The sequence below is a fragment of the Glycine max genome, chromosome 17 (assembly GCF_000004515.6).
Source record: "Glycine max cultivar Williams 82 chromosome 17, Glycine_max_v4.0, whole genome shotgun sequence".
NCBI lineage: Eukaryota > Viridiplantae > Streptophyta > Magnoliopsida > Fabales > Fabaceae > Glycine > Glycine max.
In genome coordinates, this window is record NC_038253.2 from 21,670,371 (window position 1) to 21,742,459 (window position 72,089).

The following is a 72,089-nucleotide window of genomic DNA, read 5'->3' on the forward strand; positions in this document are numbered from 1 at the left end:
GCCCCACATGCACAAAGTGGATATGGCATGGTGAGTTGCTTGGTCATAGAACAACATGTCCAGCTCAGCCAGTTGAGCTAGAAAGCGGCGATCGAATGGAAGACATGATACGTGATCTTGGGCAAGAGGGCTTTCGTGATTTTCATGCAGATATTTATGATGATCTTCAAATAGATGCGCAGACGCCATTGTATGTTGGATGCAAAAGCTTCAATAGGTTATCAGCTATGCTAGCTTTGGTTAACCGAAAGGCTAGATTTGGGTGGAGTGACAAAAGCTTCACTGAGTTGGTTTTGTTATTGTAAAATATTCTTCCAAAAGATAACACCTTACCAAAGAGTCACTATGAGGCAAAAAAAATATTATGTCCTGTTGGCATGGAGTACCGAAGGATACATCCATGTCCGAATGATTGCATTCTATAGAGAAATGAGTTTGTGGATATGCAATTCTACCCCACCTGCGAACTTTCACGCTACAAGGCCAACGATGGGGAAGGGAGTGAAGGTTCAGGCACCCCTAGTAGTTGTCCAGCGAAGGTTTGTTGGTATTTGCCAATAATACCTAGGTTCAAGCGGTTGTTTGCCAATGCATAGGATTGTAAATACTTAAGGTGGCATGTAAATGAAAGAAGAATGGACGGCATGATCAGAAACCGCGCTGATTGTACACAATGGAAAACATTTGACTGTTAGTATCCAACTTTTGCACAGGAGCCTAGAAACCTAAGGCTTGCACTAGCTTCAGATGGAATGAATCCTTTTGGTAACTTGACCACCAATCATAGTTCGTGGCTGGTATTATTAATGATTTACAACCTTCCTCCGTGGTTGTGCATGAAGCGAAAATACATGTTACTGTCTATGATGATAGCCGGTCCAAAACAACCTGGAAATGATATTGATGTGTATCTGGCTCCTTTGATAGAAGACCTGAGCAATCTGTGGGTAGACGACGTTGAAGTGTATGATGCAAATGAAAAACAGTCATTCAACTTGCATGCTATGCTCTTCTGTACAATTAACGATTTTCCCGCTTATGGTAATTTGAGCGGATACAGTGTTAAAGGACACCACGCATGTCCTATTTGTGAAAAAAATACTTGTTACATCCACTTGCCTATCATAGTTTTTATACAACCCATTAGGTAAAGGGTACAGGGCGAGAATTTTATTCTAGAAGGATTATGCTGGCTTTTTGACCCAGGTTCACTTGACATTAAAATTAACTGCAAAATGGAGTGGTACCCGGGTAGTGTTGAAGCACTTGAGCCACTGTTTTAGGAGCTTTTAACTGCAAAATGGCACCACTGTCACACATAACACGAATAGAGTGGTGACATTCACCAATGGTACCCTTCATTGAGCAATTCCCCATTTGCTTGATTTCAGTGATGGCTTCAATGTTTCTCCCTAGTGTAAAGTGCTAGTAACTTCACTCCACTCAAAACTCATATTTAAGTTTGAAATTTGTTGTGGGAAAACTTGTGCTCATAGTGTCACCCCCACATTGATGTCTTGTTTGGACTTTGTTTATTTTAATTGGTGTATTTTTCTTAGCGGCGTGCATGTGAAATTGGACCGTTGGGAACTGGTTTGACAAATACAAAGGGAAAACAACAGAATAAGAAGTGGATTCTCAAATTAAATAGTATTTGAGAAAGAATCAAACAACAAATGAGAAGCAGATTTACTTAAAATATCTACTCTAGAGGCTCTGAATCCGGCTCTGTTGTTTGCGGGCCCTTATACCCCTCTATGATTTTGTTGTTTGCTGGCCGTAAATTGTTATGTGTTAGGGCATTTTAGATTTTTGGAAATAGGATTCTGTTCTAAACCCTTAAACCATGTAGAAGAAGAAGGGGAGAGACAAGCGATGGATCATGTTGCATGACCATATATGTGATGTCAGTCACTGCAGAATCCAAGTTTGTGGCACTTAAGTAGGGATTGGGATTGAGCGGGAGTGACCTCATTTTTGTTTGAGTTTATTATCAGTTTAGAATCTCCTTCTATGTAATGCTTTCATTTATTTTATTTCAACTTTTGATTAATCATAAAGAGTGCCTATCCATGCAATCAAGAGTATGAGCAACAAAGATTCAAAAATTTAGAAATTACAATAACCAGGGAAATGAGATAAGGAAGACAATAGAGATTGGGGCTTAATAGTTCATCTTTTACAAACTTTTAAGCACCTATACTACTGGCATTGTAAATTTTCAGTTCTTACACAATATGGCTCAATACAGCACCTACAAGACTTGTTTTATCGAGATAGTTTACTAGTGTCTTTTTTTTTTTTAATTAGCATTTGAAAATCAGGAACTATACAAAGTACAAACCACAACATTATGGAAGTTTATTTTTATCCAATGAGAGCTTCAAATAATGAAATCACATGGAGAGAAAATTTAAGAAAATAAAATTATATCTTTAAGGTTGGTTTATTTGATTACTTTCCTAATCATTTGCTGTAAAATTACTCTTCTAATCATTTGCTGTAACCATCAAATAATGAACAATAATAGAAATTATGCTTCAATTTACTGGTACCTTCTTCACATATTTGAGGTTTATGTTACGTTGTTCACATATCTTTATTTGATTCTCCACCTTAGCAATATAATATGTCATTGTAGCTATGATCTGTATTTTGTTTGGCTTGTAACATGTTGAATCTTTGGCTAATTAACAAAAATAATGTCATCATGTATTTTGTTTCATGTTCAATCTTTGGCTCCAATCATGTTGAATCTTTGTTGTTGTCCCCATCTATTTATGTAACTTTTACTGACTGCTGTCCTCATGTATTTTCTTTCAGCATAGTCCTTCAAATTACGACTCCCCCACCATCACCTACACAGGTCGAGATTCCTTCTGATGGGACGTCTAGGAAAACTAGGCAAGCCACTTGGCTAAGAAGGTTGACAGCAAGAACCTTGGATCAACCAAGGGTAACAGTCAACGTCAATCCAGCCACTGGTAGAGGCTTAGGACCTCATAAAGATAAGTTTCACAGTTATCTTCGAGTTGTGGCACGAGACAAGATTCCAATTTTACACTCTACCTGGAATAATGTACCAGAAACGCTCAAGAACATGATATGGGATGACATATTGGTAAGTCCATAATGCTGGTAATTTATTATTTGTTACAAATATTGATATGTGTCTGCATGATATTTTTACACAAATGTTTTGTAGGCGAAATTCGACATCCCTGAGGGTGATAATGCCAAAAAGAAGGTGATGTCAATGGTGGCAACGCGTTGGAGGCAATTTAAGTCATCGTTGACAACAAAATATGTGTATGGTAACAGTGAGGGGCAACCAAAAGATGATCCTTTGGTTAAATATGGCATTGATGCAAAAGATTGGGCCAAATTTGCAAAAATGAGGCAAACTCCTACTTGGCAGGGTTTTTTTCAGTATTAAAGTTTTGACCTCCTTACATACTCTGTATTTTGTTTGCAAGACATGTTTTTCTGAATCCTTGACAAATGGTTATTTTTTTTATTGGAAGGGGATACGGAAAAAGGCACAGGAGATTCAAAAATACAATGACTCTCCGCACTTGTTGTCTAGGGGAGGCTTTGAGCTGCTTGAAAAAAAATTAATGGAAGAAAAAAGGATGATACAAGAAGAAAAAACAGCATTTACTGAGGACCCTTCATTGTACCTCCTACCGTCCCCAATTTATAGACACGAGAAGTTGAAGAAAGCATGCACAAAGCAATATGGCCAGATGACGTCTCAAGCCGCGAAAGAAATAGCTGACAAAATTGTGAGCAACTAACTTATCTTATTAGGCTTCTCTCTCATTTTCTGTTGTAACCATTTTCAGTTAGAATAAGTTGTAACTGTTTGATGAGTTAGTTATGAACTAACTCTTGTATATAATTTGTACTCATCATTGAATTGCAAAATGAGAGAAGCATTCCTTTCATTTTCTTCTTCAAGCTTTTTTTCTCTGTTTTAGAATATGCTATGCCATAACTTTCACATATGTTGTTAGTGACAAAGAAATAATTATTTTCAATGAAGGGTTCCTTTGCGGCTTAATGTTGTTTTGTGTTATTTGAATAGGACTCTTTGGAAGAGCAGAGCACACAGGGCAGCTTTGTGCCTTCTGGACGTGACGATATTTTGAACATGGCTATTGGAAGACTCGAGCATCCAAGTCGGGTACCTGTGGCTGGGACAGGAGTTACAGTTAGCCAGTACTTTGGTCCAGCATCATGTCGGTCTACGACTTCGTCAAACTCGATAACTCCAGAACAGTTGGCTGATATCATTAGTAACTTAAAGGAAGAATGGCGAAGAGAGGTTGAATAAGAAAACATAAAAAGAGAGGAGGGGTGGATGAGGAGGGTAGAAGAGGAAAAACAACACACTATGGAGACATTTAAAGGACAAATAAAAGAAGCAATCAAGTTGGAGTTGTCACAAATTGCATCACAACAGTCACCCCCACTTCAGGCACATGATATACAACTATTAACAGCAAGGGTAAGCACCAAGGGGAGCTGTGCAGCACCGGAGACAAATGCATTAGCTAAAAAAACCTCTGTGTTGCATTGTGACAGCGTGGGTCTGCATGTACCTGCCGAGAACTCAACCAAATTAGTGGCAGTGGGCACACAGTGCGATAGTTTTGGCACCATCCACAACGTGCCCTATGCTGATGATGTTGTTCGTGTCAATGTTATCAAAGTTATTTTTGGTGATGCTGATGTTCCAATCCGTACATCAGAAATAGTTTTTGTGAAAGAAGCTTTAGGGAGTTACTTTAATATGGATAGTAACATTATTAACATTGTAAAATGGTTAGTTATGCAACACTTTATTATGTTTTGTACTCACTATAGGATCCAAAAAAGCCTGTCAACTCACCATTGAAGACTGTTGAGGAGGAAAAGGCATCGGTGGTGGTTGATCCATTGGGAGAGTTGGTCAAGAACTTGTTCGATATTTACCAAAGGCCTGTGAGTTGTCATGGGATGGCGCTAAATTTGGGATCAATAATGTCAAAGATGGCTTCTTCATCACACACGCTGATGTCACTGAGATAATTTTAGGTGACAAGATTTTGAACATCTCCATTCTACAGCTATGGCTTATGTAAGTCAAATATCTTTATTAGGTCAAACATCTGTACACTGCACAAATAACTTAGCTTAAATAACCGATTAACAACTTTTATGTCGAATGTTTTAAACAGGTTTATTCATGATTAGAGTTCAAGCATAGGTTATGGAGCACTGTATGGTTTCCTTGAACCTCAGTGTATCCACAATGCAAACACCAGACATCAAGAGTGTGAAAATTACATTGGAAGATGGTTAAAGGAAGCAGGAAAACAAATTTACATAGCACCTTATTTAAATCAGTAAGTTGAGTTAATGTTGTTTCACATGTGTATTTGGTTGCACATATTGACTGAATGAAGTTCCTTTATATATTCAGTGCCCATTGGCAGCTGCTGGTTTTGTGCCCAGGTGACAATCTAGTGGTTTGGTTTTGTTCTTTATAGAAGAAGCCTAATGCTGCCATCAAGGGTGCAGTACATAGGTTAGTGTTGCCTCTGGAATACTCAATGAAATAATGTAATCGTACATCACACCACCAATAATCGTAATGCTTTGTTTCTATATTTAAAATAGTACAGTGAAATCAGTAAGCAAAAATGCAGAGGGAAAGCCACCCCAACATGGGCCTCAGTGGATTGAAGTAAAGGTATGTCTTTTTTTAAATTCCAAATGCCATGTGGATGTCATACCAGGAATGCATTGACTAAATTAACAACCTTTAGTGTACGCGTCTTGCCTGTAGAGTCATGCTCAAACAGGAAACTACGAGTGTGGATACTATGTTATGCACTGGATACGGTGCATCGTAAGTGCCAGATTGAAGGATGAATGGATTAGCGTATGTTTGTTATTATTCATTTAGTTGCTAATGTAATTAGACCTCACTAGTTTTGACCTCCTTCAATGTCATTTACTAAATTCATATTTACATATGTGCAGTGGTTTTCCGATGGAACAGCGGTAACAAAAGAGACCATGACCACACTTCGACATAAATGGGCGGCATATTTTCTCCAAATGAAGAAATCAGAACTTAGAAAAATTTAGATAACTTAGGAACATTTTTCGTTGAAGGCAGACATTTGTTTTTAATTGATTTTGACATCTTCCATTTTCATATGTATTTTATGATTAAAGTTCAATTCAGATGATGGAACCAATTTTCAATCCAGCCCTTCATTGTGGGCGTGTTCCTTGAACAGTACATTGTTTCAGTGTTTATTTTATTTCTATATCCAAATTCATTTTTAACCTACTCAGTGGCTCTATGTAACCTGCATTTCAATTCACTACACGAACAACTAACCAATGGGTATACAAATGTTGCTATTGTCAACTTGTGCTTTTTACAGATACAATGCATATGGTCACTGCAGTGAAGGAACAGACACTCATTTTGGAATGTCCAATGAGGTATGCCATGTTTCAAGTATTGAACAACACCGACATTATCAACTCAAAGTTCAGGTAACCAAGTGCATAAATTTTGGAATTGCAACCACATCTCTGTTATTTGTTCAACTGTTTGACATGTAGGAAGCTAATGCTAAGTTTATGGGAGCAACGTACATGACTAAATATAGGAAGGCAAAGAAAGGAATTCAATTCCTCATCAATGGCAGCAAAGTGGGTAATTCACCAGAGGAAATAGCTGCTTTCCTTAAAGATGCACCTGGGTTGAACAAGGCTGACATAAATTAAGTTGTGAGTCACATAAACTTTAGGTAACCAATGAGGTATCTCACTGACTTTGACCAATGTAGGGTACCGAGGATATTGGGATGGAAGCGATGCTTAAGAGGCTGAAAAGAGACTTTGACAGTCAGAGAAAGAAGCTGACGAAAACAAGGAGGGAGTTGGGGGAGATCAAGAGAGAGAATCAACAGAAGAGTAGAGAATGCCAAGAAGCTTGGAACTCCTTGAAAGAGCTTCAAAATAAGCTAATGCACAAGTCCATGCATGTAGGATCTTTAGGTATGCATAACCCTTTTTGTATTTATTATTACACTATTATAAAACTAAACATTTGAGGTTTTTTTTATCTGATCAACTGATATTTTCGGCTCTACAACATTTGCCATTGAGGGGCAAGTCAAGGACAAAAGTAAGTGGTTTTCATCATTGAGAGACTTCAAGATGAAATTGAAGGTACTGATATGTTAACAAAGTTGAGTGAGAAACAAATTAAGAAGGGTAAAGATATATTTATAACATGTTAATCAATTTCATTGCACAGATTATGAAAATGGAACACATTAAGCTATTAGAGGAAGCAGAGGCAACCAAAAAATATCAAGCAGATATGAGAGAAATGGGGCTTATTATTAAGTCCAAAAGTAAGTAGATTTTGTTGCAACATAGGTTTCAATCTTACACACGTTAATAGTTTGTCATTCCGCATTTGTGCATAATCTAATTCTCTATTTATGTTATAGTAAATGAACAGCTGGAGTCACATGAAGATATCAAGTCCAAAGTCGCATGAAGATCTCAAGTCCAAATATATTGAAGGGGCTACGGAACGGAAACATCTTTACAATAAGGTTTTGGAGTTTAGAGGTAAGTTGTGGAGTTGATTTTGTTTTCATAGATTTGGATTGGATGGGATATAAATAATATGCATGATCATTGATCACTAACTAATTGTCCTTCTTCACAGGAAACATAAGGGTCTTTTGCCGTTGTAGGCCTCTCAACACCGACGAGATATATGCAGGAGCAACAGTGACCTTAGATTTTGAATCTGCGAAAGATGGTGATTTAACTGTAATGTCAAATGGAGCTCCTAAGAGGACTTTCAAGTTTGATGTTGTCTTTGGTCCCCAAGATGAGCAAGGTATTGATGCTTTCATGCCATTTGAATGTTTAGGACTTGGTACTTTAAATTATTATTAATCTTGTCATGGTAATGCTATATTATTTGTTTAGGACATGGAATTTTAATTATTTTAAAGCCTTGTGTATGATTTTTCTGCTCCTTCCTTGTTTTTGATGTTGCCATAGGGGAAGAAATAGCTAAAAGGTAAGGGGATTTTTTTGTTGGAATTATTTAGAAATATATTATGAACATATTTTTATTAAACTATGCAATCATTCAAAAATTAAAGGGGAGTGAATGACACAAATGGATACTTTCTTTACTCTTTCCCTATGGATGGTTGTCATCATCAAAAAGGGGGAGAATGTAAATATAAGTGTTATACCCTAATTTTGTCTGGGAACTATCATTCATGGATATTTTGATTCTCGCTAGCTGAATTGAGTTGTTCCACACCAGTTACCATGCAAGACAAAAGATCATTCGATGTTTCGGTAAAGAATACGGAAAATACCCAAAAGGGGGGCAAAAGGGTCATTTTAAGCCTTTTACTGAACCCTGGCTCGCCCAAGCTAGCCTTTAGCTCACATGGGCTCCCAAATAGCTTAGGGGTGAAGTATCCAGCTCACCAGGGCGAGCTGAGCTCGCCTAGGCGAGCAAGGTTACTTCAGGTTAAAGCAACAACTCGCCTGGGCGAGCTGCCATGATCCCTAATGTTGTTTGGTAATTTGCAATTTCATTATATCATTGTATACCGTCCTAAGAAACAACAAATAATAGAGCAGATTTTGATGAAGCTAATGTATTTATTGTAAATATTTTGAAATGGAAAGAGTTGAGTTAAGATAAGAAGATAAAAAGAGAAGAGAGAGGCATGTTGAGTGATTGTCCATGCTAGTAGAAGCTAGGGGGGATGAACTTCATCACTACTAAATCAAGGTCCACACCCCTTGATTGTGAACCCCATCATGTTGGGTAATAGGAACTTCACCAACTCATGGTCCACTCCCTTCCCTCATGTGGGTCCGGCGCCACATATACACAACCCACAACTCCAAGGCATGCATGCAATTCTGTCTACACGATAAAATTTTATAAATTTACCAAATAAGTCTTGTTTCTATAAATATAATATTCATGAATATTTGTACCTTGCTTTAGTTGTGTAACTTATTATTTTCCTCTTATTTAAATTGTACTTTTAATGCTTTCATAAATGAGATAGTGCCTAATTTATGAGGTAATGCTATATATATATATTATATATAGTTGGTTCCATCCAGAATTGGTGGTCTGTTCACTGGTCCTCCTTCTTTCTCCATGTTCATCAGAATTTATCTCCCTAGATCTCATTTGGATATAGACAAAATTCTTGTGATAAAGTGTGAAATTCTGATACCAATGCCAGATGTCGTACCGGATGTCACGACATCACGCTTCAGAACATGCAGATTATATTTGAGAGTATGAACAGATTAAACAAGTAAATAACACAAGAGAATTGTTAACCCAGTTCGGTGCAACGTCACCTACATCTGGGGGCTACCAAGCCAGGGAGGAAATCCACTAAAATAGTGTTAGTTCGAAGATCTAACAGCCACTATTTACAACCTTCTCACCTAACCACTACCCGTGCAACCTCTACCTAAGAGCCACTCTTAGATATGAGAACCCCTCTCACTCCCTCTCAACCACTCTCCCGTGTTTACAATTAAATCAAATACACACCAGAGATTGCTCTCTGAACAATAGAGATCAACTCTACACACTCAGGTCCAACACTTGATGTTAGGGTAACACCAAGGTGGCTCACAAAACACTCAAGTCCCAAAACTCACAAAATAACTCTTCAATCCCGGACTTGGTAGAAAACTCGTGCAGCCTTCATGTTTATATAGCAGTGTGCGTATCTGGGCTGCAACAACTTGCGCTGGATGAGATCTATCATTCTCCTGAAAAATCTGCACTTAAAGATCTAAAAGATAAAGTTTGATCTTTTAGTTTTTATCTTTAATCTTTAATCCCTGAACGAACTCTTCTAGTTTGTAATTCGAACTTTAATTATCTTTTAATTCGTTCCTAAAGATAGATCGCCAAATCTGTTGCTAACTGCACATTAATCTGTTAAAGATATAACAGATTTATGTGTCCAGTATTTTCGGGCAGGATGTCCTGGACATCGTATCCGACATCGTGGATCCTGCAGCTTCAATTCTTCATTTGACATTTTATCTTGCCTTGTGCATTGTGCAGTCCAATCTGATTCCTTGACATAACGTTGGACATCATGTGCAGCAACTCCAGCTTTCCTTCATTGTCTAAGTGCTTATGTTTTAACAAAATTTTAGCCAATCTTTTAAAACTCAGTAGAGCTAAGCACTAACAAAGTGACTCTTGCGGGTTTCAAATGGAAGTGTCATTTTACCTCCAATTATATCGAACGAGCAGTTATGCAAGTGGGATCAGCAACTTTCATTATCAGAGTAATCAAGCACAGCGGTATCTGTAGTGGCGACAGCAAAATTCTTTCATTATTAATACAGATTATCATCCTATATTAGTGTCATTTTGAATTAAGGTTTTAATTTATTAATTTTTTAACTACTATTTGAAGGTTTTTTTTGTATGATCTTTAAATTATTCCAGCTACACATGGAGGTTTTGGTGCTTTTGACACTGTCATATCGATGCTGAATGATGCAAGGTTGGGTTTATGTTAACTTATTTGTAATTGGTGTTAAGAGTTATGTAAAATTTTGTGCAGAGGCCATATAATTATTAAAATTTTGTGGAAAGGCCATATAATAGTCTAAATCTTTTAGTATATGGAATTGTGTGCAACTATGTTGCCTCTACAGTAGTGATTTTGGCCATTAGACTTAAATCTAACGGTTACTAAAAATAGGAATATAAAAAATATATTTAATTACCAAACACTGATACACTTTTGTAGAGACAAAAGGGGGTTAGGAGCCTAAAGAATCTAAGTCCATCTTTTTAACATTTAACTACTAAAATTTTCATTGTCAAACAAAACCCACGTAAACATGACTTTGATGTGGGTGAGGTTTGGCCTTTGTTATTCGTACCTCTTTTTTGTCTCTTCCCACTCCCTATTTTTTTTTCCTATTGTACATGTTTTTCACACTTCAACTCCCTATTTTTTTTCTCATTTACGATGGACACTTTTTGTCGGAAATTTCCCACGGAAACTTTCTGTCGGAAATTTCCCATGGATTATTTCCGAAAAATTTTCCGTGGGAAATTTCTACGAACACTATCTGTCAGAAATTTCCCACGAAAACTTTCCGTCGAAAAATTTACATGGATTATTTCTGATGGATTTTCCGTTGGAAATTTCCGACGGATTACAAAAAATCCGTCGGTTAAAATTTCCTATGACCTTTTCTCCGACGGATTTTTGTCCATCAGAAATTGATAGGTAGCGATGGATTTTTGACGTTTTCAACAGATTTTGGCCGTCGAAAAAATGTTTTTTTTTTTTTGTAGTGGTACCATCTGCTCAAAAGGAGAGAAATCTCTCTCACTACTAAATAAAACATTTATTACGACGCGTCAACTACGACGGTTGATCAAAAACCATTTTAAAAAAAAATCGGTGGCAATATTGTAATAAATTTACTAATAACAAAGACGGTTTTCAAATAACCGTCTTAAAATTGTGAATTCAAATACGGCTATTCGAAAACCCGTCATTGAATGAATGATGTATATTTTTTCTTTCTTTAATTTCTCTCTCATCAGACAGCTGTTCATTTATTCTCTCACTTTCTCTCTCTTGCATCGGGCAGCGCACTGCTTCTTTCCTCTCTCTCTGCCTCTTTCTCTTCTCTGTATACACACCAACGTGACAACTCCTATTCCTAGATCTACACCAACGTCACAGTGAGAGTGGTCGCGCTCTACGGCAGCACTACTGTCGCACCATTGTCGCTTCTCCTTACTTCTAGGTCCCTTCGTTGCTGCTTCTCCTCGCTTCTAGGTCCGTTCATCATCGCTTCTCATCGCTTCTAGGTCCTTCGTCGTCGCATCCCTTAGTGTCGCCGGGGCTCTAGTCTGTCAGGAAGTCCTCGCCAAGGAGCCCCCACTGCCAGAGGCTCTCCCGAGCGACGTAGTTCTCTACCAGCAATCAAGTGATGGAAGGAAACCGAGAAAGAGAGGAAAGAAAAGGAAAATGAACACAGATTGGAAAAAATTAGGTTAGAGAAAGATATGAACACTACTAAGAAAACTGCATTCTACGTTAGTGAAATAAGCATTTCAAAGACGGTGGGCGCCCGTCTTTGAAACTAATGACGTTGTATAGCACGAATCCTTCAATGACGGTCGTTACAGGACCATTTTAGAAAGACGCCCCTAAGCAAGTTGTTGCAAAGAACAGGAACGTAGTAGAAAAACTACTTTCTACATCGGTCATTTAATAACCGATGTAGAATGTAATCTTTTCTACATCGTTGCCTACGTCAGTGCGGCTTAGAAACCACTTGTTTCTAAGTCGTGCTGATGTAAGCAACGACATAGAAAAGATTACATTCTGCATCGTCTTATGTCTAATTTATTTACAGGAACTGGACTCAAATGCCAGAGATTTTAATGCACACTGTCCATGTTTAATTGCCATGGAAATTAAATTCTCACAACTGTATATTACTTTTTCTTAAAGAGCTCTGCTTTACTATTTTTGTAAAAGATATGTATACTATAGATTTGCCACAACTAACAAAGCAAGCATTATTATTTAAATTTCATATACAAACCATATTAATACATAAAATAAGAGTTTGGCTGCATCCGTTTATGCTCTAAAGCAAGTCTTGCCCCTCCAATCACAGCTTCTACACCAATGGTAGGATTATACTTCAGCAGTTTATTGGCCTCTACAACCGCCTGGATGTTTTGTGTTGTCTAAATCTTTGTCTTTTCAGAGTGCTTTAATTTTTCAACTCTTAAGAATCTGAGTGCTTTGTGACTAGACCAATAATCAATTTATAGGAAAGTTAGCTATAAATTTAATAAGAGAAATTTAAATTCAATAAGTTGATCCTGATCATGCATGCAAAAAGTAAACCAAACCCTGATCCTCTGCCACCAATATCCTACAGCATCTAAACCCTTCATTGATCATTGTACAACAATTAAAGAGAATATAATGAATGCTTTTGATTTTAGCTGAAGAGAAAAACTAATGGTATGTTGAAGCCTTCCCTACCATTGTGATCATGTTGAACAATCACTAGCCAACACCTTATTATCACCCCTTCACGCTAGAGGAATCATGAAAGCTGACAAATAGAATAGAACCTGCATAGCCTTTTTGAGACTTTCCTCTAATAAAGTAAAATCTTCCAAAGAGAGTCTCACTTATTTAAAGGGAAGAGCTTCCCTTCCATTCTACCTCAAGCCTTCATTTCTATTCACTCCCCTTGAAAATGGCCAATGAAAGTTCTCCCAAGAATTCATGAATAGCACTTTGTACTCCAAGTGCAGATTTGGATTCAATTGAAATGCATAATAACAAGAACAATGTATGCATATTATTAAAGAGTAAATCTTTAACTTTCTCAAATCTGCAAGACCTCTAGCATTTACAAAAACCCCAGCCATAGAAGAATAAAACATGCATGGCCACAAGGAATTTAAAATCAACCACCTATTAACTCTTCTATATGACCCACCGAGAGAAAAAATCCTATGCTATGCAAGGTAGAAAATCTCAAGCCGATACACGTAAATATAATAACAAACCCGCAAGCCTAGCCTCTATCAAAGTCTTGCCATGCATGTGCACAAATTTATTGGTACCTCATACGAAATTTCCTAATGAAATTCTACCTAGTCATCGGCGGAGGGTTCAAAACTCTCAACAGCCAATTTTGTGGTGCATACCCCCAGACGAGTTTGGAAAAAAAGCAGAAACATTTCAAATCTCAAAACCTAACAAATTCGAAATGAACATCACATGGGAGTACCAAGGTAGAATCTACCCCACTAGGTTCTTGCCATGGGAGGATGTTGACACAAACTCTGAAAATAAAAACATCCACAAGCTTACCTTCAAGAGCAGTTGTAGGGAATGACAACAATGAAAAGGGCACCACTGTAACTTGCGGCGGTGCGACACACACGACGTAGAGAAGACGGACGCGTGACAATGTATGCTACCTTCCTTCGACAGAGGACACGGTGGTGCGACGGAGATGCAGGCAAGCACTCGATGGGGGGTTGATAGCATAATTTTCAGACAAACTTGGAGATAGCTTGAGCGAGGTAGCCATTAGCACGCAAAAGGGGCATATATTGAAGCTTAATGTTAACGTTGGTGGGCGTGCACAAATGTCTTTGATAATCACGATTTCTACTACGGTGATTACAAATACACCGATGTAGATAACCTACATTGTATCCTACTAAGACGGTCCACCAAATAAACGTTGTTGTATTAGTCACATGCCGTGCACATGACTCTTAAAAGTGTAAAATATTTACGACAATGCCACCGGTCACCCTACTATGACGGGTTTATTACGACCGATGTAAAATGCGCATCGTAAAAGGCTTTTTTTTTTAGTAGTGGGAGCCACCAAAGCCTGAGTATAACGAAACACAGCACACCGATCAAAACCGTACAGAGAAATCTGAAGATAAGTTTACTATAAAAAATCTAGAAAATAGAGCACAAGGAGGTACACAAGTAGGTAAATATTGATGTATAATGTTTTGTTTATCTTTTCTTTCCCATTAGCTATTAATCTTTATCAATAACATATTAGACAAGAAAAAAGTAAAACTTTTATGGCATAGGGGCTGAGCCAATGGAGATCTCCCAGAGCCCCATATCGTCACCTGATGATACTCCATGGGGTTATGTAAAACTTTTGAAAGGTCATACATCAGAGGTTTGGACTCATCTTTTTTCTTATCTTACGAATAGGTTTTCTTCTCCCATTGTGGTTTATTGAAAGTTATTTCATTCGTGGCAAGTTTTTGCTTGTGCATGGAATCCATCAGCTCCACTTCTTGCATCTGGGTGAGTACAGGCCTCTTCGTAAAGAAATTTTTTCTCAAAAGTATCTCCTCCCTGTTAATTCATTCTATTTTAAATTAAGATAATAGTTCTTTTTCTTTCAGTTCATTTTGTTGCCTGTCCTTTGTTCTTCTATTGATGAATTGTTGGTTGTTTTCAAATTTTAAACTGTGTTTTTACTAGTTCTATACAATAATCTTCATAATAAGGATGCTGAGTAATATTGTCTAGCTATCCAAGAATTTAAAACATAATTTCTAACTCTAATGTGGAAAATTGTTGATGGAGCTTGTGACTCTAGTGTGCAAAATGAACCAGTAAATGTTGTGGTGCTGCAACACTTCAAAGAAAGCACAAATGAAAAAAGCAAGGATGTGACAACACTTGACTGGAATGTAAATCTTTGTAGCATTATTGTGGTTGCATACTTACCATGAATATTTGTCAATTAATTTTACTCTTTTAATGTGTATCATGATATGCAATGGGTCTTGCACCACTTAGCTGAATACTATGAATTTTGTCTTTCTCTTGTGTTTCAATCTTATACCACAGCTGATATCTTTTTCTCTGATTTTTATTACAAAAGGGGATGGAACACTATTGGCAAGTGGTTCTTATGATGGCTAAGCAAGAATATGGAGTAGAGATGGTGAGCTGTTAAGATATTTTATTTACGAATATGCATTTCTTGGCATGAGATGTGTAATATTTGTAACTATGGGCCTTTTATTCTTTGCTGTTAACTCAAGTTTTATTTTGAGGTTCATTAGGGGAGTTGAATTGTACAAGAAGGGGGATTATCTTAGTGGATAAGACTGCTATTGTATGGAATATAAAGACTGTGTAATGGAAACAACTATTTGAATTTCACACCGGTAAGTTTATGTTTTTTTTTGCACATTTTCTGGTGAAAAAGCTTGTTTTTTTTGTATGGCTATCCTTGTAATCTTAATTATCAGTAAATTGTTTCAGGCCCAACTCTTGATGTTGATTGGCGAAACAATGTTTCATTTGCTACATGCTCCTCTAATAAAATGATACATGTTTGCAAAATTGGAGGGAATAGACCAATCAAAACTTTCTCAGGGCATCAGGTATCTCTTCCTAGTCAACCAGTTCACTGATGGTTTTTTTTATTAATATACTAACTTTTAATTGGAAAGGAGACAACGACTTTCCATCACAAAATAGAATAATATGCTCACTTATAATTCAACTATGAGGATATTCAGTTACAGTTTTAATCATTTCTCAAACATTCTGAAATACTTTTGTTTCAGGATGAAGTTAATGCCATTAAATGGGACCCATCAGGTTCTTTAGAAATATTGCCATGTGTGCTTTTTTTTTTCATGTGTGCTTTTTCTTTCTATTTCCATTTATTCTCTTTCTCTTTCTAAGAAAGTAATGATCCTTTAGGGGATATATACAATCCGATGGAGCCCTACAGGCCCTGGTACCAACAGTCCCAATCAGCAGTTAGTACTAGCAAGGTAAATAGGCTTCAACTATAATAGAATTGGCTATAGTAGTAAGAAAATAGGTTTTACAATTGAAAAAATATGAGTATATTTGTTTAAACTTATTTGTTGAAAAAAGTGTTTATTTTAATAAAATGATTTTTTGTTTATTTTAAAAAGTAAATCCTATATAATTTATAAAAAGGTGTTTTATGAAAAATAGTTATTTTTAAGTTATTTTTTAAAATTTAAACAAATTCACCCTATAAAAGCACTAAGGTACGTAAATAATTAAAATATACTCAAACTAGAATATAAAATCTAAAATTACCATTTTTTATCCTTAACACTTATTTTAAGATAGATAAATAACAGAAATATTAATACACTTTTTTTTATCACATTGTCATCATTGGTTAAAAATTATTGAATTTATTAAACTTTGCGGATTTCACATTTTTTTTCTAAAGAGAAAAAAGATTATGTCATTTAATTAAGAGTAGTGGGATAGACCGCAAAGGGAATACATTCAATAAACAAAGAATAGTGATGAGGGAAAATGTGTTAGAATTAGATTCCACCTAAATTAATTAATCCGTGTAATATTAACGCTTCTCTTCATGTTATTAGTGCGTGAAGAATCTGTAGTTCATGTTATTAATATTATCGCTTCTCTTCAAAAGTTGTAGCCTTCTTTTGTCCTTCTAGTCTTGCTTTTAAATAAATCGAAAACACTAATACATTGCCGAACAAAACCTTCCCTTTCCTGTGCTAATTCTTGTGGTATCAAAATATTACATGGCATTTTCAAACTAAAAATACTTCCCAAACTAAAAATACTTATCAAAATATCCCCTGTCGTGCCCAGCTGTTAATTAATTCCTTCAACTTTTGGAATTTCTAGTTCATGAACCGAAAATCCTATGACCATAGTTTATAAAAAAGAAGAAGAAAAAAACACGTCTAATTATAATTATTATATTCATTTATAATTTATTTATTTATTAAATATGATCATAATTATGCAAATATTTAAATTATGAGCTACTAGGTTTCTGTTAATATAACAGAGTAGGCATCAAGTATTTAATCCAAGTTTTATGGGCTGGTGGGTCAATGCACAAAGCTTGGATGAAGATTCCCGACCGAGACATGTTTTCTTCCCTGGCAACAAGAGTGCTATTGATCCAAATATTCTCCTCCGTTATGATATGTTGGGGTAAATTTTAGATTTTTAATATGTCTTGACCCTGTTTGATATTATTTGAAAATTCATTTTTTTTTACTTGAATATATGTCCTGTTGTGCTATAGCCAGTGATCAAATACATTCATTTTCTTTTTTGATATAGGTTTGTGCAAGTTAAATTTTTTTAAAAGAAAATGTGGACTTTCATATCCTTTTATAGATCTTTTCTTATACTTGAGAACAAGTTGTTGTGTTGTTCTTTATTAAGTTGCTTCTACAAATTTTGTGGCTAATTTATTGGTCTTAAACTGATTTTATTTTTTTCAAGGAGTATGATTCATGACTATTGCATCTTTTTTGCAAGTTTTAATTCTTCCTCTTTTTCTATTTGATAATTATTTTATCTTTTTGTTCTAAAGAAGTAGTGGTAATAGGTAGTCTTCAATTATTTTTTTTGGCAAGACGAGGTATGTTCCTAAATTTGTCTTTCAATTTGAAGATAAGGTCTAATGATGCTTCTAATGGCGTATAACATTTTGAAGAAAACTTAAATTTGTCTTTCAATTTTCTGCGAAAGAGCAAGGGATTTCCTGGCTACACCCTTCAATGTTCAAACCTGTGATATTTTTCATGTTATTTATTTTTTTGTTATGGATTGTTACAAAATCCAATCTGCTCATCATTTTTTTCTTCTAAACTTGAGCCATTATATATATATATATATATATATATATATATATATATATATATATTTTTTAACAAATAATTACATGTTTGATTATGCATCCTATAGAAGATAGATTTTGCATTTGTATATTATTTTCTACATTTTTTCTGACATTTAATTATAGATTTTGGTTGGAAGATTGGAGCACCAAGTCTAGACTATCAGGCATAATCTTAATCATCTTTGTTGACGTATAATAACAGGTATTTATATATTCTTTCGCTATATTTCAATCTTTTAATTCTTTATGTTATAATGGATCTTTTATTGTTTATTTATAATAATGGATATATCCAAATAGTTACTTGATTTGTATTTGTTTATGTTTTTAAATGTGTTGAGCGGGAGTGCTTGCTTGGAGTTGTTCACAATTGTTGAGGCTGTTATTGTTTTTGGGGTATATTTTAAACTATGTTGTTCATGAGTTTGTTATTTTTACTTTGATATATATGTTTGAAGTTACTCTTATCATATATTCAATTGTGAATTGGTATTGTCTGTTGCCTGGGTAGAGTTTGAATTCAAAGCTGGAGGAGAAAGCCATAACCAAGGTGTAAGTTTTTATTGATTTCATATTCCTACATTCAGGTGACTATTTCTTACTTGAGTTGTGATCTGTTTACAGAGGCAAACACACATGTGTGATCTTTGTCTAACCTTCTCATATTATCTATCACTACTTTGCACTTAGTTTATTGATTTAAATTAGATTCTTATTTGACTTCTGCTTGTAGAGGATTAGGGTTGAGATCATGATCTATAGATTTCTCTTTGAGGATGACGATTTTATAAGGTCGTGGGAAGGACTGGATGACAACTTGGAGAGGTACATAATTACCATTTTCCTTCTTCTAAAATGGTTTATGTTTGGTTAATGATTATTTAGGAAAAAGTAGTTGATACAATTGTGAATATGATTTTCCAGCAGCTAAAGGCAAAACATTGATTAATTATGACATTAAATTTTAATCACATATGTTCCTGTGATTTAGTGTGCTTGGTTCAACTTATTTTGGAGAAATAACTACATATTTTTATTGGCTTCCTATATATTTTTGAAAAATAAGGAATTCTAAGACGGTTGTTAGCTAATGATTGTCTTAGAATTTTCACTTTCTAAGACGGTTGTGAGCGAATGATTATCTTAGAAAGTGGACTTTCGAAGACGGTTATTACATGACCGTCTTAGAAAATGGACATTCTATGACGGTTGTGTACTAATAACCGTCTTAGAATGTTCACTTTCTAAGACGGTCGTTAGCTAATGAATGTTTTAAAAAGTTAGACTTTTCTTCGACGGTTTCCTTATAATTGTCGTAAAAAGTTAAACTTTTCTACGACGTTGGATATAAAGACGATTTGTGAACCATCGTTGAATGAGTCTTTTAACCGTCGTAAAAGACCTTTTTTGCAGTATTGTCTGTACATCTTACAAACACAGTTGTAATCAAGAGACTGTTCGTCTCTTGGCTTGTAACAATCCTAAACACAAGGGTCAGGGATTCCAAGGTGTGTTCAAAGATTGTAAAGAGTTTACAAAAATAGTGGAAAATCTCAAGTGGGTTGCTTGAGGACTGGACTTTGACACGGGAAGTGGATGAACCAAGATAAAATGAGTTTGTAATTCTCTCTTTCCTTATCTCGGTTCTTTTTATTGCACTTATTTTGTCTTGCATAATTGAAGAACATTATCGAATTAATTGCTTCTTCATCTGTTATATTCTGAACTTATCACAAATATTTTAAAAAGGGAATTGAAACTTGTTAATAAAAAAAATTCTTTAAAACTTAATTCACTCCCTCTTAAGTTATTGAGACCACTTGTTCAACACACACAACACTCCCAATAACAGAATCAACCACAAAATCATATTTCGAAATGTTACACAAAATTTTCACATAGAAAAATTACAAACTGATTCACCACTGAAACAAAATCAGCAAAATCTAGCCTCACAAAGCTGATGCGCATGTCGAGACTTTGGTGAACAGTGGAGCAATCCATGCTGAGAAAGATCCCATACGTGATGGATGCGTAAGTAGGGTTCTTCACATTGAAATCGAAACACATCTAAAAAAAATAAAAAAGCCATACTAATTAAAAAATCAAACTCACAAGCCCAGGTATTGCAGATCTGAAACCAGAACTCATAATTCAGAAACCAAAAACAAAAATTTCAAACTACATAAAACAAAATAACAGACCCAACAATTATGTAGTCAAATCGAAATTTGAAATTCAAAATTCAAAATGAAAACCGACTGGGGGCGCCTTCTTTGAAGCAAATCTTGCAATACTCCTCCTCCATATACTCTTCATCCGCATGGGAAGAAGGTGGGGTAGTGTCGAATTTGATGAAGCCCCAATGCTCCAAGAAGAGAAAAAGCTTGTAAAGAAACGCGACGTCGCCCATGTGCGACTTTCGCACCTCAGTGAATGTGTGCCTTCTAAAGGGCTCTTCTCTATACATGTTGCAAGAGGGTGACCTTGAGTACAAAGAGTGAAAGGGAGAGTGATGATACAAAGAGGCATGAAAGAGGAGAGGGAAGCATTGAAAATAATCGAAAATCTTCTAATACGGTTTCGTAAAACCGTCTTAGAAGGACATTCTTCTAAGACTGTTTTGCGAAAATCGTCTTCAAATGACATCTATCTAAGATGGTTTTGCTGAAAGCATCTTAGAATGACAACCATTCTAAGATTGTTTTCGCAAAACCGTCGTAGAATAGTTATATTTATTTACAAAAATATCATTGTATTTCTTTCTAAGACGGTTTTTCATCAATCAACGTTAAATCAACGTCGTAAAAAACATTTTTCTAGTAGTGTTTAATTCGAATTGCTATACATAATTTTAAATAATAGAGTTCTACCCATATCTCTTAAAAACTTGTAAAATTACATTAAAGCGGTGATTGACCTTATTAAGGTATTGGGTCACTTGCTCCATGGTTGAATCAGTGAGTCACTTGTTGAATCGCATGACCTGATCTTTGATAATAAAAAAATTAAAATTTTCATATCAAGTCTAAAAAAAACACCACCAAAAATTGCTACTACTATAATTTCAAAAATTAATATAGCACTTTATTATTAGTAATAATATCTTTATATATAACTCTTCCTCCCATTTTAACACTAAAATAGTAATTTTAACTCTTCCACTCTATTAATTGTAGAAGCATTTTATATTATAATTATTATAATTACTATAATTAAAGTTATAATTTTATATTTAAAACATTATTAGAATTTTACGGAAATTAAAATTTATCTTATATTGTAAAATGGGGAACTTTTGATTTAATAGAAAAAAAAACTAGAAAAATTTTATTTTATATTAATAATAAATTAAATAAGCATTGTAAGAATCCTGACAAAAGGGCGAGGGATCCCAAGGTGTGTTCAAAGGTTGTAAAGAATTTACAAAAATAGTGGAAAATCTCAAGTGGGTTGCTTGAGTACTAAACTTTGGCATGGGAAGTGGTTGAACCAGGATAAAATGAGTTTGTAATTCGCTTTTTCCTTATCTCGGTTATTTTTATTGCACTTATTTTGTCTTGCATAATTGAAGAACATTATCGAATTAATTGCTTCTTCATCTATTATATTCTGAACCCATCACAAATATTTAAAAAAGGGAATTCAAACTTGATAATCGAAAAAATTCTTAAAAGCTTAATTCACCCCCTCTTTAGTTATCGAGGCCACTTAAAGCTGATGTGCATGCCGAGACTTTTGTGAACAGTGGAGCAATCCATGCTGAGAAAGATCCCATACGTGATGGATGCACAAGTAGGGTTCTTCACATTGAAATCGAAACACATCTGAAAAAAAATTAATAAAGCCATACAAATTCAAAAATCAAACTCACAAGCACAGGTATTGCAGATCTGAAACCAGATCTCATAATTCAGAAACCAAAAACAAAAGTTTCAAACTACATAAATCAAAATAATAGAACCAACTATTATGCACTCAAATCAAAATTTGAAATTCAAAATTCAAAATGGAAACTAACTGGGGGCACCCTCTTTGAAGCAAACCTTGCAATACTCCTCCTCCATATACTCTTCATCCGCATGGGAAGAAGGTGGGGCAGTGTCAAAGTTGATCAAGCCCCAATGCTCCAATAAGAGAAAAACCTTGTGAAGAAGCTTGATGTCGCCCACGTGTGACTTTCGCACCACGGTGAATGTGTTCCTTCTAAAGGGCTCTTCTTTGTACTTGTTGCAAGAGGTTGACCTTGAGTATAGAGAGTGAGAGGAAGAGTGACGATACAAAGAGGCATGAGAGAGGAGAGGGAAACATTAAAAATAATCAAAAAGCTTCTAATACGGTTTCGTAAAACCGTCTTAGAGTGACATCCTTCTAAGACAGTTTTTGCTAAAATCGTCTTCGAATTGCATCTTTCTAAGATGGTTTTGCGGAAAGCATCTTAGAATGACAACCATTCTAAGATTGTTTTCGCAAAATCGTCGTAGAATAGTTATATTTATTTACAAAAATATCATCATATTTCTTTCTAAGACGATTTTTCATCAATCGACGTTAAATCAACGTCGTAAAAAACATTTTTCTAGTAGTGTTTAATGTGAATTGCTATACATAAATTTAAATAATAGAGTTCTACCCATAGCTCTTAAAAACTTGTAAAATTACATTAAAGCGGTGATTGACCTTATTAAGGTATTGGGTCACATGCTGAATGGTTGAATCAGTGAGTCACTTGTTAAATCGCATGACCTGATCTTTGATCATAAAAAAATTAGAATTTTCATGTCAAGTCTTAAAAAAAACCACCACAAATTGCTACTACTATAATTTCACAAATTAATATAGCACTTTATTATTAGTAATAATATCTTTATATATAACTCTTCCTCCCATTTTAACACTAAAATAGTAATTTCAACTCTTCCACTCTATTAATTGTAGAAGTATTTTATATTATGATTATTATAATTAGTACAATTAAAGTTATAATTTTATATTTAAAACATTATTAGAATTTTACGGAAATCAAAATTTATTTTATATTAAAAAATGGGGAACTTTTGATTTAATTTTAAAAAAAAAACAAGACAAATTTTATTTTATATTAATAATAAATTAAATAAGAATTGTAAGAATCCTGAAGACAACGGTGAGGGATCCTAAGGTGTGTTCAAAGGTTGTAAAGAGTTTGCAAAGATAGTGGAAAATATAAAGTGAGTTGCTTGAGGACTGGACTTTGGGACGGGAAGTGGTTGTACCAGGATAAAATGAGATTGTAATTCTATCTTTTCTTATCTCGGTTATTTTTATTGCACTTATTTTGTCTTGCATAATTGAAGAACATTATCGAATTAATTGCTTCTTCATTTGTTATATTTTGAATCTATCACAAATATTTTAAAAAGGGAATTGAAACTTGTTAATCGAAAAAATTATTTAAAACTTAATTCACCCCCTCTTAAGTTTTTGAGGCCACTTGTTCAACACACAACACTCCCAATAACAGAATCAACCACAAAATCATATTTCGAAAGGTTACACACAATTTTCACATAGAAAAATTACAAACTGATTCACCACTGAAACCAAATCATGACAAACTAGCCTCACGAAGCTGATGTGCATGCCGAGACTTCGGTGAATAGTGGAGCAATCCATGCTGAGAAAGATCCCATACGTGATGGATGCGTAAGTAGGGTTCTTCACTTTGAAATCGAAACACATATGAAAAAAATAAAAAAAGTCATACAAATTCAAAAATCAAACTCACAAGCACAGGTATTGCAGATCTGAAACCAGATCTCATAATTCAGAAACCAAATACAAAAAAGTCAAACTTCATAAAACAAAATAACTGAACCAACTATTTTGCACTCAAATCGAAATTTGAAATTCAAAATTCAAAATGAAAACCGACTGGGGGCGCCTTCTTTGAAGCAAACCTTGCAATACTCCTCCTCCATATACTCTTCATCCGCATGGGAAGAAGGTGGGACAGTGTCGAAGTTGATTAAGCCCCAATGCTCCAAGAAGAGAAAAACCTTGTGAAGAAACGTGACGTCGCCCACGTGCGACTTTCGCACCTCGGTGAATGTGTGCCTTCTAAAGGGCTCTTCTCTGTACTTGTTGCAAGAGGTTGACTGATAACTGCTAAATAATTGTGAATTAATAGTAGTTAAATAGTCAAATTTTGGCTTAAAATTAATTATTTAGCAGTTATTTATGATTAAAAGTTGAAAAATTAACTAAATTGAATTTCTGGTTGCAGATACGAAAAATGAGGTTACATTCAATCACGGACCACCGGGATTCAATCAAGGAAGAAACTTCATGCAAGGTTCAGGGTGGAGGAATCAGGGAAACCAGTACAAGGAGCAAAGGAATCAAACACCAGACCAACCGCCATACCAGCATCCCAGCCAGGGCCTCAATCAGCAAGAAAAGCCCACCAATATAGAAGAACTGTTGCTGCAATTCATCCAGAAAACACGATCCCATCAAAAGAGCACGGATGCAGCCATTCGAAATCTGGAAGTTCAAATGGGCCAATTGGCACAAGACAAAGCCGAACGGCCCACTAGAACTTTTGGGGCTAACACGGAGAAGAACCCAAAGGAAGAATGCAAGGCCGTGCTGACTCGAGGGCAGAAGAAAGCACAGGAGGAAGGTAAGGTTGAAGAAAAAGACCGGTCAGAGGAAGACAGGACAGAGACACCAGAAGAAAGGATAGAAGAAGAGGAGAAGGTGGCATCACCACCTACAACTAAGAGCCAGAAAGCGCGGGAAGCCAGGAAAGAAGAACCACCAGCCCTACCACAAGATCTCCCATATCCTGTGGTACCCACCAAGAAGAACAAGGAACGCTATTTCAAGCGTTTCTTGGAAATATTCAAAGGGCTGTAGATCACTATGCCATTCGGGGAAGCCTTACAGCAGATGCCCCTATACTCCAAATTTATGAAGGACATCCTCACCAAGAAGGTGAAATACATTGACAATGAGAACATTGTTGTAGGGGGTAACTGCAGCGTTATAATACAGAGGAAGCTACCCAAGAAGTTTAAGGACCCTGGAAGTGTTACCATCCCGTGCACCATAGGAAAAGAGACGGTGAACAAGGCCCTCATTGACTTAGGAGCAAGTATCAATCTGATGCCCTTGTCAATGTGTAAAAGAATTGGGAATCTGAAGATAGATCCTACCAAGATGACGCTTCAGCTAGCAGACCGCTCGATTACAAGGCCGTACGGGGTGGTAGAAGATGTCCTAGTCAAGGAACGCCACTTTACTTTTCCGGTGGACTTTGTCATAATGGATATCGAAGAAGACACAGACATTCCCCTCATCTTAGGCAGACCATTCATGCTGGCTGCCAACTATGTGGTGGATATGGGGAATGGGAACTTGGAGTTGAGTATTGACAATTAGAAGATCACCTTCGACCTCTTCAAAGCGATGAAGTATCCACAGGAAGGTTGGAAGTGTTTCAGAGTAGAAGAGATTGATAAGGAAGATGTCAGTATTCTCGAGACACCACAGTCTTCACTGGAGAAAGCAATGGTAAATGCTTTGGACTGTCTAACCAGTGAAGAGGAGAAAGATCTGAAGGCTTGCTTGGAAGACTTGGATCGACAAGATAGTATTCCTGAGGGAGAAGCCAAATTTGAGACACTAGAAGAGAAAGTTCTGTTCGAGAAGAAGTAGAGTTGAAGATATTGCCCGATCATCTAAAGTTTGTGTTCTTGGAGGAAGACAAACCTGTAGTAATCAGCAATGCACTCACGACAGAGGAGGAAAACAGGTTAGTAGATATCCTCAAGAAACACAGGGAAGCAATTGGATGGCATATATCAGATCTCAACGGAATTAGCAACACGAACTGAGAAGAATGACAATGGTACGGAATGAGAAGAATGACTTGATACCAACACGAATTGTCACTGGCTGGCGAATATGCATCGATTTTCGCAAGCTGAATGAGGCCACCCGAAAGGACCACTTCCCTCTACCTTTCGTGGATCAGATGCTGGAGAGACTTGCAGGGCAGGCATATTATTGTTTCTAGGATGGATACTCAGGATATAATCAGATTGCAGTGGGCCCTAGAGACCAACAGAAGACGGCCTTCACATGCTCTTTTGGCGTCTTTGCTTACAGAAGGATGCCATTCGGGTTGTGTAATGCACCAACCACATTTCAGAGATGCATGCTGGCCATTTTTTCAGACATGGTGGAGAAAAGCATCGAGGTATTCATGGATGACTTCTCGGTTTTTGGACCCTCATTTGGCAGTTGTTTGAGGAACCTAGAGATGGTACTTCAGAGGTGCGTAGAGACTAACTTAGTGCTGGACTAGGAGAAGTGTCATTTTATGGTTTGAGAGGGCATAGTCCTAGGCCACAAGATCTCAGCTAGAGGGATTGAGGTTGATCGGGCAAAGATAGATGTCATACAGAAGCTGCCACCACCATTGAATATTAAAGGTGTCAGAAGTTTCTTAGGGCATGCAGGATTCTACAGGAGGTTTATCAAGGACTTCTCGAAGATTGCCAGACCCCTAAGCAACCTGCTGAATAAAGATGTGGCCTTCAAGTTTGATGAAGAATGTTCAGCAGCATTTCAGACACTGAAGGACAAGCTCACTACTGCACCTGTGATGATTGCACCAGATTGGAATAAAGACTTTGAGCTAATGTGCGATGCCAGTGATTATGCCATAGGAGCAGTACTAGGACAGAGACACGATAAGGTATTTCATGCCATCTATTATGCTAGCAGGGTCCTGAATGAAGCACAATTGAATTATGCCACCACAGAAAAGGAAATGCTAGCTGTTGTCTTTGCCTTGGAGAAGTTCAGGTCATACTTGATAGGATCGAAGGTCGCCATTTTTACAGATCATGCTGCCATCAAGCACCTGCTCGCCAAAACAGACTCAAAGCCAAGGTTAATTAGATGGGTCCTCTTATTGAAAGAGTTTGACATCGTCATCAAGGATAAGAGAGGATCCAAGAATGTGGTAGCCGATCACTTATCTCGGTTAAAGAATGAAGAAGTCACCAAGGAAGAGCCAGAGGTAAGAGATGAATTTCCTGATGAGTTTCTTTTGCAGGTTACCACCAGACCTTGGTTTGCAGACATGGCAAACTACAAAGCCACGGGAGTCATTCCAGAGGAGTATACTTGGAGTCAGAGGAAGAAATTTCTACACGATGCACGCTTCTATGTGTGGAATGACCCCCATTTGTTCAAAGCAGGAGCAGATAATGTATTCAGAAGATGTGTCACAAAGGAAGAAGCACGGAGCATTCTTTGGCACTGTCACAATTCATCATACGGTGGACATCACAGCGGGGACAGAACAGCAGCAAAAGTGCTACAATCACGTTTTTTCTGGCCCTCTCTTTTTAAAGATGCTTACGAGTTTATGCGTTGTTGTGATAGATGCCAGAGAACTGGGGGGATATCGCGAAGAAATGAGATGCCTTTACAGAACATCATGGAAGTGGAAATCTTTGACTTTTGGGGCATAGACTTCATGGGACCCCTGCCTTCGTCATATGGAAATATTTACATCTTGGTAGCAGTGGATTATGTCTCCAAGTGGGTGGAGGCTATAGCTACGCCGAAGGATGATGCCAAGGTAGTAATCAAGTTTCTAAAGAAGAACATTTTCTCCCGCTTCGGAGTCCCACGAGCCTTGATTAGTGATGGAGGAATGCACTTCTGCAACAACCAGTTGAAGAAAGTCCTGGAGCACTATAATGTCCGACATAAGGTGGCCACACCTTATCATCCCCAGACGAATGGCCAAGTAGAAATCTCTAACAGGGAGCTCAAGCGAATCCTGGAGAAGACAGTTGCATCATCCAGAAAGGATTGGGCCTTGAAGCTCGATGATACTCTCTGGGCCTATAGGACAGCGTTCAAGACCCCATCAGCTTATCACCATTTTAGCTAGTGTATGGGAAGTCATGCCATTTACCAGTGGAGCTGGAGCACAAAGCATATTGGGCTCTCCGGTTGCTTAACTTTGACAATAATGCATACGGGGAAAAGAGGAAATTACAGCTTCAGGAGTTAGAGGAGATGAGACTGAATGCCTATGAATCGTCCAGAATTTACAAGGAAAAAACGAAGGCATATCATGATAAGAAGCTGCAGAGGAGAGAATTCCAGCCAGGGCAGCAGGTATTGCTCTTTAACTCAAGGCTAAGGCTGTTCCCAGGTAAGCTGAAGTCCATGTGGTTAGGGCCGTTTATCATAAAAGAAGTTAGACCTCATGGAGCAGTGGAATTGGTGGACCCTAGAGAAGAGAACTTCGAGAAGAAATGGATCGTCAATGGCCAGCGCTTAAAGCCGTATGACGGAGGACAACTAGAGCGATTGACGACCATTGTCTATTTAAATGATCCTTGAGAGGGCCTACTGTCTAGCTAAAGACAATAAACTAAGCGCTGGTTGGGAGGCAACCCAACATTTAGTGTAAAAATGTAGTGCTTTTATTTTTCTGTTAAAAAAAAAAGCCCAACAGGTGCAAACAGCAAACAGGGCGTACGAAAAGCAAAGGCCCAACAGGTGAAGTCAGCAAAAGGAGGGGTACCAATAGCAGAAGTGAAGTGGGCTGCACAAAGCCACGCGCTTAGAGCGCGACCTCGCGCTAAGCGCCCAGGTTAGTTTTTAAATTTTGAATTTTAAATCTGAGGGGCAACCAAGGGATGTTTTCCTTGGTGCGCTTAGCGGCCACATGCGCGCTAAGCGCGCAGGTCATAAATTCTGGGGAGTTTTCGAAACTCCCCAACCCCTCAGTTTCCTCCAGGGGGGCTTTTTAAGTGCAGAACTTCATTTCTTTTTCTTTTCTCTGCGCTTTTACACTTTCCACACTTCCTCTCTGCATCCTCTTCTCACCTACACATTCCCTTGTGATTTTCAAGCAGTTTCTCACGACAAAGGTAGGTTTTGAATCTGGATTTTCTGTTGGAACTCTGAATAGGTATAAACGCGCTAAGCCTAACAAGGACCTAAGGGGAGGAGATAGACATCTTGCGAATGCGCTGGGCGCCCGTCGCAAGTGGATGCACCACAGTAGACACAAAGCACGCGCTTAGCGGGCGTGGTCGCGCTAAGCGCACTCATATATCTCAGTCATCACGCTAAGCGCGCTCGTGCATCTGGATGCACGTGCTAAGCACCCACTCTAGGCGCTAAGTGCGTGCCAGCAACAGCTTGCAGGGTGGCGCCAAGCGCGGGGCTGGGCCTTAGCGCCACCAGCCTTCATGCTTTTCTCTTTACACCCCCACTTCTACTCTCTTCACCCCCTTCTACTTTACTTTCTGCACCCCTTTTCCTCATAATTGCACCCCCCTTCCTTCGACTTTATGCACCCCCCTTCTTCATAACTGCACCCCCTCCTTCTACTTTCTGCACCCCCATGTCTACTAACTGTAGTCTGTTTTTGTTGTTTTTGTTTTTTTTTCTTTTTTCAGATGGCTTCTCGCAAGCGCCGTGCCGTGCCCAACCAGGGGAAGCGTCCAACTGGGACTCTTCCCGCTTTACATCAGAGATTGCTTGGCACAGGTACCAAGACAACATTCAGCTCTGGAACATCCTTCCGGAGAGGAATGTTGAACTCGGGCCTAGGATGTTCGACGAGTTCCTCCAGGAACTCAGGAGGCGCAGATTGGACCAGGTGCTGACTCACCTACCAGAGAAGAGGATCGACGTGGCTCTGGTGAAAGAGTTCTATTCGAGGCAATGTGACCTCTCCCAAGACATTTGAAGCATTTAATGTTGCTAGTCCTTTCTTGGGAACTAGTCTTTGGGGTGTGTTTCTCTATGGTCTTACCCTTATCTTCCTTGGGTTTTGAAGGTGCAGCCCCTAAAATTCCATGGGCTTGGTCCTTCCTTGGATAAGAGTGAGAGCCATAAGATTTTGAAGAAGGCTTTCTTTCAAGTTGTTGCTCCACTCTTATACAAAGTTGGACTAGCTCATCTAGGTCCCTATATGGAAGGAGTTCAACCTTGTCCCTCACTTCCATATTAAGCCCACTAAGGAACCTAGTTATGCTTGTTCTTTCCTCCTCCCTAAGTCCAACTCTTAAAAGGAGTAGTTCCATTTGTTGTCTATATTCTTCAACACTCATACTCCCTTGTCTTAGCCTTTGGAGCTTGTCCATAAGCTCCCTTTCATAGTAGGAGGGAATGTGCCTCTTCCTAAGGGAACTCTTAAGATCATTCCAATACTCTACTGGAGGATCCCCATGAATCCTTTGTTCCCTAACAAGGGAAGTCCACCAATAGAGGGCATACCCTTGAAAGGTAAGGGTAGCCAATGGAACTTTTCTCTCTTCGCTAATATGATGGCAAGCAAATAGTTGTTCAACCTTCATTTCCCAATCTAAGTAGGCCTCAACATTATCTTTTCCATGGAAATATGGGAGGCTAATGTTAACCTTTTGAGGCCTTCTATCCTTTTCTCTTCTTTGGGAGTGATGTTTAGTATGTGAACTATGGCGCCCTCTATAATAGTCGCTAAGTTCTTCACTTAAACTTTTGCAAGACTCATGACTACTATAGGAGACATGTTTTTCTCTTTTCATTTCTTTCTTTATTTTTCTTCTTTCTTCCTCTCTTATTTTCTCTCCTTCATCTTGTCTTATTTCTTCCACTATTTTTTTACCTTTTTCTTTTCTCTCTTGTTTTTCTTTCCACAACTTAAGGGATCTCAACTCATCTAATATCGTATACAAGGGGTCCTTAGGAGTAGAACCCTCACCATTAGCACTAGATGAAGAATGAAGACTCATGTTGGTTCCTAAGTTATGGTTCTTTCTTGTTGGGGGTTTGAAAACAAAAGGTAAAAGAAACTATGGTTGAAACTAGCCAAAATAAACACTAAAAGCGGTGTGAAACATAAGGTAAAAACTAATTGGTAAAAGGCAAGCTACCTAGGCGGTTTGACAATAGAGAGTAAAGGAAATAAGCTATGAAAGTAAGAAAGAAATTAAAGTGCAAGAAATGCAAACTAGGCGGATCCTAAGAGTGTTTGGATGACCTCATTTAAGGTTCCCAACAAAACACTCACTATCCTAAGGGAAAGTTGCCTAAAATTATTACACACAAATGGAAGTAGGGTGACCTATTGGAGGCTCCTAACTTACTTCCAATGAGAGGCCTTTTTGTTACAAAATTTGAAAGCAAAGAAAATTGCCAATTACAAAATTACAAAAAGAAGTTCTTAATTGTGGTGGCTATTCTCTCTTTGGTGTTTCACTCAATTTGGAGTGCTTCTTAGTCCAATAGCTCTGAAGGTGGTTGACCCCTTGCTTCTTGACTCAAATTCTTCAAGGTATGGGACCAATCCTCCTTTCCAATTCCCTATATGGCAACTCACAAGGAAGGAAACAAAGAGACAAGCAATAACCAAAGACCAAAAAAAAATGAAATGAAAGTTAAACCAATAGAGTTTTAACAAGACAAATTTTCAAGGATTATTCAACAATTAAAGCAATGAAAAACACACAAAAGCAAGCTAAGACTCAAAGAGAAACCTAGAATGACTCTAGAGTAGAGTAGAAAAACTAAAACAAAAAGTCTCAAGAAACCTCTAGTTTTGGCACTTGTTTTCACAATAATTTTCAATTGAAATTTCAGAACTAGGATTGGTATAAAATAGGCACCAATTACAGAACAAATTTTGAGCCAAAACAACAAGCACACTTCCCTTTCACTTTTTTTTTCCTGGACACTGATTTTTCTTCCAACTTGTGTGATTTTTCTTATTTTTTAATTTAATCCAAATCGCTTGGTTCCTTTTTTATAATTTTGGTCCAGATGTCTCGACAATTCAGTAAAATTTTCAGCTCAAAACATGTAGTGACCAATTCCCAGTAATTTATACAAGTTCGTATGTTCAAGCTGTCACCACCAAAGATTCCAACCTAGAAATCAAGAGTAGTGTTTATGTTGCTTAAGGCTTGGATAGTTAAAAATTTGTGTTTGCTTATGCTCAATTATCTTGAATAAAACAATTCCAGAGAGCTTAAGACTTATTTGATTCAGAAATCCAACCACAACTCAACTTCATCATAGGCATCATGTAGGAAACTTAGAAAACAAAAAAAAAAAACGAGTTCAACAACAAGACTACTTCTAGGAATTGATTTAGAACATATTATGAACTAAATGACATGCATGAATTAGACTAAAAATTCAAAAGATAGGCTAAGAATGACAAGAATACATGAGCAAATGTATCTAGAATTCAATCAACAAAATAAAAATTCAACATAAACTTAGAACATAATGTGACAATTACTATGACTAAACATGACTCTAAGACAACATGGATTAAGTGATTTACACTTAGATTTTTGTGTTTTTTTTTTCTAATCAATATTTTGGAAGAAAATTTAGATCTAAGGTTCAGCACCAGAATATTATGAATGAAAAATGATAGAACCAAAAATCAACACAAAAACATGATTCAAGAGTAGATCTACAAAATTTGAACCATAGAAATGCAAGAACAAGTGTAGATCTAAGATTTAATCGGTTTATTATTATTTTTTTGAATCTACTCTACACAGCACCAAACCACAAGACAATGGAGGATATACATGGAGAATAAGATGAAGAACAAGGAATTAAAGAGAATTCATCGAACAAAAAGATAGAGGAAGCAAACGAACATCACCTAGATGAAGATGCTCTTGATACCACATGATGTAAGCTCCATTAGAGCTTGTAGGCCTAGGATCTTCTTCATGAATGGATTCCTTTGCTTCTTGGAAGATGAATGGCAGCAGAATGGAGAAAGGAAGAGAGAGAGGAGACGCCACTTCAAGGAGAAAATGAGTCTAGAAGAAGCTCACCACCATAGGAGGCCATGGATAAGAGCTTGTAGGAAGAAAGAGATGAATGAAGGGAGAGAAAGAGAAGAGCACGAAATTTTGTGCTCTAAAAGAGCTCTGAAATCTAAAGTTTAATATTCAAATGATCAAAGTTTAAAAAAATGCACACACATGACCTCTATTTATAGCCTAAGTATCACACAAAATTGGAGGAAAATTTGAATTTCAATTCAAATTTCAGTTGAATTTGAAATTGAATTTGTGGAGCCAAACTTTGGAGACAAAATTTCACTAATTATGTTTAGTGAATTTTAGTTATGGTTCAACCCACTAATCCAAGATCAATTCCAAGATTCTCCACTAAATGTGCTTAGGTGTCATGAGGCATGTAAAGCATGAAGGACATGCACAAAGTGTGACTATATGATGTGGCAATGGGGTGTGGTAAGCAAATGCTCACCTCCCCCTCTAAAATTTAATTGGATTAGGCTTCTACCAATTCAATTTAATTTTATTTCCCAACACACACATCAAATAATCACTTTGTCCATGTGAAATTACAAAACTACCCCCAATACAAAAACAAGTCTAGGTGCCTTAAAATACATGGGCTGAAAAATCCTATATTTCTAGGGTACCCTACCTACATTATGGATCCCTAAATACAAGAATCAAATATAATGACATCCTAGTCTAATATGTACAAAGATAATTGGACCGAACCTTGGCCCATGGGCTCAGAAATCTACCCTGAGTTTCATGAGAACCCTAGGGCCTTCTTCAAAAGCTCTTGCCCAATCCTCTTGGAGCCTCATGCTCATGGCTCTAGTGACTGGTCCCTACCTAGGGAGGATTGCATCAATAACAGAATCAGCCACAAAATCATATTTTGAAAGGTTACACAAAATTTTCACACAGAAAAATTACAAACTGATTCACCATTTAAACAAAATCAGCAAAAACTAGCCGCACGAAGCTGATGTGCATGCCAAGACTTTGGTGAATTGTGGAGCAATCCATGCTGAGAAAGATCCCATACGTGATGGATGCGTAAGTAGGGCTTTTCACATTGAAATCGAAACACATATGAAAAAAATAAAAATTCCAAACAAATTCAAAAATCAAACTCACAAGCACAGGTGTTGCAGATCTGAAACCAGATCTCATAATTCAGAAACCAAAAACAAAAATTTCAAACTACATAAAACTAAATAACAGAACCAACTTTTATGCACTCAAATCAAAATTTGAAATTCAAAATTCAAAATGAAAACCGATTGGGCGCCCCTTCTTTGAAGCAAACCTTGCAATACTCCTCCTCTACATACTTTTCATCCGCATGGGAAGAAGGTGGGGCAGTGTCGAAGTTGATCAAGCCCCAATGCTCCAAGAAGAGAAAAACCTTGTGAAGAAATGCGACATCGCCCACGTGCGACTTTTGCACCTTGGTGAATGTGTGCCTTCTAAAGGGCTCTTCTCTGTACTTGTTGCAAGAGGCTGACCTTGATACAGAGAGTGAGAGGGAGAGTGACGATACAAAGAGGCATGAGAGAGGAGAGGGAAACATTTAAAATAATCGAAAATCTTCTAATACGGTTTCGTAAAATCGTCTTAGAATGACATTCTTCTAAGACGGTTTTACGAAAATCGTCTTCGAATGGCATCCTTCTAAGATGGTTTTGTGGAAACCATCTTAAAATGACAACCATTCTAAGATTGTTTTCGCAAAACCGTCGTAGAATAGTTATATTTATTTACAAAAATATCACCGTATTTCTTTCTAAGACAACTTTTCATCAACCGACGTTAAATCAACGTTGTAAAAAACATTTTTCTAGTAGTGTTTAATGCGAATTGCTATACATAAATTTAAATAATAGATTTCTACCCATAGCTCTTAAAAACTTGTAAAAAAACATTAAAGCGGTGATTGACCTTATTATGGTATTGGGTCACTTGCTGAATGGTTGAATCAGTGAGTCACTTGTTAAATCGCATGACCTGATCTTTGATAATAAAAAAATTAAAATTTTCATATCAAGTCTTAAAAAAAAACCACCACAAATTGCTACTACTATAATTTCACAAATTAATATAGCACTTTATTATTAGTAATAATATCTTTATATATAACTCTTCCTCCCATTTTAACACTAAAATAGTAATTTTAACTCTACCACTCTATTAATTGTAGAAGTATTTTATATTATTATTATTATAATTACTATAATTAAAGTTATAAGTTTATATTTAAAACATTATTAGAATTTTACGGAAATCAAAATTTATTTTATATTAAAAAATAGGGAATTTCGATTTAATTTTAATAAAAACTAGACAAATTTATTTTATATTAATAATGAATTAAATAATCATTGTTAAAATCCTGAACACAAGGGTGAGGGATCTCAAGGTGTGTTCAAAGGTTGTAAAGAGTTTATAAAGATAGTGGAAAATCTCTAGCGGGTTGCTGGAGGACTGGACTATGGCACAGGAAGTGGCTGAACTAGGATAAAATGAGTTTGTAATTCTCTCTTTCCTTATCTCAGTTATTTTTATTGCACTTATTTTGTCTTGCATAATTGAAGAACATTATCGAATTAATTGCTTCTTCATCTGTTATATTCTGAACTTATCACAAATATTTTTAAAAGGGAATTAAAACTTGTTAATCGAAAAAATTCTTTAAAACTTAATTCATCCCCTCTTAAGTTATTGAGGCCACTTGTTCAGCACACACAACACTCCTAATAACAGAATCAGCCACAAAATCATATTTCGAAAGGTTACACAAAATTCTCACACAGAAAAATTACAAACTGATTCACCATTAAAACAAAATCAGCAAAAACTAGCCTCACAAAGTTGATGTGCATGTCGAGACTTCGGTGAACAGTGGAGCAATCCATGTTGAGAAAGATCCCTACGTGATGGATGCGCAAGTAGGGTTCTTCACACTGAAATCGAAACACATCTGAAAAAAAAAATAAAAAAGCCATACAAATTCAAAAATCAAACTCACAAGCACAGGTATTGCAGATCTGAAACCAGATCTCATAATTCAGAAACCAAAAATGAAAATTTCAAGCTACATATAACAAAATAACAGAACCAACTATTATGCACTCAAATCAAAATTTGAAATTCAAAATTCAAAATGAAAACCGATTGGGCGCGCCTTCTTTGAAGCAAACCTCTATATACTCTTTATTCGCATGGGAAGAAGGTGGGGGCAGTGTCGAAGTTGATCAAGCCCCATTGCTCCAAGAAGAGAAAAACCTTGTGACGAAACGTGACGTCGCCCACATGCGACTTTCGCACCTTGGTGAATGTGTGCCTTCTAAAGGGCTCTTCTCTGTACTTGTTGCAAGAGGTTGACCTTGAGTACAAAGAGTGAGAGGGAGAGTGATGATACATAGAGGCATGAGAGAGGAGAGGGAAACATTGAAAATAATTGAAAATCTTCTAATACGGTTTCGTAAAACTGTCTTAGAATGACATGCTTCTAAGACGGTTTTGCAAAAATCGTCTTCGAATGACATCCTTCTAAGACAGTTTTGCAAAAATTGTGTTCGAATGACATCCTTCTAAGATGGTTTTGCGGAAACCATCATAGAATGAAAATCATTCTAAGATTGTTTTCGCAAAACCGTCATAGAATAGTTATATTTATTTACAAAAATATCACCATATTTTTTTCTAAGACGGTTTTTCATCAATCGATGTTAAATCAATGCCAGAAAAAACATTTTTCTAGTAGTGTTTAATGCGAATTGTTATACATAAATTTAAATAATAGAGTTCTACCCATAGCTCTTAAAAACTTGTAAAAAAACATTAAATCGGTGATTGACCTTATTAAGGTGTTGGGTCACTTGCTGAATGGTTGAATCAGTGAATCACTTGTTGAATCGCATGACCTGATCTTTGATAATAAAAAAAATTAAAATTTTCATATCAAGTCTTAAAAAAAAAACCACCACAAATTGCTACTACTATAATTTCACAAATTAATATAGCACTTTATTATTAGTAATAATATCTTTATATATAACTCTTCCTCCCATTTTAACACTAAAATAGTAATTTTATCTCTTCCACTCTATTAATTGTAGAAGTATTTTATATTATAATTACTATAATTAAAGTTATAATTTTATATTTAAAACATTATTAGAATTTTACGGAAATCAAAATTTATTTTATATTAAAAAATGGGGAACTTTTGATTTAATTTTAAAAAAAACTAGAGAAATTTTATTTTATATTAATAATAAATTAAATAAGCATACATGATATTTAAAATTTTATGTTTTTGTATTTTACAGTTTTGATTTATAATTAAATAGATAATAATTTTATATTTTTTAAGTTAAAAAAATTTATGTCTTAAAATAAATCAGGACTCATTATTTTTATTCGATGCAAATAAATACAAAAGTTAAAAGTTGTGTCTTATGTGAAATCAGATCATGTTGTATACATCATGCGTCTAAAGTATTAGACGAAAATAGGACCAAGTCATGATCTGATACAACATTAAAGAATAATATTTCACACTTCATTTATTTATGTGTGTGAGATTCATTTTGCAGAGATATTCTCCTACGATCTGGCGAATCTTATGAATAATAAATGAAGCTATAGTTCAAAATATGTTATGAAAAACTTGCTTTGACCAAGGAAAAGTGATTTTATACTAAAGTATTCAACACAAAAGCCAATCAGAGTAATTTTTTTGCATCAAAGAAGGATGCGCATTTAATGCTCCAATGATCATAAGTACGAGGCACAAGCTTATATGAAGAAATTAACCAGTTGTGAGACAACATACACTTTGAGTATGAACCTATGCGTAAACATTCATTTTCTTTATGTAAAAAACTCTTTATAAATTTCTAAATAACTCCTCAAAATAACTTGATTATCTTATGAGAAATAACTAAGGGCTAAGATTGTATATTCGTTTGTAAGACAATTAAAAGAGCTAGTCATTATGCATACAAACAACAAATTTGTTTGATTTATATAAGGGCTAATAAGATTGTATATTTTTCTGTAAGACGATTAAAAGCTAGTCATTGTACAAACAGACAACAAATTTGTTTGATTTATATAGACCCAACAATGGCTTGTTAAGACAAATAATATTGGGGTTTAATAAGATTGGGGTGGAGTTTGTCTTGTAAAGTAAGAAGTGGTGGTGACAAAATACTTATAACTTTGAGAAAGTTATTGAAACTTGGTTGCTAGCTAAGAACAAAATGTAGTCTCAGTGGTAGAAACAAACCAATACAATTTTGTGTCTTATACACTCCTATCTCTCTTTTGTTTTAAACTCATCTAAGGGTTTGAGTTTGATTTTTTTTAAATCTCTATTGATTTGAAAAATTTGTTTTCATCGTTTGATCATGTTTTTTGAAAACTGTTATTTGTCTTATGTAATTTTTCTTCATATGATAATTTTGTTCTTTTAGAAAAAGGGCTTTACAAATTTATAAAATTATAATTCAAAAAATAATAAAAAATTATAAAAAAAATCAAAGCTTAATTGTATAAATAAAAAAATATAAATACTAGAAATTTATGAAATCCAAAAACAAATCTCTATGTTCTATTTTGTCATTTATTTGTTAATAGCAATAAAATACTCATACAAAAAATCATTGGTAACCACATTACATTAATAAATTACCCATTTAATATATGACCAACATAATAAAAATAAAGGATTTCTTCGGAGAATGTTTGTATAAGAAAAATTCAATATAAATGCAAATCAAGATGTTCTAAATAAAGAAGAAATTGAGGTAAAATATATCCAAATCAATTTTAATTAATAAAGAGGTTGTAATAATTTTTTTTTCATCATGTGATATTAATTTACCATTTGCATTCACTATTAGAAAATACACTTTCAACATCGGTTATTTAAAACATTCTACATCGGTTATAAAACCGATATTGAAAGTGCCAATGTTGAATGTATCAATGTTAACATCGGTTTTGTGGAACCGATGTTAACATATATATGACAACATCGGTTCTCTAAATACCCGATGTTAAACACAATGAACAACAACAAAAAAAGTGTGCGCATGATGAACGGTGACATCGGTTTTGCAGTAAAATTGATGTTAATATGTTATATTAATATCGGTTTTTTAGAAAAATCGATGTTAATGTAATACGTTAACATCGGTTTCCTACGATAATCGATGTTAATATATTCCATTAACATCGGTTTTGCTAGAAAACCGATGTCAACGTTGATGATGCATACACTTATTTGGTGTAGTTCTTTGTGTATAACATGGGTTATGTGTACATAACCGATGCTAATATTCAAATGTTCACATCGGTTATTTATAGGTAACCTATGTTAATGTACAAGAGTTGACAATTAAAAAACTGGTGTGGTACGTTGAGGTATTACAATGCAAATGTATTGAAAAGAACACTAACATATTAATAATCCCCTTAAGGTAGTTGTCTGGCCTGTTATGCAATGAACAAAACTAGACAACTAGGTATTCCTTGGGCAGGATGACCACCATCTACCAGTGTCCGCTGCAGTGGAACCTAAAATGGGTTAGTACATTAGTAAACATTAATTAAATTAAGTTATTTTGTGACTTACCCATTTAGGTAGGCTTCAAGATAGACATTGCGTTGTGAACTCTACATCCAACTCTTTATGTAACTTTCAGACTCAAACTGCGATTGCCCAGACCTCTGAATGGGCTGTGGCTCGAGGAATCCATAGATATCAGAATTCCTCACTCGCATACATGTTTCAGTAAGATGCCTGTTTATGTTAAGTCAAAGTTAAATATTTATGAATTGAAAGCAATAGCTTAGGTAATTAAAAGTAATATAAAATGACTTACAAAATCCACAACTGTAACACTGATATGCTGAGACATTGACCACCGTGTGCGATTTCGGAGAGGTCTTCGTGCTTTATGTAGAGGGGGAAATCTGGATTAAAGACCCCGAACACGATGACATCCCATCTAACCTGATAAGGCCTCAAGAAAAGCTCTGGGATGGTCAATGTCATTAGATAAAGCGGATCATCGACCTCCAGATCAGGCTTCGGAGGTGGTTTTGCCGGAGACACAGCTACCTGTTCATGAAACAAAGATTTGACCAGATGTGTCGGCCAAGCAAGGAAGGTGTGAAGTGTCTGCCCTACTAAGGAAACCTCATCAGTGGGTACAAGAACTGGAGCATCTGCATCTATAACCTCCTCCACACTAACCTTTACTTGGCCAAGCAACAAAGGAGTGTTATGAACAACAGTGGATCCCTCATAAACTCTCCCCATGACAACCAGGTGGGCAGGATCTGCTTTTATGTACAAGCCGCACCTGTCAGAGTCATCGGTCTCAGGATCGTTTCCTGAGGGATCAACACAACTCCCCTTTGTGCACACTCGAGGACCGGAGGGACCAACCAGAGGCTCAGGAGGCACTGCAAGTCCCTGAGATTGCATTTGCGACTGAAGCTGGGACTGCATGTGGCTGAAGGATGCCATGACCTGCCTCGTCACTTTCTCTATGATGGACTCCTCTAGCTGGTCCCTGATTTGCTGGGTCAGCTGCTGCAATTCGTCAGGAGGTAGGGAGGAAGTGCTACGGGACGTCCGTGGAGCCGATCCAAAGTATTGCTTGATGGTGACACCGGCTCCAGCAGCACGGACATGTCCAGGGTGCTCTGGACGTCCAATAGCAGCCGCGAGAACATCCTGGCATCCATGGGGGACGAAGGATCCCTGTGTGGCCTGCTCCTCAAAGGAATCCTGCACAGAAAACACACAGTGGTACATGGCATTCACAAAATATTGAAATATAATTGTAATGGTTACTTGAAAATGACTTACAATCTTCTCAGTGATTTCCTTTGCGGCCTCAGTCGTCATCTCCCCTGTTTTCTTCGTGCGGGCCATCTTCCAATTCACGTCGATGACGCCATCAATGCTTCCTGACTGTGCAGCTTCCTCCAGCTTCTTCTTCGTCTTCTCAGCCAGGAGCTTCTGCTCTAAATAATCATAACCCCTACAAGACAAAATGTGGGGGGCAGTATTCTACTTCTGGATGGCCTGTGCCTTCTTGCGCACATCCTGAAAAAATTAAATAATAATGTTTGAAATTGGTAGAATGAAGTATAACAACATCATGTTTTTTCAAAAAAACAACTTAAATGGCAAGGAACATACCTCCCAAGAAGGGTCTCTACGAGTCTGGCAAAGTTGAGCCCACTTTTCCTTGCTGATGCCGTATTTCTCACAGACAATATCCTCGACACCGTCCTGATCAGCTGCAACGGCCCATTTCCTCGTGAGGTCTGATTTAAACTGCCTCCATCTCTCCCCCACGGTCTGCAGTAACTTCCTTTTCGTCCTACTGTCAGAAGCCTCTAGGATATCAAATTCCGCCTGACAACATCAAATAAAGTTTATTTGTTACAATAATGTATTTTTTGGCTATTAATTAAACAAAATCAAATAAGAAAAGAAAAATACCTGAATATCCTCCCAAATCAGGTCCTTCTGAGCAGTAGGGACCTCCTTCCAGTTCTTGTAGGTGACATCCACCTTATCGCGCGCCATAATCCCCAAATATGTTCTTAATTTCTTCTTGTGGGGACCGTCGGGCTTCCCGGTATTAGGATCAACATGCACCACTGGTCTCTCAGCACCAGGTGGTCTAGTGGACAACGATCGTAGACGTGAGGATTTGGGTGTCCGCTTCACGGCAAACGGCGAAGCCGATGCGTCCGAAGGAGGAGGAGGAGGAGGAGGAGGAGGAGTAGAGGCTGGTGGAGAACCCATGATCTTTTATACAATAACATACAACAACATTCAAAATAGGATTAATCTAAAGAGGATCAGTCATAAGTTTTTTTTGGAAGGCAAAAGTATAATATTATTAATAAAACATAACTGGACCAGAGGTACTTAGGAGATCAGATACAAGACACCCAAGGTGCCACCTTCCAAAAACATAAAACCCAACAAAACCCCACCACAAAAGGAGACAAGACAAATTAACCAAAGGACTCCGAAAGATTGGTAGTTGTGCTTTTTAATTGTGATTTGGGGCAACCATGTTATAAAAAGTCTATTACATGTAATCAACAGTCAATGTATGCTTGATGGAATATAAATACTATATCTTCAAAAATACACATGTACATGGTGTCGCAACCTACCCTTCGGCGGGAGGGCGACGCGTGACTCGCGGGATGCGTGTTCCACGAAAGGAATACGCGCGGAGTCGCCACCAACGTTTATTTGAGGAAAACGTCGGAAAAACCGGAAAAGACGCGATCTACGGACTTTTTAGTGAAAGGTTCGGGAGTTGTATTTACGCACGGGGAAGGTATTAGCACCCCACACGCCCGTCCCAAGGGACGGCAGCCTTTAATCGAATGTGCAAACATGACTTTGATTTTTATGTTCCCTTTTATGTTCTTATATCCTTTATACCCCTTTTTATATTTTTTCTCTTTTTTGTGGTCGACAAGGGTGTTTCCCTTTGCTCCTACGTATTCCTCAATTTGGGATGAGAAAATCAGACCTACGTAGTTCTTTTGGAACAAAGTGTTTGGTTAAGTTGTTTTTGTCTTTTTTGCAAAATATGTTTTTATTGAACAAAAGGTCATTTAAGGTGTTGAACCATTAAACGGTCTTTTGATTTTGGAAGAAGAGGAACGTTAAGGCGTTGGACCATTAACGACCTCTTGTTTTTGAAAGGAGAGAAACGTTAAGGCATTGGACCATTAACGATCTCTTGGGGTGGTCGACAAAAGCGGGGCTTTTGCTCCTACGTATCCTCAATGAGGAACTCAGACCTACGTAGTTCTTGCTTATCAAGTGATTCTTTTTTACTTAAGTGGTGATCATTTTAAGGCGTTGGACCTTAAAAATGATCCATTTTACTTAGTGAGGAATTGAAATGACGAACTTCAGAAGCCTATTTTTGTGGACGAGCTTGACTAGGCGAGTTGATTTTAGCCTTAGTTTCACTTTAGTTATTAATCAATTCGGTTAAGAATGAGAAATCCCAAAGAGAAAACGTCCGATTGATTTTCCGCTTTATCTTACTAAAAGATGTCTTTTTGATTATTATATTATTTTTTTACCTCTTTTTGATTTCCAACGTGGTTACGGCACGACCGAACGGTCGGAATTGATTTTAACCGAAGTTAATGGATAATACAATTCAAACGTTCGGTGGAAATTTATTTTATTTTTAAGTTAAGCGAGAAATGACTTAAGTAAAATGGCTTAAGCACGTCAACAGGGGGTATAAAAAGTAAACAAAACGAGAATAAAAATGCACGAAACACAATGTGGACCACTACGGGTACATAGAATGAATCGAAAAGCTCGGTTCGAGGTACTTACCCGTTGAAGATCGAAGAACGATGAAGAACGAATGAAGAACGTCGAAGAACGGTTTGAAACCTTTGCGAGATTCCTCACGGAAAACGTTACGGAAACGTTTCGGAAGCGCCTCGGCTTAGATTTTCTTCATGGAAACAATTTTTCCAAGCAAATTCGAAAGAGAGAGAAGTGCCTAAGGGGCTGGACCCTTTTCTTCTTGCATTCCTCCCCTATTTATAGCAAAATAGGGGAGGTGGTTGCCGCCCAGCTCGCCCAGGCGAGCTCAGCTCGCCCAGGCGAGCAGGGTTGCTTCCTCCAGAAGCAACCGCCTTCTGGAGGAATCTTCTGGAGGGCCCAAATGGGCCTGGGTGCTATTTGCACCCCCATTTTTACTAAGTACACCCCCTCTGCTGTTTTTTTGGTGATCCTTTTTTCGTAAAGTTACGGAAACTTACGAATTTCGTAACGATACTTGTTTTCTTTCCGTAATGTTACGGAACCTTGCGGATTACATAATCATCCCCTTTTTGACTCACGGAATGTTACGGAACCTCACTTAATTATGCAATGATGCTTCCATTTGATTTCCGGTGTGTCACGGAAACTTACGGATTGTGCATCAATATTTTTTTGGTTTTTCGGCATGTCCTGGAATTTCATAAATTGCCTAATGATGGGTGCCAAGCACCTCACAAGGACCAAAGAATGGTCGCATGTCATCAAGCAAAGGTCCCCGGACGAAATTAGGGTATGACAGTTGCCCCTCTTTACTTGTCTTTTATTGGAGATAAAAGAAAAGTAAAGATAAGACACTAATTTCGTCCCTCTCGATTTGACGAGAGTCGCGGGTGACCATAAAATTCTCGCATGTAAAAGACTTGTTGTTCCCGGAGGAACAAAAAGGTGCAGAAGACTATGTCAGCCTCTGCATGCTATCAAGCGTTCTGTCTTACAGATAGCAAAAGAATGTTTATACGGATAACCACTCGGGTATTTCCGCGTATCATGGGTGCAGAATGACCAAACTTGGTCTCTGCGTGCCATCGGACACGACTGTGTCTGAATGGCAAAGGGGTGCGGATAACCGTAAGGTATCTCCGCGTATCATGGGTGCAGAATGACCAAACTTGGTCTCTGCGTGCCATCGGACACGACTGTGTCTGAATGGCAAAGGGGTGCGGATAACCGTAAGGTATCTCCGCGTATCATGGGTGCAGAATGACCAAACTTGGTCTCTGCGTGCCATCGGACACGACTGTGTCTGAATGGCAAAGGGGTGCGGATAACCATAAGGTATCTCCACGTATCATGTGTGCAGAATGACCAAACTTGGTCTCTGCTTGCCAACGGACACGACTGTGTCTGAATGGCAAAGGGGTGCGGATAACCATAAGGTATCTCCGCGTATCATGTGTGCAGAATGACCAAACTTGGTCTCTGCTTGCCAACGGACACGACTGTGTCTGAATGGCAAAGGGGTGCGGATAACCATAAGGTATCTCCGCGTATCATGGGTGCAGAATGACCAAACTTGGTCTCTGCTTGCCAACGGACACGACTGTGTCTGAATGGCAAAGGGGTGCGGATAACCATAAGGTATCTCCGCGTATCATGGGTGCAGAATGACCAAACTTGGTCTCTGCGTGCCATCGGACACGACTGTGTCTGAATGGCAAAGGGGTGCGGATAACCATAAGGTATCTCCACGTATCATGTGTGCAGAATGACCAAACTTGGTCTCTGCTTGCCAACGGACACGACTGTGTCTGAATGGCAAAGGGGTGCGGATAACCATAAGGTATCTCCGCGTATCATGTGTGCAGAATGACCAAACTTGGTCTCTACTTGCCAACGGACACGACTGTGTCTGAATGGCAAAGGGGTGCGGATAACCATAAGGTATCTCCGCGTATCATGTGTGCAGAATGACCAAACTTGGTCTCTGCTTGCCAACGGACACGACTGTGTCTGAATGGCAAAGGGGTGCGGATAACCATAAGGTATCTCCGCGTATCATGTGTGCAGAATGACCAAACTTGGTCTCTGCTTGCCAACGGACACGACTGTGTCTGAATGGCAAAGGGGTGCGGATAACCATAAGGTATCTCCGCGTATCATGTGTGCAGAATGACCAAACTTGGTCTCTGCTTGCCAACGGACACGACTGTGTCTGAATGGCAAAGGGGTGCGGATAACCATAAGGTATCTCCGCGTATCATGTGTGCAGAATGACCAAACTTGGTCTCTGCTTGCCAACGGACACGACTGTGTCTGAATGGCAAAGGGGTGCGGATAACCATAAGGTATCTCCGCGGGCTACCGGCTCTTGAGTTATGGCGACAAAAGGCGGTGTGGTCGACAAAAGCGAGGCTCTTGCTCCTACGTATCCTCCAATGAGGAACTCAGACCTACGTAGTTCTGGATAACTTGTGAGACTTGAAAAAGTCTCGTTGTTTTCTCCACTAAAATGCAAACATGCTTTAGCAAAGAGACAAATATTCCAACTGATTTAGAGCAGCATATGCTTTTTTGAGTGAAAAACAATGCGTCTACCGGGGAAGGAGTGTCTGCTGATGAAATCTCCCATAACCATAAATGAGATTTTGGATGTTAGCATTTCGCTTCTAAATGACCATTTAGAGGAAACACTGGGTTCGACAAAAATAGAAGAAATCCACTCAAAGTGTATCAATTTCGCACAGGTAAGTGTTTCATCCTAATTCCGAACCATAGATATGTCATGACTTGACTTTGCAAATTATTTCCTATCAAATCAAAAATTACATGTGTGATCATGGATCAATAGGGCTTCCCTTGGGAATGGGTTCTTTTGGTGGTTTCTTCTTTCGGTTTTTGTGTGTTTTTGGCTTTTGATTTTCCTGGCTTTTTCTTTTTCTGTTTTTTTTGTTTAGTGCGGGGCGAGAAAAAAGGGTCGCTAGCGCACGGAATTTTGGTTGGTAATTAAAGGGGGGAGACCACATTAGGTCGTGGTTTCCTTTCCTTCCTTTTTGTTCATTTGGTGACAATTCTGTATTGTTCAGATATTGTCTGGTCCAAAGACCTCTCTGCATATTTCTTCTGTTTTTCCTTCGATCCCCGATCAGGGGCTTTCTTTCCTTCTTCTTCTTCTTTTCTTTTTTTTTTTCTTACTTTCTCCCATTCTTTGATTGGGAATTTTCTTTCTTTTCTTTTTGCTTTCTCCCACTCTTTGATTGGGAATTTCCTTTCTTTTCTTTTTTGCTTTCTCTTTGATTGGAAATTTTCCTTCTTTTCTTTTTTGCTTCCGAGGGTAAGGATTGACATTCTCACCCTAGGTCAAGGTTTATGGTGAGTCAGGATTTTGGCTCAAGGTTTGTAGAATGGCTAGACATGATACATGTCGGGGTTTGATTTGGCTCAAGGATAAAAGGGATGCCCCACATTATTTCCATGACACAAATGCAAAAATGACGATTTGGAAACTTTATGCAAAACTGGTCATGCATGCATCTATGCGGACACTCAAATGTCAAATTTTTATGGTCATGTGATGCTAGGGCTCAGGATTCATTTCCTCTATTTCAATCAACCCAATGTTTCCAAAATATGTTCTTTTATCAATTTGTGCATTCATCCGAGTCCATTTCGGGCGTCTGGGGAAATTTCACAGCATTCACCCTTCAGGTGTAGACACATTTTCCAAAAATTGGTTATGATCAATGAATTTTTTCAAAGAAAAGTTGGAAATCGTCTCTTTTCAAAAGCATGTCGTTTTTTAGCTAGACAACTTATTTTTTTCTTTTTTCTCCTTCTTTTTTTTTTATCATTACCATTTGTTTATTTCTTTTTCTTGTTTGTTTTCTTTTTTCCCCCTTTTTTTTTTTTCATGAGGTATTTTGCTACCTAAACATGTGTATATTTTTGCGAGGTATTTTTGCTATATACATGCATATCCAAGGTATCTTGCTACCTAAACATACATATATATGTTTTGTAAGGTATTTTCGCTGTATACATGCATATCCAAGGTATCTTGCTACCTAAACATACATATATATATTTTGTGAGGTATCTTTTTGCTACATACATGCATATCTAAGGTATCTTGCTACCTAAACATACATATATATATTTTGTTAGGTATCTTTTTGCTACATACATGCATATCTAAGGTATCTTGCTACCTAAACATACATATATATATTTTGTGAAGTGTGTTTTTGTTTACATACATGCATATCTAAGGTATCTTTCTACCTAAACATACATATATATATTTTGTGAGGTATGACTACCTTCCGAGCTTGTGCTCGTTTTATTTAAATTCCTAGGATCATGAGCAACTAGGTGTGTCTTACTATGAAAAGTGATCAAATAACAAGCACAGATTCAAAAGGTACTAGGTTGCCTCCTAGTAGCGCTTCTTTAACGTCTTTAGCTGGACGCATGATGGCTTGTAGGTCACGGACCTAGTACTTTGCTTACCTTTGGCTTTGGACTTGGTTGCCTATTGGTCGGCCATGTGTCGTAGGCAACGCTCTAACCTTTTTATTGATGAGCTGAGGTGAACTTTAGTGGTGATGGCGGTGTGTCTATTGCCCGCTACTGGCCATCCTAATGCTACTGTGGTGTCTCGCCCTGCGCCTGCCTAGGGACGCAGTACTTCTTGATGAAAGCTCGATCAGTAGGGGGCCTGATGCCCTTGCTGGAGGTTACAGGTACTCTGTAGAACTGACAGAGACCCGTAATTAGAGCTTGACAACTCCAAGACCCTGTTGGACTTCTTCGGGTCCACTGGGTGTCTTGCAGGTGCGATCCCTGCAAACAATAGATGAAATCAGAAATCAGTTGAGCGATGTGCATACTTACCTATGATGATGTGACCTTGTTGGGGGGGTACGAGCACCCTGTAGGACTGACAGAGGCCCGTAACCAGAGCTGGAAACCCCAGGGCCCTGTTGGACTTTTCCGGGTCCACTGGGTGTCTTGTGGGTGCGATCCCTGCAAACAATAGATGGTATCAGAAATCAGTTGAACTATATGCATACTTACCCATGTCGGGACGACACAGACCAACTGATACTTTTGCAAGGGGAGATTGGCATTGCGGTCGCTGGGCAGAATGTTGCTAAGTAGCAATGTCATCTATGTCTGTGTAAGAGTGGTCATGTTAGTGCGCATGATCCGCACTCGTCTCTTTGCAGGCACGGATGAAATCTTGCCCCGGTATGCATAGTAGCTGTGTGATAGCCTCCCTCTCTGGTTGTGCTCGCACAGTTGGCCCTCCTCCAATATCAGGGGGTGGCCCAGGAACCGTTAAAAGGAAACTACTGGCCCCTTAACCGGAAGTGCAAGTCTCGGTTAAGCATTTAAGGACAGAGGACCTTAAATTCTTTTAAGGTGTGGATGTCGAGCACACTGAAAATGAGGACACGTAGCCCTCTAAAGGTGAGGGCGTGCAGCCCTCTCAAGGCGAGGAGGTGCAGTCCTCTGGAGATGAGGGCATGCAGCCCTCTGCTGGCGAGGACGTGTAGTCCTTTCAAGGTGAGGGCGTGTAGCCCTCTGACGGCGAGGGCGTGCAACCCTCTGATGGTGAGGACGTGTAGTCCTCTCAAGGCGAGGACGTGTAGTCCTCTCAACGGTGAGGGTAACTAGTACCCAAGGTGAGGGCGTGTAGCCCTCTCAAGGCGAGGACATGTAGTCCTCTAGAGGTGAGGGCGTGCAGCCCTCTGATGGAAAGGACGTGTAGTCCTCTCAAGGCGAGGACGTGTAGTCCTCTCAACGGTGAGGGTAACTAGTACCCAAGGTGAGGGCGTGTAGCCCTCTCAAGGCGAGGACGTGTAGTCCTCTGATGGTGAGGGCGTGCAGCCCTCTGATGGTGAGGACGCGTAGTCCTCTCAAGGCGAGGACGTGTAGTCCTCTCAGCGGTGAGGGTAACTAGTACCCAAGGTGAGGGTGTGTAGCCCTCTCAAGGCGAGGACTTATAGTCCTCTGGAGGTGAGGGCGTGCAGCCCTCTGATGGTGAGGACGCGTAGTCCTCTCAAGGCGAGGACGTGTAGTCCTCTCAGCGGTGAGGGTAACTAGTACCCAAGGTGAGGGCGTGTAGCCCTCTCAAGGCGAGGACGTGTAGTCCTCTGGAGGTGAGGGCGCGCAGCCCTCTGATGGTGAGGACGTGTAGTCCTCTCAAGGCGAGGACGTGTAGTCCTCTCAACGGTGAGGGTAACTAGTACCCAAGGTGCCACCCTTATGAGAAAGCAAGAGATCGACTCATCGAGAGGGCTGGTCATCCCAAATCCACAAGATCTATGCAGTTAACATGATCTTTAGGGATGTAGATGCATGCAACCTTTGTCGTGAAATTTGGTAAATGCGGACTTCATATGAAACAATGCAATGTAATGGAAAGTTGTACAATGTTCATGACATTCTTTCCCTATTTTGTGATTTTGATTTTGATTTAATTTTTTTGGAAAACACAGATTGACTGTCCTTTTGAAAGAGGTGATAATTCATGCAACCTCATCCTATCCTTTTTTGCAAATCTCTCCGGGAACTTTCTCAGAGTGTGTGTTCTGTTTGATTTAGTCACTTGACCATTTTGGAGTGACGGCAATGGAGTCGTTTGATGTTTGATCAATCAATTGAAATCCTAGGGTTTGTCCCCCCTTTTCTTTTTCTTGTTTAAAAACATCGACAGGTGAGAACTTTTGATCTGCCCCTATGTTCACTTGAGGCTCATGTACGATGCCCCTCATTGCCCCAGTGTAAGGCTTTGAGGTACCAAGTGTTGTCTTGTTTTCACGACCTCGTAGTGAGGAAGAATGAAAGAAGCAGTTGATTCTTGCAAAAAAGAATTTTCCAAGGACGAGAAATAATTGAAGGATCTTTCAGTTGGTGGATTAAGTCAAATGACTCCTATGTAGAAGCAAGATGTTTTGATGTTTTGATGATGCCAAAGGATCAAGTGCTTCCAAGTTTTATTCAAGACAAGAATCCAAGAAAGTCAAGATATATGATCAAGTTTGATCTCTTAGAATCTTTAGGAAGAAGTTTCCAAATTGAAACAAACAAAAGGTTTGACCAAAGAATTCTATCATTTCAAATTGAGATTTGCTCTCTGGTAATTGATTACCAGTAGTTGAAAATGTTTTAATACAAATTTTTAAAACCTGTAATTGATTACATAAGTCTTGTAATTTGATTACCAGAGGGGATTTTCAGAAAATAATTTCCAAGAGACATATCTATTCAAATGTTTTATGAACGGCCACTCAAATGTTTTAAAGAGAGTTTTCATTGCCCAAACAGTTTTATCCTCTCGAAAGATCAAGAGTTTTTCTGAACTGAAATGTCTTATCCTCTCAAAAAGATTCCTTGGTCAACCACTTGCTTATTCAATAAGGAATTTTTGATTGATCTTCATTTTACAATCTACCTCTTTTACGAGAGACCTCTTCTTCTCTTCTTCTTATCTCTGAAAAGGGATTAAGAGACCGTGGGTCTCTTGTTGTGGGGGATTCTTGAACACAAGGGAAGGGTTGTCCCTATGTGCATTGTTAATCCGAAAAGAGAGAGTGAAAGTTTAATTGGGGAATAATATTCGTATCTTAATTCAATCCCCTCTTCTTCTCAAGGTAACTGAGGCCATTTGTCCAACATCCTATTCTTGATAACTCACTTCTCTCTAAAAAGACAAACTTTCCAGGATGATAAAATGAGGTCACATGAACATCTTGAAAGCACAGTCAATCAAATGTTTTTTTTATTTTTTTTCCTTGTTTTGAAACTTATTCTTTATTTTGAAACTTATTTGTTTTGAACTTTGCTCGTTGTTTTACAGCACCCCAACCAACGTGCAAGATGAGTAATCTCTGATTGAACGGTCTTGGAAGTCAACACTCAGGGGCGCAGGTTGCTTGAGCAAACAGACCAATGGCTTACACCCACATTCCGGTGAAAGTTGAATAAGCAAACATGCGTTTGTGAGAGGATGAGGGACAAAGATATCAACTTTATCCATTTCATTTAACATTGTAGCTGTGGTTTACAATAATGGCATAAACTTGGAAACCCTGATGAGTCATTAGGGACACCTAACAACAGCTTTCAAAATTGCCCCATGTGTGGCATCTCTTGTCAATGTCAGGATTTACACGCAATTCTCCTCAAATTTCAGCCAGCCCGTATCAATTAGACTTCACACTTTATGCTTCGGGGTCATACAATGCTCAATGGAATGCCGTAGGGCTCCTCCACGATAAGCACACGTTGCGTTTGAGTCGTATTCTCGGAGAAATGGAGGTTGATGAACCTTGGCTAGGGTTATGGTTACCATTGAATTATCAAGTAGATATGGGAGCAAGTCAGCATAGGACACTGGAATTGGGGTGAATTCTACAGGCTTTCTCGCTGCAAAATTCACTTCTTGTTGGTGTTTTTTTTTTTTTTTTTTTTTTTGGTTTGTGCTAAAGGTGGTCTTCGTCATTGGAAGTGCGGTAGACAGACTTTGTGGTTGATTTAGGGATGGCCTTTGTGGATAACTGGGTGGTGGGTAAGGAGAAAGTTTATTGGATGAGTAAAGATATTGTTGGGTTGGTGGGAAACTTGGTCGTACAGGAATGGCAGTCACAGCATGGGTTTCTCCCTCATCCTCACCCTCTTTATTTGCCCCAGTTTTCTCAGTCGTCCTAGTAGGATGATCAAATTTGCCTCTTTTCGGACCCACATTGATCCTTTCGCTGGCGAAGACCAAATCTGCAAAGCTTTGAGGGTGCGCAGCCCACCATCTTTTCATAGTAGAGTACCGATAATGTGTCTACCATCACGATTATCGTCTCCCTTTCCATTATTGGGGGTACCACCTGGGCCGCCAGATCCCTCCACCTTTTGGGCGTGTTTTTTGAATGATCCGTCCCCTTTTTGCACATGTTCTGTAGTTGCATCCTATCCAGAACCATATCAAAATTGTACTGATACTGCCTAACAAAGGCAACCATTAGGTCCTTCCAAGAATGGACTCGGGAAGGTTCCAAGTTAGTGTACCAGGTAACAGCTACCCCAGTAAGACTTTCTTGGAAGGAATGTATCAGCAATTCCTCATCTTTTGCGTATTCCCCCATCTTCTGACAATACATCTTTAGATGGTTCTTGAGACAAGTAGTCCCCTTGTACTTGTCAAAGTCCAGCACCTTGAACTTGGGAACGACCATGTTTGGGTATTAGGAACAACTTTTCTAGGTTAGCAAAGGCATAATCTTCACCTCCTTCAATGGCCCTGAGCCTTTCCTCTAGATAATCCAACTTTCCCATTTCTGCCATAGCATGAGGGTTTTTACTTGTCGTGGAATGCAAGAGGTGTAGTTGTGGGTGATATTGAGGGCCTTCCAAAGGGTTTTGTAGGGGTATACCACCAACTGCTTGCCCTTCCGTGGCATATCCGAGCCAAGGCTCGAAGTCGGCTAGATTGTGGTGGGGAATTTCATGTGTCTCCCCCATGGTTTGAGAGATATGTGCCTGATCAGATTGAGGTTATTGGTTCTCAATGAGTATCGGAGTGGAGTTATTGAGATTTTCATTGAGAGTGTACGCCACGTTGGGCGGTGTATAGTTGAGAGGCAAGCCATATGACGGGAAGGCGTGCTTGTTTTGAATTTGCACATCATGGGGGCCGCCCGTACTTCCTAAATCTTTGCCTACCATATTTGAGGTTGGATGATTCATTTGCTTGAGGCCGGATGGGGACATCGGGTTCACCTTAGCGACAGCGCTAATAGCGGCAACTATAACCGCATTGGCTTCCATTATCTTCTTCATGCTCATCATGGCTTTCATCATTGTGGCCATTTGCTCTTTTATGGCCTCCATTTTCGGCCTTCATCTTCTCTTGCACCTCCTCTGCTTCACCCATTACTCTAGCTCTAGCACGAGTTCGGTAAGGGCGCCGTAAAGCGTGTCCTTTTCTTTTTGATAACAATGATTAAGTTCATTTTATTTTATTTTATTTTATTTTTCAAGGAAAGAATGCAATGAGCAATGCAACCAATGAAAAGCATGGATATATGCGAATGATGTACAGTTGAAGTATTGCGAATTTTTACGCAGGATATGGGGTTGAATCAATTTAGATTTTCAACATGGTCCATGACATCTTTGTCAAGGTGAAACTGGAAGTAACAAGGACATAAACAATCCTAAATATGTTTGGCAGTAGACGAAGCAGTGATGTGACTCGATTCATCTTTTGCCCCAATTTTGCAAGACGGTTACTTCCATATTTCAACTTGACTTGATGAACCTTTTTGTAAAAGCATGAGCTTGGTTCAACCCCGTAATCCAAGGAATGGCAATTCTGATCGCCAATACTTCAACAACATCTCATAGGGATGAAAGACTCGGGCATACTTTAAGCTATGCATGGAAAATGTAATTATGAAATTGAGATGCCCGAAGAAACATCCTTTCTTAGTTAAACATGCATTAGGTACCATGTTCAATTATTTTGTTTTGTTGTGAAATGGGTTTATGATCCCAACATGGTTGGCTCATGGTACGGAATATATGCAACTAAGAATGCTGCGTGAATTTTTGTACTTCCCTTTTTTTTGTTTTTGTTTTGTAGAGGAAAATACAAGGATTATGTATGAGCAAACAAAAAGTATGTTGAACGCATATGATGATGCAATGACTCATGCAAAATGGGAATGTGATAACGGACAAATGCAGGAACGATATGTTCATTATGATGCTGAAGAGATGTTTATGCGGTGCATGATATGAATGCATTTTACGGACACGAGAGCCCGGAAAATTATCTCTTCTTACTCGCGCATTTGGGGGCGCAGTGCCCCATATGTACAATTAAGAAGGTGATATGGACCTTCCGGCTTCCCGTGACAAAGGACGAGACCAACATACAATGCATGCTAGAGATAAAATGCGGGAGTGACTTGATTTGCACAAGCTTTTTGGAGTAGAAACATGGGACCAACTCATTTTATTTCAAAAAGGAAGTCGTATCTAGTCAAGGTCTGAGAGACCATACAAGTTTCCTAACGATTTCTAATTATGTGGGCCATTAAGTCTATCATATGCTGACAATAGCCGAGAAGCCCATGAATCTCTTCGGGGGCGGAGTAGGTGCCTGCCATCGCCTTGGCCTTGGCTAACAATCGGGGAAGTTCTTGACTCCCGTTCAAGGTAAGAGCAAACCGATCCATCCACATGGTTGCCTCTTGGTGTAAAGAGTCGATCACCCTTCCTCTAGCCTCTTTTTCCGCGTATACTTGGGCATATTCGTCCGCAATCCTATGCTCGTGGGCCGCGGCTAGACCTAACTCTTCTTGGTACTTGGCGATGATAGCTAGCATGTTGGTCTCCGTCTCGCATAAACGCTGAGACAAGCTTCTTTTGGACCTTGAACAGGCAACTAACTCCTCTTTCAAAACCATGCCATGTGCTCGCGACTGGTCTCTTTCTTCCCTTCGCAACTTGAGTTCACTATTGCTACCCCATAGAGCTCCGCGAAATTTGTTCCGGCCATACTCTTCCTTGCGAGTCCTCTTGGTCTCTTGTTCAAGGGCTCTTGCAGTAATTGCATTCTCTTCCCGTAACCCGGCACACTCCTTCCGAACGTGTGTAGCGGCCAACTTGAACTTCTCCTTGGCAAGTTTTGCCTTTCCTAACTCGCTTTTGAGAGCTTGGACTTCTTCGTCCTCTTCCGGTGCTTCAAAACTCTCTTCGCTGACGACTTTTAACTTGGCGAGCCAATCTAAACCTCGTATATGAACTTTCAGCCATTCATGGTAACCACCAATGATGCCATTACGAATGCCTCTAAGCTCTTGATCTTTCCTTAACGGGGTTTCCCATGCCTTATGGATTCTTTGTATAGTCTTGGAATTCTGTGCGCCGAGATCCCTTACAAGGAAAGGAGACATGCTTTCTTCCGTCGGTGCTCCCCTCATGGGGTACCCTAGTTGCCTTATAGCGAGCGTGGGATTGTAATTAATACAACCCCTCGTTCCTACCAGCGGAACGTTTGGGTACTTTCCACATGAGAAAAGGACTCCTTCTTTTCCTTCCTTCCATCGGGGGAACCAACTGATTGTTCTACCTCCTATCCCGGCCAAGAGCTGATCCCAATCCATTCTCCTCTTTTCAGTACACGAGCGATGGCTCAGGAGCGGACATGGATGTCTTGTGTCTTGTTGGAACAAGTGTGAAACCAACCAAACACAGAGGGCGGGTAAGCAACAGATGATCCGCGCGCTACTCTTCTCGCATCTTCGGTCAAATGTATCAAATAGATCTGCCAAGATGGCTACCACCGGACTTTCCTTGCTATGGCGGTAGGCAAGGAAAGCGTCGATTGCTGCTAGGTCTATCAAACCATCCACGTTTGGAAAGAGGACGACCCCAAAAATTAGCAAAGCTAACACATCCATAAACGGGACCCAGTCTCCTTGATTGGCCATACCCCTCGCCTTGTCTTCTAGGTACTTCTGTGGTAGGCCCGCTATGCCGTTCCGAGTCTGTTTTATGCGGTCCAAACCTCTTGCTGAATCCTTGACCACAGTTGCAATTCTGCTCAAAGAGGGGAGACACCCGGAGGAAAGATATGGTTTTCTTCCCCCGAGAGGACATCCTAGAATTTCCTCAAATTCTTCAATGTTTGGTACTAATTGGAAGTCTGCGAATGTGAAGCACCTCAAAGGCTGGTCGTAGTATTGGGTAAGTGATGCAATGGCTTCTATGGACACCTCTGCTATGGTCAACTCTAAGATCTTTCCGTAAGTCTTGCGGAAGGCTTGCATTTGGAGGGGTTCCATCAACCGCCCCAATTCCTTGATGCTGGTGGTATCTAGGCTTTTGACCTTGACTTGGTAGAACCTCTTGCCGGTTTGATTTGTTCCCATGCTTACTAAAGTGAGACAAAAGATGGTGCAAATCAAAACTCCGATATCTCATGGGTGGGATGGATGAATGCATGATGGAATGCATATGACACAGATGCAATCTAGGAATGCGGGGGTCCGGGGAATTTGTCCCCTTCTTAGATACGACGTCTAGGGGTAGCGAAATGCCCCAACGCACGTTTTTAAGAAGGCGACACGGACCCTCCGTTGGTTTGTTTACAGTAGGGATCAAGACAGAACCCATATGCAATGCCTATGTAAAAGACACAATGCGGGAATGTACACAGTATGACGATATTTACTGAACATAAGCAAAAGGGTATATGATACTTATGCATGGTAGTGTGAAAAATGGCACGCAGCGTGTTTGCTTCGTGCCCCTATTTAAGGGATCTATAAGGGAGAGAACTAACTAGGCTTTTAGCAATAATCCCCAAGGTAGTTATATCTCTCTTGATGGTTTCTAGAGGTATCATCCCCTTTGAAGAACATATTGTAGCAGTAGGGACTACTAGCAACAATAGGTTTTCAAAGAGAAAAGCTCTAGATGAGGGTTCACTGTAATCAAGCAAGTCGGAGACCTAGCATGATCACAGATTCACCTCCACTCCTTATGTTCCCACGAACCCGGGTATAGGGCCCTTTTTCACTCACAGTGTGTGCAAATAGTGTTGGTGTTTGTGTGCATCAAATGAATAAATATTTACTTCATGCATACATTTAAAACGCACTAAAAGCAACAAAGAGTTTATATACACAAGAACATAATGAAAGGAAACCAACAAAGGGATAAGTCATGGTAAAACATTGCACAAAATTAAATGGCCTAACTATCTAAAAACAGTCCCCAGTGGAGTCGCCAACTGTCGCAACCTACCCTTCGGCGGGAGGGCGACGCGTGACTCGCGGGATGCGTGTTCCACGAAAGGAATACGCGCGGAGCCTACCTTAAGGTAGTTGTCTGGCCTGTTATGCAATGAACAAAACTAGACAACTAGGTATTCCTCTGGCCTGTTATGCAATGAACAAAACTAGACAACTAGGTATTCCTTGGGCAGGATGACCACCATCTACCAGTGTCCGCTGCAGTGGAACCTAAAATGGGTTAGTACATTAGTAAACATTAATTAAATTAAGTTATTTTGTGACTTACCCATTTAGGTAGGCTTCAAGATAGACATTGCGTTGTGAACTCTACATCCAACTCTTTATGTAACTTTCAGACTCAAACTGCGATTGCCCAGACCTCTGAATGGGCTGTGGCTCGAGGAATCCATAGATATCAGAATTCCTCACTCGCATACATGTTTCAGTAAGATGCCTGTTTATGTTAAGTCAAAGTTAAATATTTATGAATTGAAAGCAATAGCTTAGGTAATTAAAAGTAATATAAAATGACTTACAAAATCCACAACTGTAACACTGATATGCTGAGACATTGACCACCGTGTGCGATTTCGGAGAGGTCTTCGTGCTTTATGTAGAGGGGGAAATCTGGATTAAAGACCCCGAACACGATGACATCCCATCTAACCTGATAAGGCCTCAAGAAAAGCTCTGGGATGGTCAATGTCATTAGATAAAGCGGATCATCGACCTCCAGATCAGGCTTCGGAGGTGGTTTTGCCGGAGACACAGCTACCTGTTCATGAAACAAAGATTTGACCAGATGTGTCGGCCAAGCAAGGAAGGTGTGAAGTGTGTGCCCTACTAAGGAAACCTCATCAGTGGGTACAAGAACTGGAGCATCTGCATCTATAACCTCCTCCACACTAACCTTTACTTGGCCAAGCAACAAAGGAGTGTTATGAACAACAGTGGATCCCTCATAAACTCTCCCCATGACAACCAGGTGGGCAAGATCTGCTTTTATGTACAAGCCGCACCTGTCAGAGTCATCGGTCTCAGGATCGTTTCCTGAGGGATCAACACAACTCCCCTTTGTGCACACTCGAGGACCGGAGGGACCAACCAGAGGCTCAGGAGGCACTGCAAGTCCCTGAGATTGCATCTGCGACTGAAGCTGGGACTGCATGTGGCTGAAGGATGCCATGACCTGCCTCGTCACTTTCTCTATGATGGACTCCTCTAGCTGGTCCCTGATTTGCTGGGTCAGCTGCTGCAATTCGTCAGGAGGTAGGGAGGAAGTGCTACGGGACGTCCGTGGAGCCGATCCAAAGTATTGCTTGATGGTGACACCGGCTCCAGCAGCACGGACATGTCCAGGGTGCTCTGGACGTCCAATAGCAGCCGCGAGAACATCCTGGCATCCATGGGGGACGAAGGATCCCTGTGTGGCCTGCTCCTCAAAGGAATCCTGCACAGAAAACACACAGTGGTACATGGCATTCACAAAATATTGAAATATAATTGTAATGGTTACTTGAAAATGACTTACAATCTTCTCAGTGATTTCCTTTGCGGCCTCAGTCGTCATCTCCCCTGTTTTCTTCGTGCGGGCCATCTTCCAATTCACGTCGATGACGCCATCAATGCTTCCTGACTGTGCAGCTTCCTCCAGCTTCTTCTTCGTCTTCTCAGCCAGGAGCTTCTGCTTTAAATAATCATAACCCCTACAAGACAAAATGTGGGGGGCAGTATTCTACTTCTGGATGGCCTGTGCCTTCTTGCGCACATCCTGAAAAAATTAAATAATAATGTTTGAAATTGGTAGAATGAAGTATAACAACATCATGTTTTTTCAAAAAAACAACTTAAATGGCAAGGAACATACCTCCCAAGAAGGGTCTCTACGAGTCTGGCAAAGTTGAGCCCACTTTTCCTTGCTGATGCCGTATTTCTCACAGACAATATCCTCGACACCGTCCTGATCAGCTGCAACGGCCCATTTCCTCGTGAGGTCTGATTTAAACTGCCTCCATCTCTCCCCCACGGTCTGCAGTAACTTCCTTTTCGTCCTACTGTCAGAAGCCTCTAGGATATCAAATTCCGCCTGACAACATCAAATAAAGTTTATTTGTTACAATAATGTATTTTTTGGCTATTAATTAAACAAAATCAAATAAGAAAAGAAAAATACCTGAATATCCTCCCAAATCAGGTCCTTCTGAGCAGTAGGGACCTCCTTCCAGTTCTTGTAGGTGACATCCACCTTATCGCGCGCCATAATCCCCAAATATGTTCTTAATTTCTTCTTGTGGGGACCGTCAGGCTTCCCGGTATTAGGATCAACATGCACCACTGGTCTCTCAGCACCAGGTGGTCTAGTGGACAACGATCGTAGACGTGAGGATTTGGGTGTCCGCTTCACGGCAAACGGCGAAGCCAATGCGTCCGAAGGAGGAGGAGGAGGAGGAGGAGGAGGAGTAGAGGCTGGTGGAGAACCCATGATCTTTTATACAATAACATACAACAACATTCAAAATAGGATTAATCTAAAGAGGATCAGTCATAAGTTTTTTTTGGAAGGCAAAAGTATAATATTATTAATAAAACATAACTGGACCAGAGGTACTTAGGAGATCAGATACAAGACACCCAAGGTGCCACCTTCCAAAAACATAAAACCCAACAAAACCCCACCACAAAAGGAGACAAGACAAATTAACCAAAGGACTCCGAAAGATTGGTAGTTGTGCTTTTTAATTGTGATTTGGGGAAACCATGTTATAAAAAGTCTATTACATGTAATCAACAGTCAATGTATGCTTGATGGAATATAAATACTATATCTTCAAAAATACACATGTACATGGTGTCGCAACCTACCCTTCGGCGGGAGGGCGACGCGTGACTCGCGGGATGCGTGTTCCACGAAAGGAATACGCGCGGAGTCGCCACCAACGTTTATTTGAGGAAAACGTCGGAAAAACCGGAAAAGACGCGATCTACGGACTTTTTAGTGAAAGGTTCGGGAGTTGTATTTACGCACGGGGAAGGTATTAGCACCCCACACGCCCGTCCCAAGGGACGGCAGCCTTTAATCGAATGTGCAAACATGACTTTGATTTTTATGTTCCCTTTTATGTTCTTATATCCTTTATACCCCTTTTTATATTTTTTCTCTTTTTTGTGGTCGACAAGGGTGTTTCCCTTTGCTCCTACGTATTCCTCAATTTGGGATGAGAAAATCAGACCTACGTAGTTCTTTTGGAACAAAGTGTTTGGTTAAGTTGTTTTTGTCTTTTTTGCAAAATATGTTTTTATTGAACAAAAGGTCATTTAAGGTGTTGAACCATTAAACGGTCTTTTGATTTTGGAAGAAGAGGAACGTTAAGGCGTTGGACCATTAACGACCTCTTGTTTTTGAAAGGAGAGAAACGTTAAGGCATTGGACCATTAACGATCTCTTGGGGTGGTCGACAAAAGCGGGGCTTTTGCTCCTACGTATCCTCAATGAGGAACTCAGACCTACGTAGTTCTTGCTTATCAAGTGATTCTTTTTTACTTAAGTGGTGATCATTTTAAGGCGTTGGACCTTAAAAATGATCCATTTTACTTAGTGAGGAATTGAAATGACGAACTTCAGAAGCCTATTTTTGTGGACGAGCTTGACTAGGCGAGTTGATTTTAGCCTTAGTTTCACTTTAGTTATTAATCAATTCGGTTAAGAATGAGAAATCCCAAAGAGAAAACGTCCGATTGATTTTCCGCTTTATCTTACTAAAAGATGTCTTTTTGATTATTATATTATTTTTTTACCTCTTTTTGATTTCCAACGTGGTTACGGCACGACCGAACGGTCGGAATTGATTTTAACCGAAGTTAATGGATAATACAATTCAAACGTTCGGTGGAAATTTATTTTATTTTTAAGTTAAGCGAGAAATGACTTAAGTAAAATGGCTTAAGCACGTCAACAGGGGGTATAAAAAGTAAACAAAACGAGAATAAAAATGCACGAAACACAATGTGGACCACTACGGGTACATAGAATGAATCGAAAAGCTCGGTTCGAGGTACTTACCCGTTGAAGATCGAAGAACGATGAAGAATGAATGAAGAACGTCGAAGAACGGTTTGAAACCTTTGCGAGATTCCTCACGGAAAACGTTACGGAAACGTTTCGGAAGCGCCTCGGCTTAGATTTTCTTCATGGAAACAATTTTTCCAAGCAAATTCGAAAGAGAGAGAAGTGCCTAAGGGGCTGGACCCTTTTCTTCTTGCATTCCTCCCCTATTTATAGCAAAATAGGGGAGGTGGTTGCCGCCCAGCTCGCCCAGGCGAGCTCAGCTCGCCCAGGCGAGCAGGGTTGCTTCCTCCAGAAGCAACCGCCTTCTGGAGGAATCTTCTGGAGGGCCCAAATGGGCCTGGGTGCTATTTGCACCCCCATTTTTACTAAGTACACCCCCTCTGCTGTTTTTTTGGTGATCCTTTTTTCGTAAAGTTACGGAAACTTACGAATTTCGTAACGATACTTGTTTTCTTTCCGTAATGTTACGGAACCTTGCGGATTACATAATCATCCCCTTTTTGACTCACGGAATGTTACGGAACCTCACTTAATTATGCAATGATGCTTCCATTTGATTTCCGGTGTGTCACGGAAACTTACGGATTGTGCATCAATATTTTTTTGGTTTTTCGGCATGTCCTGGAATTTCATAAATTGCCTAATGATGGGTGCCAAGCACCTCACAAGGACCAAAGAATGGTCGCATGTCATCAAGCAAAGGTCCCCGGACGAAATTAGGGTATGACACATGGCATCCTTAGGACTTCATCCAGCTGATGTTTGTCGCCAGTTTCTTCATCCACCACCCTTTTCTTCCCTGCCTTCTCACGTTTGTTGTTGTTAAACCCATATTTATGCCTTCTTCCCTTCATGTCTTGTTTTATCACAACTTTAGCTTCCTATCTTCAGCCCAGTTGAATCTCCTGTCTTATTCTCCAATGACACACTTTGATGGCCTGTATCTCTTTTCTTCATATGTTCTAGTGGTTCAGCTTCAGAATGCATAGAGCAATCTGAATTTTCCAGTGATCACCAAAGGCTTCTGCATTAGCATTGACACTCTCTACCCTCTTTGGTTTATGCTTCTGGGTTGCATTCCGTGCTTCCTCCTTATAATTATCAGATTTATTGGAGGTCTCACTAGAAGAATCAGCACCAATCCATGCATGTTCCTCCTCTACCAGCTCAATATCTTTCGTTTCACCTTTGCTTTTGTAAACTACACTGTAATTTACAAAACAAAAGTTGAAAGGAAAGATATTGAGTTGGTAGACGAGGAAGAAGCACAGATTGGTGTTGATCGTTCTAGTGCAACCTCTAATAAATGTGAGATTTATAAGGAGGAAGCACGGAATGCAGCACAGAAGCATAAACCAAAGAGGGTGGAGGGTGGAGAGTGTCAATGCTGATGTAGAAGCCTTTGGTGATCACTGGAAAATTCAGATTGCTTTATGCATTCTAAAGCTGAAGCACTAGAACATACGAAGAAAAGAGATACAGGCCATCAAAGTGTGTCATTGGAGAATAAGACAGGAGATTCAATTGTGCTGAAGATAGGAAATTTGGCTAAAGTTGTGATAAAACAAGACATGAAAGGAAGAAAGCATAAATATGGGTTTAACAACAATAAACGTGAGAAGACAGAGAAGAAAAGAGTGGTGGATGATGAAACTGGCGACAAACATCAGTTGGATGAAGTCCTAAGGATGCCATGTACATGTGTATGAAGTCCTAAGGATACCATCTAAAAGAAAATACCGATGCCTCAATCAGAGAAAAATGTAGTTGTCACTTACTTGCTTTGGTGACCTCTGTCTCTGCAGAAAATGACATTAGACGATGTTAATCAATTCTCCTTCATCATGATCATTTCGATTAGCATGAGCGTCATCAACTTCTTCTTCTCCGACAACGTTAGGAGTGATTTGAGCAGTCAAAGGACTAACATAGGTGTCCATGTATGAATCATCATCTTCTACATTAACACAAATTGTTTTGCCCTACAGAACCAAGCACCACCTTTCATCACAAGGGTCTTGCACGTAAAATATTTGTCTAGCTTGTTCTGCCATGATGAAAGGGTCATTGTGGTAACCAAGTTTCTTTAGGTCTACCAACGTAAATCCTATATCATGGTGCTCACACCGGTGTTGTTGTCAACCCATTTACATTTGAAAACACATACCGTAAATTTCACATAGTTAAGCTCCCAAATTTCATCAATGAACCCAAAGTAAGGGATGGAAGCTACACAGGGATGGCGTCATTGACACTTGCAAAGTGTTGAGATTCAGCCCTTAGGGTGACCCCGAGGTTCTGCATTGTACTTTTGTCATCTTGTGCTTTTGTGTAAAATGAATACCTGTTTATGTCATATCCTTGCCAGGTTATAACATTTCTTTTAGGCCCATCTGCTAGCTTTCTTAATGTTTTTGAAGCATTCTCATCTTCAAAGATTGTATCTTTAAACCAATCACAGAAAGTCTTGTTATGCTTTTTCAACACCGAATTCTTTGACATTTTCGGATTATTCTGTTTGACTAAAGCTTCATGCTTAACTATGTATGGCAAAACTTCATTACTGTTGTTCAATACATACAAGTGAGCTTGTAACAAATCTTCTACACTTGGAGTGATCACATGCAGTCCTCTTAAACCCTTTCCACCCACTCTGTCATCATGCCGAGACTCAGGAAGTCCAACAGGTTTAGCCTTCTCTAAGTATTCCAAACAAAATTCAATGGCTTCTTCTGCAATGTACCTCTCAACAATAAATGCTTCTGGACGATATAGATTCTTTGTATACCTTTTTAAGATCTTCATGTATCGCTCAACCGGGTACATCCACCGTAGATAAACAGGACCACAACATTTGATTTCTCTGACCAGATGCACAATCAAGTGAATCATGATGTCAAAGAAAGCAGGGGGAAAATACATCTCCAACTGGCACAGTATAATTGCGGCCTCATTTTCCATTTCATCAAACATGACTGGATCAATGACTTTGCTACATATAGCATGGAAGAAAAAGCACAGGCGAGTTATTGCTAACCTGACTTTGTTTGGCAAGATGTCTCGTATAGCCACGGCTAACAATTGTTGCATGAGCACGTGACAATCGTGACACTTTAACCCTACAAGCTTAAGCTCTTTCAACTACACAAGGCTCTTAATATTTGAAGAGTATCATTGTGGAACCTTCACCCGACGAAAACACTGACAAAAACTTATCTTCTCCTTCTTGGACAAAGTATGGCAGACTGGGGGCAAGTAAATTTTCTTCCCATCAGACCTTGGATGCAACTGTGATCGTATACCCATATCAGCTAGATCTTGATGGGTATTCAAGCCATCCTTCGTCTTGCCTTGAATGTTAAGGAGCGTCCCAATCACACTGTCACAAACATTTTTCTCCACATGCATAACATCAATACAATGTCTAACGTCAAGATCACACCAGTACGAAAGATCAAAGAAAATGGACCTCTTCTTCCATATGCAACTCTGACTTTTATCCTTCTTTTGGGTCTTCCCAAATACAATATTCAGGTGTTGAACCCGCTGATATACCTGCTCACCAGTCAACGGTATCGGCGCAATATCATGCTCTTGACTTCCATTAAAAGCTTTTTTTAGTCGTCTGTAAGGATGATTGGGTGTTAGAAAGTGGTGATGCCTACTGTAGAATGTTTTTCTCCTATGTTTAAGTTGTATGTAACTTGTATTTTCTTCATAGATGGGGCATGCATGATGACCCTTAACACTGTAACCGTTGAGATTCCCATATGCTTGAAAGTCATTAATGGTACAAAAAAGCATTGCACGCATTTCAAAGGTCTCCTTGCGAAACGCATCAAACACTACAACCCCCTCGTCCCACAACTTTCTCAGATCTTCAACCAACAGACTTAGATAAACATCAATGTCATTTCCTGGCTGTCTTGGGCCCGATATCATCATAGACAACATCATGTATTTTCACTTCATGCACAACCAAGGAGGCAAATTGTAAATTAATAGCAGAACTGGCCATGAACTGTGTTGAGTGCTTAAGGTGCCACATGGATTCATTCCATCACTGGCTAGTCCAAGTCTAAGATTTCTTGGCTCATTCCCAAAATCCGCATACAAACCATCAATCTTCTTCCACTGCGAGTAATCAGTCGGATGACGGACCATTCCATCAGAAATCCTTCCATTTGCATGCCATGTGAGGTCTTTTGCGTCATCCTCATCAGAAAAAAGATGCTTAAACCTTGGAATGATTGGAAGATACCACAAAACCTTCGTTGGGGGCCCTTGTTGGAGTTGTCATCAAAACTACTTTCTTCTTCATCCTTCACTTTGTACCGTGAAGTCCCACAGATAGGGCATTTGGACATTTCTTGGAATTCATGCCTGTACAGTATGCAATCATTGGGGCAAGCATGAATCTTCTGATACTCTATACCCATCGGACACAATATCTTTTTCGCCTTATAGTAACTTTTAGGCAATGTGTTGTCCTCTGGAAGCAAATTGTGCACTACCTCAAGCAGTGAGGTGAAACTTTTGTCACTCCACCCATACCTAGCCTTGACATTAACCAGACTTAACACAATAGACAACAGGGCTAAGGAATTCTTGCACCCTGCATACAAAGGCTTCTTAGAATTACTCTGCAATCCTTCATACACAGGGGCGTGTGCTTGCTGGAAAGACTCTAGTCCAAGGTCATGAATCATGTCCTCTAACCGATCTCCATTTCTACATCAAACGGTTCAGTTTGGGACCCACTCTGCATGTCTGTGACTTCACCATGCCATATCCACGTCGTGTAATTCTTCTTAATCCCATCGCACAATAGATGGTCCCGTATGTCATCCAGTAATTGTCGTCTTCCATTCAAACAGTTGATGCAAGGACAATAATATTTTCCTTCTTCATTCGGTCGACCTCTTTCTGAAGCAAATTGCAAGAACTGTTCGACGCCATCCTCATATTCTGGGCTCATGCGACTTTCATTCATCCAACTTCGATCCATCTAAGCAATTCCATGCATGAAAATCTCACTTTTTTATTTATAGGTGTGGCCCTATCCCATTTAGGAAAACTCTTTTATGTTAGCTTCAAACGTCAGGGTTACCATTATTTACAAAAAATTGACTAAATTTCGGCAGCATTTCGCATTGGTCTCCAAGTACACGACATGACATCAGTCGAATGAATTTCCCGATAATCAAGTATGCACTTGAAGAACAACTTGAAATGCATTGAACCAAAATTTAATCAAATTAATGAAAATAATAATAACCTTCACGAATTAATCTAACATAAAAATACTAGTCTCCCCAAACTGTCCAAACGGACAATTCATGACTTAATACAATGACTAATGCAAACTGTCCGCAAGAGTCATTGCATCCAGTCTCAAACGGGAATCTAAGGTTCACTCACCATGAACAACAGTTGTTTATATAGCAAATTACACTAATCATATACAAGAACATACAAAAGGTAAAATTCAATTACAGACAAATATAGACATCAGCAGTTGTTTATGTAACTAATTTCAAATGTTGGGTTTCAAGGGTGCTTATGCTTTATTATTGTAGTTGGGTATATGTGTGTGTGTGTGTATCATGAGGGTCTGTGTGTATCATGAGTACCAATGCTGTGTTAGCCATTCTTTGCAGATCAGCCAACAAACTGCAGATATATCTACAAAGAATGGGAAATTGGGATTGAAATTGATACCAATGTGAAGAGAGAAGAGGTGGAGAAGCTGGTCAATGACTTCACGGAGGGAGAGAAAGGAAACAAAATGAGAAAAAAGATCGTGGAGTTGAAGAAGAAGGCAGGGGAAGCCACTACACCCAGTGGTTGTTCATTCATGAACTTGGACAAATTCATTAAGGAGGTGTTGCTTAATTAGATAAACCGAAAAAGTTTCTTCTACAAATCAAAATTCTCCTTGCTTGCCTTGAGATAGAAAGCCTCCACAATTATTGGATTTTGCCCTTAACATCTTAGCATCAGATTCTGGCTCCTCTTCTATTCCTTTTGTTGTGGTCCTAAAACATCATAATGATCGTCTTCTCATTATTTCAGGAACCAATCAAGGCTGTAGAGAAATCTCATGTACCTAGCTGCAATAGTTGATTCTCAACCACAACCATCTCCATTGCCTGGTCAGGTACATCATACTGTTGGGGATATCACTACAACAGCCTTTCTCAGTGCTTCAACAGTAGTAAGGCATGCACAGCCAACACGGGATAAGCTCCAGTGGAAGTCAAGGCCTCCACATGCTGCAAAGTGAAGCCACTAATGTTGGAGGCAATGCAACCATAGGAACCGGAGGAGGGTTTCCGAACTTTGTACGCATCGGTAGTGGCAAGCAAGATATTGGAATCTCTGGTGAAGGCAAAGGAGGAAACTGCCTTAACGTTTCTGTAGTACTAGTATTTTCTGTGTGTGGTTTTTTTTTTGAACTGCCAAAAGTAATAATATATTGATATAAAAGAGTACCAGGGGTACTACAAATAACACAGTAGAGATAGCTCTTGATAAAGTACAGAAGACAAGAACCCCACAAAAGAAACAACACCACCCCAACCATACACATCAAAAACTTAAGCAAAGGCTAAAGGCATTGCTGATGACCATTGGTGATAAGGAACATTGAAGTCCTTATCCCACCCTTTGAGCCAAGTCCAAGTGAGGAAAATAGAATTATCAACCAACTTAGAGGTATAAAAAGAATGATTGTGAAACAGCAAGTCATTCCTTGAGTGCCATATTGACTTTGTAGCAGCCAACCACCATATCTTCCATCTTCTATTGATGTCCTTTCCTCCAGCTATAGATGAGTGTTGAAGGAAGTTATCCATTGGCCTATAATGAAGAGTTGTGTCTTGCTTGACGCAGGAAAAGAATTCCCACCACAAAGGCAACACTTTCTCACAGGTGAAGAACAAATGAGAGGCAGTTTCTAGTTGAGTGTGTGTTTCTCTCTCTGTGTGTGGTTGTGTGTGTGTGGCTGTGTGTGTGTCTTTGTTTTTGTGTGTGTGGCTGTGTGTGTATGTGTGTGTGTGTGTGTGTGTGTGGGTGTGTGTGTGTGGGTGTTTGTTTCTGTGTGTGTGGCTGTGTGTGTGTGTTTCTATGTGTGTGTGTCTGTGTGTGTGTGGCTGTGTGTGTGTGTTTCTGTGTGTGTGTGTGTGTGTGTGTGTGTGTGTGTGTGGCTGTGCGTGTGTGTGTGTGACTGTCTTCCATTGTGTTCCTTATTCTAATGACTGTGCCGCGAAGCAAAATAGGGAATGAAAAGAGAGAATCGTGAAGGGGAAGGTTAAACCGAAATCTTCCAAAAGGTTAAAAAAAAAAGAAAGTTAGAAAGAAATATTAAGACATGGTCGGGAATGATGATAGGAATAAAGAGAAAATAACCACTTTTGACATCATGGGGGTGTGTGAGAGAAAGAGAAAGAAAAAAGGGAATTATTCAAATGATGTTGATCCCAATAGTGTTGAGAAGGTAGTAGCTATGTGGGAGAGGAGACTTTCGTTGAAACTTCTGCTTGCTGCCTTGAATGGAAAGGATTCTGCAATAGCTATGTGCAAATTCTGCAGGCTCATGGGTACTACCACTGCTGAGCTGTTGTTGAATCGGTAAAGAAGAACAAGAGTTCAGTTTTTGCTAATAAGTCCCTAACACTGATTTCCATGTTTTATAGGTTTAAGGATACTTGGGTGTGGGGAGCTGCATGTAATGGGATCTTCTCTACCAAAAGTTCAATAAAAAACAAATATATAGATAATGCAAGAGAGAGCGAAGGGTAGTGGCAGTCACAACATATATATAGAGAAGGGCAGTAGATAAAATTACAAAAACATTCAACACTAACAATGAACAAGTTTTGAGAGTTAAAATCACAGTAAATACTTCAACACTTTCTCAGTCCAATGAAAGAAAGGTCATGTAGAGAGGCATGAACATATCAGTCCAATGAAAGAAAGGTCATGTAGACAAGCATAGCATAAGTTACAAATATACCAGTAATGCATACAACAACAATTTCAAATTAGTTTTCGAATCAAAGATATAAATACCTGAGTTCGAGGCTTCAGCACAATTGACTTTCTAGTAATGACTGCAGGACCAGTTTGAATTTTCAAACAGCAATCACCACAGGATCAACAATGGCTAAAATCGCTCCTAATGGAATCTGAAAATAGTATGGCAGCAGAATTTAGAGTTTAGCAAATTAAATAAAATAAGGCAAAATGACATTATAAATAATATATTTGATTCTGTCCTGCATCCATTTCCTTCCCTCTATCTAGTTTGGAGTCTTATACTCAAATTACTTGCTGACTTTCTTCTATATTCACTCTTGCATTTGTGGGAGCTTGTGATTATGCTTAGTCATGTTAATTTCTTCTATATTCACTCTTGCTTGTGGCTAATATTTATGCTCCCTGTGATTTACAAGGTAAAAGACAGCTATGGCAATCTTTGAGTACAAGCAGAATTTAGAGTTTAGCAAATTAAATAAAATAAGGCAAAATGACATTATAAATAATATATTTGATTCTGTCCTGCATCCATTTCCTTCCCTCTATCTAGTTTGGAGTCTTATACTCAAATTACTTGTTGACTTTCTTCTATATTCACTCTTGCATTTGTGGGAGCTTGTGATTATGCTTAGTCATGTTAATTTCTTCTATATTCACTCTTGCTTATGGCTAATATTTATGCTCCCTGTGATTTACAAGGTAAAAGACAGCTATGGAAATCTTTGAGTACAAGGAAGCTTCAATCTCAATTGGGTAAAGGTATTAAGTGGGCCTCTATCAGGAATTTGGTTAGGAAGCATAAGATAGATCTTCTTTGTTTGCAAGAAACAAAGAGGGATTCCATTGACAGGGCACTTTGTCAGGCTCTGTGGGGTCACTCAGACTTTGATTGGGAATCGTTTCCTGCGGACAATACATCTGGGGGCTTCTCTGTGTCTGGAATAATAATAACTTCCATGTTGATATTAAAATAGCTTAAAGGGGTTTCATCATGTTGGAGGGGGTATGGCTGGTAGAAAGTCAGAGGGTAGTGGTGGCTAATATCTATGCTTCTTGTGAGCTAGAAAGCAAAAGACAGTTATGGTAGAAGCTATATTTAATGAAGAATCAGTCCCAGGTTCAGTGTTGGTGCCTTGTAGGGGACTTCAACTGCATCAGACACCCAGCTGAAAGAGTGGGAAGCACTCTTTGTAATCCAGACACTAATCTTATAGCTGAATTTAACATGGTCAATGTGGACCTTGTCTGTATCCAAGAAACCAAAAGGGAGAATTTTAATAAGAGCATTTGTCAGGCCATTTGGGGGGACTCGACTGCTCAGTGGGATTGTGTTCCTTCTGTGCAGGCTGCTGGTGACTAAAATAATCAGCTTATTTGCTCCCTGACACATTAGTTATAGTTTTTATGTGTTGTGTAGCACTTAGATTACAAGAGTGTAAGGAAGAGGCAGAAGAAAGGAAGGGAGAGATATGAAGGAGTTTTTTCTAGCAATGAAACTGGTTTTTTCAGTTGTTGTTGTGGGGATTCTAAGCTGGATTCTTTCTGTGTATGGTAATTTGTGGCATGAGTCTCAAAGGGTGAGGAAGAGGCTACAAATGCAAGGTATAAAAGGGCCTCCACCTTCTTTTCTACATTGGAATCTGCCTAATATGCAAAGAATTCAATCTCAGACCAAAGCTGATTCCACTTTCAACTCCAACCATTCTGATCAGTTCCTAGCACATGACTACACTACAACCCTCTTCCCCTATTTTGAACACTGGAGGAAACAATATGGTACCCTTCTCTTACTTTTGATCTATTAATCTTAACTATTTTTTTTATAAATGTTTTATGTATGTAAACAAATCTGGTGCTGAGGATGTTGGATAACTACAAACTTGGTTAAATTTATTCTTAACAGAAGAAAATAAAGAAGTAACTTAAGGACTTATGCTTATATAAGTGTTCTCAACTAATTTCTTTAAAAGTTGAAGTGTATAAGTGTATGCTTGTTTACTCGTCTAAGACGTGTGTATCCTATGATTTTTGCGTCCAGAATTTCAAAAGGCAGAGAAGCTAGACTTTTTAGCTTGTCAATTGACGAGGATCTTTTGCCTCAAATGCTGAACCAAACAGGTTATAAGTTTTTTTTTTATGAAGCCCATGGAAATTCGAATTCACCAATTTTCTTTTCCTTATTCCTTCCCCCTTAAACCCTCCTTCTCAACCACTCAAACAGATTATAACGACTGCATTTACTGTGTCGTTTCTGAAGCTCCAAACATTAGTTCACACTTTCCAAAGCACATAACCAAAAAAGAACAACACTACTGAAAAAAAAACCATTGATTATGTTCAACAGAATTATAATCCAAATACACCCTCAATTGATTTTAACTTCTTATTTTCTTTTCTTAATAAGAATTTAGGAAGAAATTTATCCTAAAGTATGGAGTAAAAAACTATGGGCGTGTCAAATAGTTTCAAATTTTGGCAATCATGAATTTAAAGATAGGTTATTAACTTTTGCCGAAAGTCTAGCTAGGTGCATCTATGCCTAAATGAGCAACTTTGTTAGAGCACTAATTTCAACAAGACATGGTGCTATCACGTTTTTTTTTCAGTTTTTGCAATGTTTTCTTGGGGACTTCAATAGCATTAGAAGT

General features: G+C 38.9%; 1 protein-coding gene across 1 annotated transcript; it reads left to right on the forward strand.

The window, feature by feature from the left end:
* Positions 1-25,239: 25,239 nt before the first annotated feature.
* On the forward strand, positions 25,240-25,758 carry LOC102670108 (uncharacterized). The gene has a single exon (XM_006601465.1). It carries the CDS (start codon positions 25,240-25,242, stop codon positions 25,756-25,758), a length of 519 nt encoding a protein of 172 aa, XP_006601528.1.
* Positions 25,759-72,089: the final 46,331 nt, after the last annotated feature.

What these genes read in the sequence shown, in the direction of transcription:
- LOC102670108 (XM_006601465.1), top strand. Translation starts at nt 25,240, where the DNA reads ATGCCATTCGGGGAAGCCTTACAGCAGATGCCCCTATACTCCAAATTT.